This window comes from Pyrus communis, chromosome 15 (assembly GCF_963583255.1).
Source record: "Pyrus communis chromosome 15, drPyrComm1.1, whole genome shotgun sequence".
Classification (NCBI taxonomy): Eukaryota; Viridiplantae; Streptophyta; class Magnoliopsida; order Rosales; family Rosaceae; genus Pyrus; species Pyrus communis.
In genome coordinates this window covers 8,079,140-8,147,181 of record NC_084817.1, presented here as the reverse complement: position 1 = coordinate 8,147,181, position 68,042 = coordinate 8,079,140, and the positions used below count along the sequence as shown (strand labels likewise).

Sequence of the window (68,042 nt, the reverse complement as noted above, 5' to 3'; positions counted from 1 at the left end):
TCATTGGAGGGGATTTAATTGCCAATTGCCATTGGGAGCCTTCCTACACTGGAAGTGCTCTAATAGACCGTAGGAAATCCAACCATTGTTGCATCAAATTTAAGCCGTTGGGCTCTATGTTCCTCACGTGAGGTGGCCCCCCTGTCTGTTGCTTCTCCACTCGAGCATAACCCCCTACAATTATCAGCGGGGCAACTGGCTGGGCACCTACCTTTCCCACAATTGCCCTCTCATTTCCCACCAGTTAATTAAGCAACTTTCTTTGGGCAAGAAGGCAATTTCACCCAATTACAAGGGCAACTGATGACTATTGGAGATGCTCTAATAGGTACTTGGTTACAAGTTTGATAATTCTTTTATTTATTTATTTATTTATTTTTTTTTTTTAACAAACGATATTACCTATACTAAGGGGGTGTGAGAGTGGCCTAAGTCTCATAATGGGCTACCAATAATTTGGTTCAAATTTACCTTTGGCGATAATTGAACTTAAGACCTCTCACTTACAGTTAAAGAGAAATACCATTAGACTATAATACTAAATCGCTACAAAGTTGATAATTGAATCGGTTAACATCCAAAGTTTCTTTTTCTCCTAAAAATCAATTAAAACAAAGGTACATATCCAAACCCCACCTTTTTTGTTTTGGGTTATGTTATCCACATACCCATTTTTTACTTCTCACACATCTCTAGTCTATTAATATTCTTTAATTCATTCAATACGATGACCGAAAATTAAGAAGGTATGTGAGAAGTAAAAAGAGATGTGTGGATAGCCCTTTCTTTTTTATGATATATATCCCTGCCACAATTAGATTGCCTTATCCGCACATCTGCCAAAGTGGCTCAATTATACCGATCTATTTCTCCCACACAACCAACCCATTAAGAAAGAGAGAACCACCAGTCTACCGGGACCACCACCACCACCGACGGCCGGCCCTCCACTTAAAGCACCACCAATTAACCCTACAAACTATTCAGCAAAAATGTGATTGCCCACCAGCAGTTTAACCTGCACACGAAGAAAAAAATTGGAAAAACTCAAGGGCTCCGGGGGACCGAGTAGTTTAAATGACAAGAAAGCCAAATTTACAACAAATACTGGAAAATATTGAGAGAGAGAGAGAGAGAGAGAGAGAGAGTGAATTTGAAATAACAAGGAATCATTTCATACTTTTCAAGTCCAGTTGTTTAGTTTTCTCATTTTCTTGCAAAAAAATTGCCGTGTATGGAAGTGATAGTGTAAGCGGTGATATTATTTTCCAAAAAAAGAAAAAGAAAAAAAGAAAACCTAGTTTTAGGGGGGGTGTATTGTATTGTATTGAAGGAGGAGTTTAAAGGATTTCGAAAGAGTTATAAATCTATGGAGTTTAATGGAGTTTCATAGACACCATTTGAATCTTGGGTGAAATTATTAAAAATCTTAGAGAGAAATGTCTGATTCCTAAAGCTTAAAAATGACTATAACTCCCTCCAAATCCATTAAAATTATTTATCTTTTAAAATACTTAAAAATCAAATTCTAATTGAATACAAATAAAATTTTATGAACTATTTTAAATTTAAAATGAATACACTCCGATTTCTATAAAACTTTATAACTCTTTTAAGATCTTGATTAAATACCCATAAACTTGTACGTATTCACTAATTGATTCTTAGTGAATAAAATGGAGCCATTAATTAGGAATAAAATGAAATAGTTTAGTTCATAAACTGATCTGGATCAAGGAAATTAATTCTACGACTAATAAGTGTGACTATCAGATTAAGGGTCTAATCTGAATGACTAATTAGGATATGATCAGCCATTCCCTCAAACTTAAGGAGTTTGTTATTTCCATACCTCAGGCGCTCTTATGAGAATGAGACGATAAAAAGAGGTGTTGATATATCGGACATGCAATGCTTTGACAACAAAGAAACGTACACACATACCAGGATTTGCAATAGTTATGGAGAAAACAAATTAACTTGCACACATTGCAAATTAAGTACACGCAACATAAATCTCAAAATTTAATTTAAGCGCTCAATAATAATTTTGTTTCCAATTTTTGTACTTGAGAGAGATATATATATCAACGCACTAGAGAAAGAAGGTATGAAGAAGCTGATGAGAGGGATATAGAAGAAATAAACAAAAAGGAATGAAAACAAAATTTTGAAAGTGAAAACAATTTAATATAATTTTTTCTTTTTAATTTTTATATTATGTCTTTACTTGTATATTTTCCGCGAACCTTCATCTCTTGTGCATTTCCATTTTATCACTAACAAAAAATATAAAAATAAAAAACGAAAAAATTATCAAGCGTACTCACACAATTCCAAGGACATATAATGTGGTGATAATGCATAAATAATGAGCACATTTGTTCTCATATTAATATTGGTTTAATCCAAAACATCAAAATATAATGCTTACTTCTAGGAAAAATGATTAAATACATTTTTTTTTTCACATGTACACAATATTTTTATTTCTGACAACTAAATCGATTAAAATAAATAAAAATCGATGAACAAAAATAATCAAATGTACAAATGAAAAAGAAAAAAGTGTGTAGAATCATTTCCTACTTTTATACTCACTCTTGGCCTACTTGGTACTCATGCATTTTATGTTGGGTCGTGGTACTTCTGTTTCTTCTTCTTTTTAAGCATCATGCATTGCTGATCATGTGCGAGACCCATCTATCTGCACCCCCTCCCTCTCTCTCTCTCTCTCTCTCTCTCTCTCTCTCTCTCTCTCTCTCTCTCTCTCTCTCTCTCTCTCTCTCTCTCAAATAAGGGTGATGATATTCACGTATTTCTTTTTATCTTTCACACTTGTTAATTGCCATTATTTGAACTTTTTCAATTTATTTAATTCGATAAAGGTATGTAAATAGCACCACCTCAAAATAAAGGTGCTAGTAGTATGTATGTATACACTGCAAATTTTCTAACGTATACATGTATAACCTAGCTACCACTGTGCCACACTTTGTCATCATACTTTGTTATAAAAGAAGATTTCTTTGAAATTCGCAGTTCACCCTTGTCACTTTCATCAGTGTGGATCAGAAATTTAAACTGGCCAACCACTCAGACTCAAAACTGGTGTCGTCACCGATTTTTTATCAAGAATTAACACTTAATTAAAAGCAAGGAGTTTTTTTATCAAGAAAAACTGGCTTGGATTAGAAGAGGACAGTACACTTTCCTACAAATAACACTTGATTGACTCCCCAGCTTGTGACAAAACGTACCGGCAGAGGTTGACGGTGGGGACCATGTACATTAGGGTCAGTGATGGCCTTGATAGAAAATTTTGATGAATAAGACATAAAATCGAATTAATGACGTTTTATGATTCATAAAATAAAATTCACTTAGTGGGATAATGATTTTTTATTATTGTTGTTGTTGTATATATCTACAAGGCTTATGATCTGTTGCATTTACTTTCGTTTCGTTCAAATCTAATTTATTTCATGTTAAGTTTTTTTTTTTTTTCGTTAAAGTGGAGGTGTTATTTATAATTCAAGACCAACAAAATTTAGAATTATAAAGTCTTTCCCCTAGCATAATCACAAAGGGTCAATACATAGAAAACCCTAGAAACTTGGTTAAACGAAACACTACCTACAAAACTAATTTCTGCAACTTATGGTTTTTGTCTCACATAAGTAAGAATGGCTAATTAATTAAGTACTTTTAAAATTAATTTGGGTATCGTAATTAGAAATTTAATAGGAGTGTCAATTAGTTTTAAAAAAGAAATACTTTAACACTTGTTATGTAAGTGTTAAATTTGTGCGCAAGAATCAGTTCATTTTCTTAATTAAATTCACGTTGATTCTTATAAACCGAATCATTAGGTTCTGCTCCGACCCAAACGAATAAATCGAAGTACGATTACGCAGCAATTCCTTTCTTACTTATATATATGAACAATTTAGTGAATTAATTAATTAGAAGAAAAACAGCATGATTAAAATTCATGGTTATTCTGCAAATTACCTTTGCTAAGGACCTTTTCCTGATTCACAAAGATCAAATTAATGAGTTGCATTAAGAAAAAGAAGTATGATTTGTAGCTGTTATTCACACAAACGACTGAGCTGCAGGCAAGGTTCTCAAGAAAAATAGCACAGTGACACACGAACTACATAGCAGACATCCAAAAACTATTTTTTTGCTAATGGGTATATACTATAATTAAATGCATTTTTTTTAAATAATCTAAATCCATAAATTTGTTTAACAATACAATCAGACGAAGATTTTAAAATGTACCAAGAGAAGGGTACTTGTAAGCAAAAAATTTGAAAAATACAAAATAATAATCTAAATGTTGGACGTCTTTGAAAAGGAGGAAGATCCATAGAAATCAATTAATACATCCAATGTTGTAAGATTAATTATGTTAAAAACTTACTGTTCTAAAAATTCCCACCTAGGCGCTAGGCGGTTGGCCATCGACCCGATTAATACTTAGGTGTTTGAAAATTAAGAAAGGGCGCCTAAGCCTACTAAGGTGGCCGCCTAGACTACCTAGCACTCGCCTAGCCCGCACAGACCCGCCTAGACACCTGTCTAGGTTGCAACTCACTTAGATAGAAAATAGATAACTTTCCCTTTGCATTTTATTGTTTCCAATAAATTGTAAAAGACTTATTGAACACTTAAATAAACACACATTATATGTTTGTTCCCATATTTTCATTATGTTCCAATACTTCATAATATATATGTCATTCTATTTTCTAGTTATGATGAAAATATATAAATTTTAAGTATAAATAGATACTTATTTACACGAAATACAATATATTTACTTAAATCCACCTAGGCACTATGCCCCAGCCGGCCGCTCGACTAGCGCCTAATGTCTTTTAGAATCTTAACAATTTATTAAAAATGTCATTTTAACTAAATTTATATATTAGTAAAAATTGTAGCTAGTAAGCAAGTCAAGTAATACAACTATTATTAAGTTGAGCTAGCTCTATTTGGGCACAAGATGCAGGATATCAAGGCTATAACTTCCTCATGATCTCAAAGCACCATCTAATAATGGATCCAACAACCACTTAGTATTGCAGTTTAGTGGTATTCCTCTTCACTTGTAAGTGAGAGGCCTTAGGTTCGATTTTTGCCAAAGACGAATTTGAACCACATTATTACTAGTTCATTGTGAAGCTTAGGGCTGGTTTGGTATTACTGTGCTTTGAAAAAAAGCTGCTTCTGCTGTGCTGTGAGAATAAGCAGCTGTGAAATAAAGCAGCAGAGTGTTTGGTAAACTTTTTTGTAAAAGTGCTTTTGAAAAAAAAAAGCAGTATTAGAGTGTTTGGTAAACTTTTATGTAAAACAGATGTGAAAAAAAGCCGGTTTTTCAAAGCTAGGTTTTGCAGCTTCTTGTTTTTGGCTTTTTTTCATCCAAAACTATGAAAAAAAGCTGAAGCTGAGTGTTTACCAAACACAAAAACAGCTCCCAGCTTTTTTTGATAGCAGCTTTTTTCAGAATCACCTCAGTATCAAACCAGGTCTTAGTCTACCTCCTCTCTTAGTATAAATAATATCGTTTAATAAAAATAAAAAAAATAAAAAAAAAAGATCCAACAAACTCAACCAGCTCACTTTCAATACTCTAGTGCAAAATTAGCCTACTAAATTGATCTCACAACAACCAAACTCGCATATAGCATATAGCATATAGCATATAGCATATAGTGAGATTAAAAAACTCGCCTAAAGCGAACTATAAACACAAACAACTCATATTGAGTTCTGTAATTATTACAAACACAAACAGTTTTTGGTTGCACATAAATTAATTCATACTTGGGTCATTGCAGTTCCTTTTGGTCTGTTCGTGGATTACAGACTTTTTCTTCCTTTTTTTGCCTGTGCTTGGGGTTTTTATATTTTTTGCCGAGTCTGCAGTTCAAACGCTCCCCGAATTAAAGAAAAAGAAACCGAAGAACAAATTAAGAAGGAGCAGACAGGGTTCTTGGGTCGTGAAAGGCACTTTGTTAATTTAATTATATTTAATTAGGTTAATACACTTCTTTGATGAGGTCTTTTAATTAGATCTATATGCATGATGACAAGGAAATCTGAAGAGGGAGGGCCCCGATCTCCATAATAAGAGGGTGAGGTTATCTCTGTCAGCCTTCAGATTAACTTGCACAATTTCCTGCAATAAAAAAACAATCTCTTAAAATTTGTGTCAAATATTAGCCATCAATTCAACACGCATCACTAAATGGGTCCAGTGCCTTCAATCACTGATATATTCATATATATAATATATATATATATATATTATATATTTACATACATGATACATACATATACATTTATATATAGCATATATATATATATATATTTCACTTCTCCTTCGATCGGTTTCTTATTCTGTATTTTTTGACTCTCTTCATATATAGTATAGAGGCCGGACTATTTCCATATAAACAAGAAGAAATTAAAGTTAATAGATCTGGAATGTGCTTGTTTTCTTTTCTTTGTACAAATCATAATCTTAATGTCTTCGGTCGACAACATTGATCGATGCAGGTATAGTTAGGCATAACCCAATCGTGTCTATTGCTGGTACCAGAAATGGCACATCACAGTCAATTATTGGAGTGTACTGTTCCCCATATTAACATTTTACAGGGATTACTTTCAGGATTTAATGTAAAGAACTTAGTTCGACTTTTCATTTATTTGCATGTGATTGGTATTTTCAACCTAACGACGACGGATAAGTGAATTTAAATTTGAATGCAATAGAGCAGTGCATTACTTACAAATACGGCTAAGTTCAATGCGTATATGAACCGGTAGTTTCCTCTACATTGCGCCCCTAGCTTTGTAGCAGTACATATGGATATATATAGATCTTTATTTAACAGTGGGCTAGCTTAATGGATCACCGTTTTCCATTACTTTATAAAATGACGTGTATACGTACACAATTAGCTTTTTTGTTATGAGAAGAGTATTACGCGCGAGTGCTTTAGGATCACCGTTTTTCATTCTTTTTTGTTTCCTGGTCACTGTTGGTATGAACTACAAATTGACAAAATCATACTGGAAAGTGTATTTGGCCAAGAAAATGAGCAGAACATTACCTTCTTTTTTCTACGAGGAGCCAAAGCAATCCTATTTATATTTGAGATCGAAGGGTATACAGGCAATATTTTACAATACCTTCATATTAAAAAAGAGATTTGAGCCTTGATGCAAGAAAAACACTGTTTTTGTGAGCTTAACTAGGCTCAAGTTTGCAGATTACGAGGTATTTAGCTAGCCAAAAAATGATCCATCGAGTAGCCCATATTATTTACCTGTGGACGCTATACAAATTAATATAGAATTGCATGGCTTGAATCAGCGTTAACATTAGCTACATTTGACTTAATGAGGTTGCCATGCATACAGGCATATGTTCCTTCCAAACTTCCTCTTAATTTTGTCTTCCTTCTTAACTTAATGAATCTGGTCCAATAGAAATCACACTTAAAATAATTAAGTCAGCCAAATCGGCTAATATACTCCTCTCTAACGAATAATCTTGCGCGCGCGCGCACACATATATATGGGACCTGGCCAGCGACCTAACCAAAATGATATATATGGCCTGTTGGTTTTGTTATAGGTTTATATCAACATCCTTCTAATATGTAAGCAATGCATTCAATGTTTTTGCCATGTCTAGCAATCACCATTGTTTTTAGAGAATCCGATCACTTTTTACTTCAATAATCTGCATGAATCCATGGCGGTCCCGATGTCAAAGCCCATTATATTTAATAGTCTTGTTGATCCTCTACTATGTTTTTAATTAGTCATTGTAATACTAGACAACTTTCTCTATATATATAATTCTTCATTTCTCTCAAAGGTAAGAAAGCAAAATGAATCAATTTCATATAGTGTGTGTGTGTGTGTGTTTTTATTTTATTTTATTTGGATTTACAAGGTATTTAAAATTTTGGGTCTTACATATTGCAATTAAGATCATCAATAAAAGTAAAATTCTGGTAAAAAATTCTAGATTTACCACTGTATGAAACTCATCAAAGATAATATGGATAAATAGTAAAACTCTGACCCCACAAAAGTAAAATTCGAGGTCCGCCCACTAGATAACTTATCCAATTCCCCACAAAAGTAAAATTCTAATTCTGCAAGTTTGAAAAATTTAAGACGCATATGTAACGAAGCTCCACAAAGGTAAAATTTTAATTAGCCCATTGTTTAAAACGTGTATACCGTCTGAAACCAGCTAATATAATTTGTGTCCGTCCACAGAATGAGACACGAGTGTATCATGCATTACACATCGAAACCAGTTGTTCCTCATTCAAAATTATTAATTGTACAAAATCTATATCATAAGGAAATTAGATTTCTTAGCTAATACATCTCATTAGCGTAAGGCCAATTAATACGGCAGGACATAACACCTATTATATCTAATTTATTTTCCATTAATATTTGCACCAAAAAAAAAAAAAAATCAAACCCCAAACATTTTCCTCCATCTCCCTCTTTCCCATTTTTATTTCCCCCGCTTTTCGTGAATCATCGAATTGTTGCTAGCTAGGGTTAAGATACATAGATGCCCTTTGATTACCCGCAAGAAAAACCTAGGGTTTCATATTGGACCGCACTCACACTCTCCAACGACTCACCTGAGCAACACGAACCGATCAGAATCCACTAATGTGCAAAGGCATCTTTGGCCCTCCTTGACACGACAGGTATAAATAAACTATTCCCCCCTCACCTGAACCAGAGCGTACATAACACGCGAGGGAAACAGTAGCTTTTTTTAACCCACGCTAGGGTTTCCTTTTCCTTGTCGAAGGGATAAGTGACGCACACTGAGCCACGTGGCGGAAACGGGATTGCTCCGGCACCGTATCTTGAAGTAATTTATTGTACAAAATGTGTGTGTTTGGACATGACATGTAACATGTATGGTGATGTTTTTTTAAGTACATTCGACGACAAAAGAAAGGTTAAAACCCTCCCTCTCTCTCTCCTCCTACCCTCACTCACTCTCTCTCTCTCTCCTACATTTTTTTTTTGGTGAAGATCTCTCTCTACATTTTCGAAACCTCCTCTCGCCCTTTTTCTCTCTCTAGGGTTTTACGATTGTTCGCACTCAAATTCCACTCATCCAGCTTCGAATCTCAGCTAAAAAATCGCCTCCCGATCTTCCCCCTCCGCCGCTCTATCCGCCAGTGTCGTGCTCATTACGCGCCGTGGAGAATCGAGAGCTGAGCTTCTTACGACGTCGTTTCCGGTGGTTGTCGATTTGCCTTGAGGTTTCAGGTCTTTTTTTTTATCTGCTCGATTTACTCTTTTGTTCAATTGGGTTTTTGAAATCGATGATTTTTTGGATTTAATTAGTATAAAGTTTGAAGCTTTGAGCTGATTTTTTTCAGCTGCTTAATAATTTTTATATTTTAAAAAAAAATATTTTTCTGAGCTGGGTTTTACTGTGTATAGTACGTCAAGTTTTGGGCTTTACTTTCCATTTCATTTCCTGGGGTTTGCTGGTATGCTCAGCATAAACAATTTTATGCGTTTAAGGTGTTATTCATGTCGTTTTGATGTGCTTGGACTCAGTTAATTGTCTAGTGACTGTGAATTTATACAAGGCATATAATGAAAGAACCCTAATTTTTTTTCTATTAAGTTGGTTGATTGGCATGCTTTTATTTTCCAATTCGGAGTTTCCGAGGGCGAGCCTGAAATGGGTTTGTACGATTGTTGCTATTTTGGAATATTCATTCGACCTAGATTGCTCTAATTGAAACAAAACCCTAATATGTGGTTTAGCTTTATTATTCCTATTTTTGTGATTGAGTTTGCATCTTTATTAGTGAGTTTAGCTGTGCGAATAATTTCATCGATCGTAATACATTTAGCTGCCATCCTCCTTTATATTGATTCATGGAATGCTAGGGTTTGTAATTTCTTTCGTTGGGTTGCTGTACATGTATATATCTATGCTTGTACATCAATGGAGGCTGTTATTTTATGTGCAATGTCAGTGTAGGATGAGTTGTTGCACCTTGTCATTTATTTCTATGATAATTTTGACACTGGATAATTCGTTGCGCATGAGAATTGTTGGCGGTTGAGTATAACCCTAATAATTTTTTTTTTACTTGGACAAAGATTTTCTCTCGCATGGTATAGGTCAATGCTTTCTTTACACTTTCCTCGGTTTTTCTCCCTCCATGGTGCTTTCTTTGCTATTCTAATTATCATACGATAATGATATCACTCAATTAATTGTTTCATTTGTTTGAATATAGGAAGTACTGTATTAAGAACACTGTGATCTGGATAGATGCTATAACATGGAGAAGGGTCTTCTGATCGACAATAATCATAAGAGGAATGATCCTATTATTGCTTCCAAGACGGTGGGATCATTTGTTAAAATTGATTCAATATCTATAGATCTTCCTGATGCTAATGACAAGAGTAGCAGCCATGCGGGAAACTGCGAGCATTTCACTATACGGTAAGCCTTGGAGCCTTGCTAATTGGTACCCCCTTGAGGGAAATTACCTATCCTTCTCAATGTCTATGTGCTGTTAATTACTCACTTGTTCATAATAAACTAATGTGAATCTTTTGCTACTGATATTAACTGATTTATATTTCTTCATATTCAATGTTGGAAGCTGTCATTTATTTTGGCTCAATTTTCAAGCTCTAATTTGGATATAGATTGATCTTTAAAGGTAATATATTATGCTATTTTGCAGCAGTATATTATATATGGTTAGAGAAGTATATCCTCTTTACTTTTTAGTTCACTGTAATATCACACTTGTTGGGATTGGACTCTTTGATGCAGCAAAGGTTTTCATCAGCAATCATATGGCATACTACCTAGCTAGTATGCGTGTTGCTAATTTAACAAGATAGTGTCTGAAAAGACATAAGTACATAAACAATGGGGAGGATGTGTGTGTGTGTGTGTGTAGAGCATTATTTTTCAAGAGTAAATTGTATGTAGTAAATAATTGACTTCTACTTCACGCATGGATCTTTTTTCTTTTTTTTTTTTTATTTATTGAAACTTCTGTTTTATGTTTTGGATGTAGTGGTTATGTAGCTGAAGTTCGCAAAAAGAATTGGAAGCTTTGTTGTCCATTTCCTCTGGATGGTGAGTTGGACAAGTTTGATCAGGAGCCAACATCCTTGCTTCCTCCTTTGGATCCTCCAAAATTCAGAAGGTGGTCTTGCCAGAATTGCGTGCTGGAAAGTGGTTCTGAGAGTATTGCAAGAGATCATGGTACAGACATTCGTATTGGATCTGATTCCAATAACAAGTATGCTCAGGTCCCACACCACAGTGATGCTCCACTGCTTCTGTTAGATTCTGAGCAAGGTTCAATTTCAAAAACTGTTGATGGAAAAAGAGTTGAAGCTCATGTTTCTGTCGATGGAATTGTCAATGAGCAACATCGTTCGTCATCTCCTTTTGATAAGAAAGAAGGGAGGCATGAAGTTGCACCCACTGCCATCACAGGTATACTTAAAGTCAAGCTCAATTCAACTAAATAGACTGTTGGCTATGTTATAGTCTTTTGATTAATTTACTTTTTGTGCTTCATCCAGTGAATAAGAATGTCTTAGATGATTATGCGAGTCATGAAATGCCGAGACTCAATTCTGTTGAGGCAGAAGTTGACCCAAAAAGGACGCAGGAGAGACATAAAGGTAACACAGGTTTTCTTTCCCTTTGTTAAAAATTATAAAATAAGAATCTGTGATTGAAAAAGTTTATCTGTAATTTCCACAGGTAAATTTACTTTGCAAAGAAAAAACAACAAAATTACAGTACAACTTACTCCATATGGTATCTCACAATCATAATGTCTTTGATTTCTGAAGCAGAAGCAGTAAATTTGGAGGGCAATGGATCTGTTGAAGTCTGGAAATCAGGATGTGAAATTCGTGATGATACCAACATTAAGCTCCATTTCTCGAACAACAAATTATTCTGGAATAAGAACCTCACCCAGAATAGTGAAGCCGAGCACCGACCTTCTGCAGAAGAAAATCACAAGGAGTCAATGAATGCCTCTGGGACATGTAAGATAGTCGGAACTGTTGACAGGGCAGGTGATGCTACCAAGGGCCAGACCAACATTAATCATCCTCTGCATGACTGTGATTATGCATCATCTGAAAATCTTGATAAGTCAAGTAGTTTGAATCGTAAGAATGGTAGGAAGGTGCGTATGCGTCTGCTGAGTGAGTTGGGTGATGCAAAGCCTGATTGCTTCAGGACAGAAGATTCTCCATCCAACAGAATTAGTAATACATCTGGGGCAGGAACTGTTTCCCAAGGTCAGGTGTCTGTCCAAGAAAGTGCTAGAGTGGATCTTGGTGAGAATAACAAAAGGAAATTGCCTGAGGAAGAGGAACAGAGAAGCCAAGGGACGAGCCTTCCAAAAAGTTTGAATAGAAAAGTTAGGACTTCCAAGAGAGATGAAGAAACCACCAGACGCGTTGAGGACTCTGAATTAGAAGAAGATGCAGTTGCCAGAATATCTTTGCAGGCAGATATGAGGAGCAACTGGAATAGATCTGAAATTGAACGAATCCTGGCTGTTGGTAAGAAGAAAATTATGAAATCCAATGATATTGGTGTATGTTCATCCTTAGTCCCACCCAAAGATGTTGTGCCAATAGAAGCGCTAGACAAAGTTGGAAGTTCAAGTAAAGGTAATGCTACTACAATTGCTTTTTCTATTCCTGCGTATGATGCATCCACAGTTAGAGAGAAAGATCAAATTGCTTTGCCTGCCCCAAAAGCAGGTAGAAAGTCTGGTTCCTGTAAGCGGAAAGACAAGATGCCAGAAGTTGATAATGGACTGGCTTCTCTATTTCCTTGGCCCACGAAAGGCCCAAATACAAGGAAAGATGCAGAATTCATGCAAACTGGGCATCCATTTCATCGGGCAGAGGACTCACCCGCTGAAAAAGGGTTGGATCTTTCTCTTAACAGCTATTTGTCTGCTCAAAGAGATGACAGGAAATCTATTCCTCAATCTGAAGATGGATTTCCTTCCTGGTCAACTCGGAAAGATGGCACCGGCAAACTAGATGAGTTTATTAGGAAAAATGCGGAAGCCAACGCAAATCTGAACAGACTTCCTAAACCTGTTTCAAATGCATTTTCTGGGAAAATAGGACATGATGATCGCAGTAGTAATTTTTTCACCTACAGCATGCCTATCCCGAATGAGAAGCAAAACTATCGCTCCCAGGTTGAAGGGAGTTTGTTGCAGCAAATGGTAAGAGCTTTACTCTCTTTTTACTATTCCCTGGATGAATGTCTTCATCTTGATGGTTGCATGATATATGTCCGCAGCAAATGCATGTTTCTTCTGTTTCTAAGGCTTATTATATGCAACTGTGCGGTTATAAAATTGTTGTGATATCATAAATCACTCATCTGTCTCAAATTATTACTGACACAGTTAAGTTGTGGAAACTAGTAAGTTTTTTTTTTTTTTTTTTCTTTGAACCCTGCTGATTGGTGTTATGTCTAAATAATTTGTTTTCCTATTTTTCGTTGCCTATGCTGATATGCTAAAATTAGCAGCATTGCTCAAGTTCAAAGAAATAAGGAAGCAAGTCCATTATCCTTGTATTTCCGTTGCCTATGTTGATAATGTGCATATTAGCTAGCCCTTAGAATCATATTGCACGTTTCTCATATCTGTAGTAAATTTGTAAACACTAATATGCGTAATTATCTTTTCTAGTTCTAGTTTTGTTTTGCAATTTCTTTCTATGATGATTCATTTTCCTTTTCAGGATATTTCTCATGCAAGAAACAAGGACAAAATCATTGAGGTTCCGAAAAATTCAGCTGTGACTGTTAGTAGGAAAGATAGCAACCATAGAGCTGAAAAGACGTCTCATAAGGGAGCTGCAGATGACATACCGATGGAAATTGTTGAATTCATGGCAAAAAATCATTATGAGAGAAATCAGAAAGCTTTGGAAGCAGGCATTAATTCAAGGAATGTTCAGGTGCATAGTTATGGCTTTGGAAACTTAAGAATATTAGAGGAAACTGGTGAGAAACGAAAACCTCAGGCAAGAAAGGCAAAAGATGGTGCAACAGCAAGAAAAAATGTGGGACCTTCCAAACAAAAGTTAGTTGACTTTTCTACTTATATCCCCGAAAAAGACACATTTCGTCTTGATCAAATGCATTGCCCTACAGGGTTTAATGCATTCAGTCAGCCTAAAAAGAAGATGAGTACTCGAGAGCAATTTCCTGCTGCTGGTTACAGCAGCTGTAGTTGTGCTCAAAATTGCAAATGGAATGGAGATATGATGAGCCATGGGTTGTCAAATTCTAGCTTGCGTCCGTCTGTTCCACAATCAAAGGAAGAAGCAGCTCGCTTATGGTCACCTGCAATGCCAGCTCAAACTCCCTTAACGCATTACAATCCTCAAAAGTGTGCAGCTCAGCCGTCTAATGTCGATATGCTTTCACACCCTCCAGGCTCGCTGCATAAGGGGAATTTCCATGGTGATTATGGCCTGAAATTATTTAATTTAAATGCTACCAACCTGGAAAAGCATAGTGAAGGTGTTGGTTCTGAACCTTTCAGCAGAACAAATGCAGAGTACTCATTCACTGGCAAACGTAATGGGACTGAGCCTCCTAAGAGTTCAGCGGGTTCTTTTGATCTATATTCCAATGAAACCATACCAGCAATGCATTTGCTCAGCCTCATGGATGCAGGTATGCAGTCAAGTCCGCCCTTCAGCATTGCTGGAAACCCGAAATTTTCCAAGAGGCCCATTGATTTTTACTCCAAGGAGTATTCTGTGGTGGATGCTGGTGGTTATAAGGTTACTGATACCATGAAGCACCAATCATCCAGTTGTTGCGGCAAAAATCACATTTTTGAGAGGTCTCTTGACCTTTTTCCTATGAATCCTGGTGGTACATCTACCTCTTCTTATCCTAAAGGATTCAAAAGGGCTGCCGTAGAAAATAGAGGCTCCAGATCCCAGAATTCTGCATTTAAAGGTGGTGTTTTGGGCAAAAATCACGGAACTATCCCTGTTATGCACAAAGGACTCTCTACGCTGGCTGATTCTACGATGTTTCCCCAGGACCACCACAACACTGAATATCCAATGCTGCAGAAATTGGATACTCATAAAGCTAATGGGGCCATGAGGCCTCCAAGGAGCAGTCCCAATTCTTTAATCTGCACTATAAACAAAAACCCAGCTGAGTTTAGCTTGCCAGAAGATGGCAATGAGTACATGATTAGCGGGAAAGACTTAAAAGTTGGGAAGCAGAGGCACGGCCTCGTGCAAGTAGATCAGAACAAGCAGCTGAAGAAGAGGAAACAGACTACAGGAAAAGGACGCGCACAACAATGAGTTTGATGAGGTTCCTGATATATCTTTACTTGTAGTATTGTATAATCCTTTATTAGCTAAAGTGCTCGAACCAGAACTCTTTGCTCAGCTGCCTGGTATACAATGTTTTCTTATTGCGTGTCTAATTCACAAATTTATCAGTTGGGGTTAATTTGTTTTATTTTAACAGGTGAAGATTTTCCCAGCTAGCTACCGCAAAATAAGGTTCACAGAGGATCCAAGTTGTAGTCGTAAGCTGATATTAGTCAGAGACTCGGAAGCTGGGAAGCGGAGTTTATAGCAGTCATACTGGGTGGAGGTTAAGGCCTGTATATAGCCTTCATATGTCTTGACCTGCCCGTGCTGTTGATTTTGTATCAAATCTTGTTATTGTTTTTGGGGGTCATACTTTCGCAATGACAAGATGGCTTTCGTACTGGTGAGTTATTTTCATGGATAAAACTTGAAATTGTAATTTCTGTAGTCGCCAAAACATGTGAAAGAAGACCATGCATGCTGCTGTTATGTGAGTGATTTGAGAATAAGATTTTGCCTCATCTCTATCAAGCACTTGAAAGAGATGAGCACATCTCTCTCTCTCTCTCTCTCTCTCTCTACACACCTACCCACACACAAGTGATTTCTGAATCTCATATAATTCTGGTTAATTTGCATATCTTTCTTCAGTTTCTACTTTCTACACACAAAACTGGAGATTCAAATTTTTTGTTTAAAATTTTACTTAGGAACTGATGTTATGACTTATGAGAGTCAAAATTCCATGACCTTGTTATTTCGCCTGTCCAAACTCGTCATAAAATGGGCTCTGTGCTGTGTGGCAAATGAGTTTGGGCGGGAGATCAAAGGGAAAAAGATAAAATAAGGAGGTGAGCCGTGCGTGTAGAGAGATTTTTTCAATGTGCCGAAAACATAATTCGATACATCAAGTGATAATACAATTGGTTAGACACTTAAAAAAAATTTCAACTAATTGCATTATGATACTTGATGTATCGGGCCGTATTCTCAACACGCCAAAAAAATCCTCCAGCGCGTACCACGTTAAGAATTATCTCCTTATTGACCGGCGAACTGATGACTGCACCTGATTGACGAATTTTGAAAAGTTATGCTCTAAATTGATGAAAATGAAAGTAGGAATACACACATGTTCAAAAGAGCAAAAACACAATACCAAAATTTAAATTCCACAATACACGCGCGCTCGCACACACACACACACACACACAATTATACATACATACATACATATATATATATATATACATACATATATATCATATTTTGTAGGGCCCGTTATGTACTTCTTTTTAAGAATTTAAACTGTATATATTTCAATTCATTATTCATAGATTATCCTTGCAAAAAATTAGACAAATCCAAAATTATTAAGAAATTCATCTTTAGTGAAGAAAATGAAAGAATACGGTTTTCGAAAAAAACACTAAAATGACAATCATTTAATTCAACGATCATATAATTTCGAATTTGAGTGATTTTTTGTAGACATGATCTTTGAGGAAGGCCTAAAAGACAGGATCGCATTTTTGCTACCCACATTCTCTCTCCTATGAATGCTACCCATCCTATAAGAGATATTTTATTTTTCTAGTGCAATATCACATAAAGAGGTTCCTATCGGTCAAAGAAATGAGAATTCGTAGTTTGGCAGAGGACTTGGCCATTCATGATTGATCCTAGAAGGCCAACTTATAAGTGCATAAACTCATTTTTTTTACGGTTCAGGTATTTTCAATCAATTAAATGTGTTTTGTAAGTTTTCTTCTAAGCCCAGTAACAAAACTTCTTTTCGAACCCGAAATTTATAAGAGAATCCTTTCTTCAATATTGTACTTTCACTCTGCCCTTCTTTACATTTTTTTTTCTTTCAAGCAACCCTTTTGTTGGTTATGTGTTTCATGAGTTACAAGCCGAAAAAGTTCATTTGCAATTAATTGCTTGAAACTAGGCTCTATTCTTCTACCGATCAAGCAGAAGAAACAATTGCAGTTTTAGAAGTTTGTCATGCTTGAAATCCATGTTTTTGATCTGTCCATGAATAGAGCCTAGTTCTAGCATGTGACTGCAAATGAACTTCTTTAGTTTGTAACTATGAAGCACAAAACAAACAGAAGAAAGTGGAATGCGATGCAAAATAAAACTACGAAGCGATTCAAAATCATCCCGAAAAGCCATAAAAAACTGCACAAGTCTCTTCTCTTTAAGTACAATACTTAGCAATTAATAGAGCTAAGTTCTTCAGGTTATGCCAATAATGGCTCGTCCCATAAGACAGTCATTACATTATAAATTTGTTGAATGCTTTTATCCCCTTACTAGGTGGTACGTAAGTATATCCATCTCCAGCTGATAACCCTCAGCAAAATTGAATGTGGTCTACAACAACAACAATCAAGCTTTATTTCACTACGTAGGATTGGTTGTATGAATTTTAGAACTACTGCGCTCATATGCATCAAATCTTTCGTTAGCTTCAAGTACTCCGTATTTTTCTTATAATCTCTTCCAAAGTCTTCATCGGTCTTTTTCTATTCCTTTTACCCTAAGTCTCCGTCTCATAGTCGCATCTTCTAACCAAATTATCTATAAATCTTCGGTTTACGTATCCAAACTATTTTAATCGATTATATCTCATTTAACCGATGGTCTAAGTCAACAAAACTATTGATCCAAGTAATAATTTTAGACCGAAAGGAAACAGGCTTTGGCTTATAATTGGCATGCAAATTATATATCATCGTGTTCAAAGATCAAAGAATAGTACTGAGGTAAAGTTCATAGGAAATTAATGGAGACATCGACTTCGGGAGGAACGCCATGACATGCAAACATCGAGATGTTGATTGATCAATGTGTATGTCCACAGTACCTTCTGTATGAAAATGAATATCATCTGATCCTCCTCTTGCTGTCGGATCCATGTATTTCTTGGCATTTAGGAGCAAATAATGTAAGGTAATGCTATTTTAATCTTATTAAATCCTTAAGTAAATAAAAGTGTGTTGCATCAGAAAAAAATTGAAGTGTGTTACGATTATTTTTAGTTAAATAATGTATTCTATGAAAAAAATTGAAAAGTAAGCAGCTAGAGAGAAATATGCATCACTACTTACTGGCTAGGGGATCGTTTGTAAATACTTTTAAAATGATTGAAAACGCTTTTAGAGAAAATGTTTTTGGGTTCCAAAAGCACATGAAGTGCTTTCTGCTCTGCAAGAAACAGTAGTTATGTGCTTATTTCAGGAAGCGCTTTGAGTGATTTTTTACGATTTACTTGCCTTTTTACTAAGGATTGATTCCAAAAATAATTTCACAAAAAAGTTTTCAACCATTTAAAAACACTTCCAAATGAGCTGTAAATTGATTTGGAAAATTCTAAATCAAGTGTCCAACCATTACAGTTGGACAAATTACCAAATCATTTCATGGAAATTTAACTACATGAAGAAAAACAAATATAGGGACAAGAAAGCTAAAAAAATAAAAAGACAAATCCAATAAGTGTATTCCAATTCTAGGTCTCACCCCTTAGTCAACCTCCAATCCAATAAGTGTATTTTTGCTACCCACATTCTCTTTCCTATGTATGCTACCCATCCTATAAGAGATATTTTATTTTTCTAGTGCAATATCACATAAAGAGGTTCCTATCGGTCAAAGAAATGAGAATTCATAGTTTGGTTGGTAGAGGACTTGGCCATTCATGATTGATCCTAGAAGGCCAACTTATAAGTGCATAAACTCATTTTTTTTTTTTTACGATTCATGTATTTTCAGTCAATTGAATGTGTTTCGTAAGTTTTCTTCTAAGCCCAGTAACAAAACTTCTTTTCGAACCAGAAATTTATAAGAGAATCCTTTCTTCAGCATTGTACTTTCACTCTGCCCTTCTTTACATTTTTTTTTTTTCTTTCCAGCAATCCTTTTGTTGGTTTTGTGTTTCATGAGTTACAAGCCGAAAAAGTTCATTTGCAATTAATTGCTTGAAACTAGGCTCTATTCTTTTACCGATCAAGCAGAAGAAACAATTGCAGTTTTAGAAGTTGGTCACGCTTGAAATCCATGTTTTTGATCCGTCCATAAATGGAGCCTAGTTCCAGCATGTGACTGCAAATGAACTTCTTTAGCTTGTAACTCATGAAGCACAAAGCCAACAGAAGAAAGTGGAATGCGATGCAGAATAAAACCACGAAGTGACTCAAAATCATCCCGAAAAGCCATAAAAAACTGCACAAGTCTCTTTCTCAATACGTACAATACTTAGCAATTAATAGAGCTAAGTTTTTCAGGTTATGCCAATAATGGCTCGTCCCATAAGACAGTCATTACATTATAAATTTGTTGAATGCTTTTATCGCCTTACTAGGTGGTACGTAAGTATATCCATCTCTAGCTGATAACGCTCAGCAAAATTGAATGTGGTCTACAACAATAACAACAATAATCAAGCTTTACTTCACTAAGTGGGATCGGTTGTATAAATTCTAGGACTACTGTGCTCATATGCTTCAAGTCTTTCGTTAGCTTTAAGAACTCCGTATTTTTTCTCATAATCTCTTTCAAAGTTTTCATTGGTCTTCCTCTATTCCTTTTGCCCTGAATCTCCGTCTCATAGTCGCATCTTCTAACTGAATCATCTATAAATCTTCGGTATACGTGTCCAAACTATTTTAACCGATTATATCTCATTTAACCGATGGAAATGAGAGTGAATATCATCATGTTGCAATGCACGACATTAATATAGTTTTTATATTAAATTTGATTGTTTGTGGCTTTTCATCTTTCAAAGCTATATTTTATTAGGTTTCTAGTAACTATAATCGTTCAGAATAAGTATTTATTCTACCAATGTATTGTAATCTCTCTATTTAAAGGACTCCATATGTATGTTTAGGTAGACTTGATGAATGAAAATTTATATTTGCCTTGTGCATTTGAAGAGTGTGATTTCTCCTTTTAAAATCAAGCATTTGGCTTGGTCGTGTAAGCGCATCCTAGATTAGCGACATGGAGTGAGCTCCGTTGCCCCTGGTTGAGCTATTCACAGGTCATCTATCTCCCCTCCCCTCGATACCCTTGGTTTTGTCCTGCATAAAGTGGCATTAGAGCAGGTTTTCCGCTGTAGTTGAAGACTATGGCTGTGATTTACTATTTGTTTCAAGATCACACTGTCGAAGAAATCAATTTCGTCAATTGGGATTCACCACCAATTTATGATGAGTACATTGATGAAGAAGAAGTCAATACTCGTTTTGTGAATGAAGTGGATGAGGATGGTAGTGAGGTAAACAAGTTATACTCCTCAAGTTTGTATAATTTCTTAGAAGATGATATTGGTTTTCACGTGATCAATGAGATTCTTGAAGGTAGTTTCTTGAATGTTGAGCACAAAGTAAAGATTGTGGATGTGAAGGAAACTTTATAGTTTATGAGCGCGGTGGTAAATTCAAACTTAATTAATGCACAACTTCTACATTGGGCAAAAACTCCTTACTATGATATTCATGATTATATGTGGGATAAATTTCTTTATCATGATGATTTGGTAAGAAGAAAGTCTTTGAAGAAGAGAAGCATTGCTCACCATTAGAGGCATGTGCCATTTTGAGCTTATCCATTTGAAGAAAGAATATGGATCAAGACTTCGAACACACGTAAATTTCTTGTGCTATTATACCTGTTATGGAAAAGTTTGAAAGGCCTTCCAAAAGATCGAGGGAAAACAAAAAATCAACTGAAAAACTCGAGGACGAGATTTTTCAAGAATAGGAGTATGATGCAATGCACTACATTAATATAGTTTTTATAATAAATTTGATTGTTTGTGGCTTTTTATCTTTCAAAGCTATTTTTTATTAGGTTTCTAGTAACTATAATCATTAGTAATAAGTCTTTATCCTACCAATGTATTGTAATCTCTCTATTTAAAGGACTCCATATGTATGTTTAGGCAGACTTGATGAATGAAAATTTATATTTGCCTTGTGCATTTGAAGATAGTGATTTCTCCTTCTAAAATCAAGCATTTGGCTTGGTAGTGTAAGCGCATCCACGATTAGCGACGTTAAGTGAGCTCCGTTGCCCTTGGTTGAGCGATTCCTAGGTCATCTAACCCCCTTCTCCTCGATACCCTTGATTTTGTCTTGCATCACATCGGATCCTCCTCTTGTTGTCAGATCCATGTATTTCTTGGCATTCAGGAGCCAGTAATGTAAGGTAATACTATTTTAATCTTATTAAATCCTTAAGTAAATAAAAGTGTGTTGTATCAGCAAAAAATTGAAGTGTGTTACAATTATTTTTAGTTAAAAAATGTATTTTATGAAAAAATTTGAAAAGTAAGCAGCGAGCACTACTATGATTAATATTTAGCGTAACGAACACAAATTGGTCGCGCAAAACTTATCCCGTCGCACAAATGTCAAAGCGATGAAAAATTCGTCACGTAGAATCCATCACACAAAGATCATGAAGAAAGACTTTGCGTGACGAATAAACACATTGGTCACGGAGAAGAAGGCACGACGGTTCCGTATTCATTGCACGAAATTTTTAGAAACGAAGATCTTCGTTGCACAAAGTGCTAGGATATGAGTAGCAATCGTCAGGATACATATATGGGACGACTAATCTTTGTCTCTAAGAACTTCACGGATGACATGTTATTCTTGCATGATGAAAACGGATTAGTCGCAAAAAATTATGTAAGACGAAGGTATTCGTCGCGCAAAAAATAAAATATAATTTTTTTAAATTAATTTTTTGTTTTAATTTTAATTTCGTAATAAAATAATGAAATTAAATTGCAATAAAAAATGTAATGAAGAGAAAAAGAATTTATTTAAAATAAAAAGAAAATGCACGGACAAGAAAAAGTTTAAAAAGTAAGGGAGTAAAAAACTAATAAAAGAAGGTGGAATAATCTATGGGGTCGTCGTTGGTAGGCAGCTGAAAATCTTGGGGCAAGAAGGCCTCGGGGATGAGGACAGGCTCAGAGGTTAAACGGGTGGAGTTTTGGGCATGCTCGGGTTGAAGGGGCTCGGAAGTCGACAGGGTACGAATATCCGGGAGATGAATGCTGGATTCACTGAGGGCCTTTACGATCAGTGACATTTGGCTCTTATATGAGGCAAGCTCAGTCCTAAGGCCGGCCACCTCTTCTGTCAAAGTTGTCACCTCGCCCTTTGACTGCGAGGATGAAGAAGCTTTAGGTTTCTGCCACTAAGCATTCCCCATCCCCCTACAATACGTCCCCGGCCTTCGATCAAGAGTCTAATCCAAGGTGTTTGTAAGGATCTGAAACCCCACATCCTCGGGGGGATCCATGGACTTGATTGGAGTGTCAGGAGGAAGCTGGGAGATGGACTCCTGAAGAACCGACTGCCTCTTCTCCATCATCATTGCCTGTGTAATATAACATGAAATATTAATAATAACATTCAAATAATAACCATGAGACTTGAATGCATAAGATAGTAATTACAATTGAAGAATACTTACATGAAGGGACTCGGTTGGTTGTTCCCCTAGTCGAACATAAACGTCTACAAAGACAATCGATCTCCGAGAATTTTGAACCCCGTAAATAGAACAAGATAAGAAAAATGTTAGTACGAAAAAAAAATATTACTGACATAATAAAAATTGAATATGAAAAGCTTTATTATTACCTGCCATTGCGCCTCCATCCTATATGAGAAAGGCCTCGAACCCGAATGGTGGAGAAAAGTCTTTTTATCCCGATTGATCTTGTTGGCTTTTGCCTTCTTCTATTATACACAAAATAAACGTATTAGTTGTAATTTAAATGAAATATAAAAAAAATCAATAAACATTAGTAAGAAACGTATAATATTTTTAGACTTAATATAAAAAACGTACCACATAGCCGGGCTCCTGAAAATGACTGCAGAGCCACACCCAATTTTATTCTCGGTCCTCAAACTCCTTCGGGCAACCCTCCTTAAGAGCGACTTGCGCATCATCAAACGTCTCAAAATATTTGTGTAGGTCGCTCTTCCACTGATTGTACCGTTCAATGAAGAGTCTGTTGATGTATGCTAATATATTGTCATTGATGTCATCAAAATTGTAGTTCATCTAAAGTGTAACAAATTAATTAAATACATTAATTAATATAAATATATAAACTTTAAAGGAAAAGCAATAAAAAGTTAGAATACTTATCGACAAATAATCACGAACCTTCATTCTCACCTCGTCCGACATCGCCTTCCAAGACTTCCATCGCATAGGGCAATAGGTCTGAACGACGTGACCAATGTCGTTGGCCAATGCGCTATGCTGTTCTGCCGTTGGTACAGCTTGATGCCGATCGTCGTTTCCGATCATGATACGTTTGTTGGTTACTCGGATGACCTTCGCCGTTTTCAACTGGTGACAAGGTCCCCATATATTTTTCTTTGTTGAAAATATAAAAGTCAAACAAACACTACAAATTATACCTAAATTTTGGCAGAACCTCCCCTAAAATTATAACATTTTCCAAACTTTGGACATTGTAATGAATACTATATGATATCCAACAACAATCACAATAGTTGAATAAGCCAAATTTGGACCAAACGCATAATTGCAGTATGTAACAATTTTGATTGAACTTAATATATGAATAACTAAATTCACAAGGAAATAAAAGGGAGTTATTTAACTTTACCTGGTTGTGACCCCGAGGCATCAGTAATGGATGCCGATGTTGCGTCGGGTGTGTGAGGGTGGCGGTGAGTATGCCTGACACTAACTGGTAGCGCCATCGAAGAGGTCGATGACTCTGGCGCCTAGGAGACCCGGGGACCAACCAAATCTGTCACATCCCAGTCCGCATAGTAAGATATTGTCCGCTTTGGGCCACGCTCTTACGGATTTGTTCTTAGGCTTCCAACCAAAACATGTCTTACTATAGGAAGGTGGTCATGTACAACATCACCTCTTCTCCTCCGGGTGATGTGGGATCTTACAAAATCAACCGGATTAACCAACCTGGGGTTCATTTTGATAGGAACAGTGGCAGCTGAAGTAGGAGGTGGGGGAATCGAATAGAGTGCAGTCGTCACTGCCTTACGACTTAAAATTCAATGCATATATATGTTGTGATACGGCAGCAGTATGAAACCTTTTTTTTTTTTTTTTTTTTTTTTTTTTTTAATCATAAAACTGCAGCAGCCTTTAGAAATCCTATCTAATGGCTATATATAGGCTTCCAACAAATCAATAGAAACACGCTGACTTAGGAAAACTGTTTTCAACCAAATCAGATATGCATGCCAATCAGTATGCATGTTATTAGGGTGAGGACTTATCATCCTAGCTTAGATGAAAAAACTCATGGGATAAGAACACATAGTTTTATTAGCATATAAACAACTGCTCAGATAAGCAGCACAACTAGGATTCTATGCTGACTTAAAATCATGTAATTCTAATTAATATGCAAGCCCAATACTTAATTAACAACCCCAAAATTAACGAGCCCATTAAATATAAACGTGTACTATCTAAATGCATATGCATGACACACTTACGGAAACATACAAAGTAGTTACGATAGGATCAAGCAAATTACAAATTCCTAAAATTTTATAAAACCCTAATTCCTACCTTTACTAAATCCTAAAATTACAAATTCCCATCCCTAATTTGAAATTAAGAAATAATCCTACAATTACTACTTCCTAGAACCCTAATTACAAGTATAACACTAGAGTTAAGTAAATTGAAAAATTACCTCAGAGAGAGAAAGTGTGACAAAGATTGAGTGAGAGAGAGGGCTGTCGAAGGAGGAAGAGAGAGTGCGAGGGGGTCTAATGGCGAGAGGGCGAGAGGACGAGAGGGTGAGAAGGTGATAGAGATTGAGTGAGAGAGAGGGTTGTCAGAGGGAGAGAAAAGAGAAAGGTTGAGTGAGAGAGAGTTTGCAGCGTCGAGAAAAACAGAGAGGAAGAATTGAGGGGAAAAAGTGTTTGGCATTTTAATTAAATCCTGAGATTATTGCGCGACGAAGAGAAAGGTATTTGTAGCGCAAAAAATTCAAATTTTCACGAAATTATTTTGGTGCCCGTCCATAAAATCAAAATTTTAGCTCCTTGCACGACGAAAAGGAAGGTAGTAGTCGTGCAAAGAACATTTGCGCGACAAATACCTTCATGTTCGTCGCGTAATGAGCTAAAAATTTAATTTACCAAGGTCAAAATATTTTTTTTTTAATTTAAATTTATTCAAATAAAACAATTTATTTATAACATAAGATAAATAAATTACAAAAAATATCATTTAATATGTTTTACAAGGGAAGTCACAAATAAATTGCATTATTCATTATCCAAACTATAATAACTTTCACTATCGTCGCTATCATCATTTTCAGTCTCCCATTCCTCCTTGTTGATACGTATGTCACCGTCGTCGTTCGGGCCCACTGCAACATCGTATCGTGGAAGATTACTGAGGTCAATTGTAATTGACTGAATTTGATTTCAATTGAAGCCACTCCTTGTATTTGAAACGGTTCTTGGATAAGATTTGTATCTCAGAGTGTTTCTGCATCATTTTTTTATTGACAATTCTAAATGTTGGTCAGCAACGTTATCGATGTCGTCGTTAGTACGGTCTTGTTAAGGTATAGCATACACATTCCTTTGATCCATCTTCAGAATAACTTTCCAACCTCTCCCAGCTTTAGGGTCGTCTAGATTTAAAATTTGTTTTGCCATGTTTGCCAAAATGTAAGGGTCGCCATCATACCAAGTTCTGTTAATGTTCACAGATAGTAAGCCATGGTCGATTTTAACATTTCCTTGCCTGTTTAGGTTTGTATCAAACCATCGACACTTAAACATGATCACTTGGCATTGGTCTTTGTAAAGCAATTGCACGATACTTGTTAGTTTACCATAAATATCAATGTCTATACTTTCGCCTCTACCTAGGACATGGACACTACTGTTTTGTGTACATAACTTGTCATCTCGTGTAGCCCCCCAAAACTTGACACCTTTAACATGGCACTCTGAGAACAATTCAGCGCGAATCGGTCCGAATGCCAGGGTATATAACTCTTCATTGTAAGTGGGGGAATTCAATGTTTTCAATTGATTCACCTAACATTATACAAAAGCATGCACCTGTTAGTTTGAGAAAATTAAATACTACAACACATATGTCAAATACAAAACACTTATAACTTAGATATTTGAGAAACCATTGCGGAAACAATTCACGGTGTTTCTTGGCATACAAATGTGATGGATGTTCTTGCTTCATCATCTCTTTATGCTCATCTAGGTATGCCATTGTCTCATCATAATTGTTCAGTACGAACCAATGGGCTACCTCCATGTCATTTTTGGAAAACGACTCACCACGTACAAGATCTCCAAAGGGTCATGTTCTTTGGGCAAAAATAGAAAGTTTATCCTTTCTCACACCCCCGTCATTATTGTGCTGAGGACGATCGAAAATCATCTCCACATCTTTTAAATACATTCCATAAAATCTAAGCGACTCATATGCCACCTAAGCCTCTATAATTGATTCTTCAGGCTTTGCCCTGTTGCGTACATTTTTTTTTAACTCCTCGAAATGGCTGCCAAAATAAAACGATACGATACAAATTAGTAAGCGTCAATTAATGATGAATAAACAAATGATGAGGATTATATACCTTTTTATTGGATACATCTAGCAATAGTTGACAGGATCAGCAACCAATGCCTCTTCTGGTAAGTGAACAATCACGTGGATCATACTTCTGAGGAAAGCTAGAGGAAATATCATCTCAAACTTACATAGGACTTGGACAATGTCATGGCGTAATTGATTAACGTCCGTCTTTCGCAACGTTCTTGACGTCATTTGGGGAAAAAAATCTGGACAACAACATGATTGGTTTGACTACATCTTCTGGCAATAGGTGTCGAATACCCACAGGAAATAGGCGTTGCATAAGCACATGGTAGTCATGGCTCTTTAGTCCAGCAAATTTACCCCCGTTAACATTCACGCAACACGCGATATTAGAAGCACAACCATCGGGAAACTTTACAGATGATAAAAACTTTGAAAGCTCTTTTTTGTTATTCGGTTTCATAGAAGAAAAAAAAACGCAAGATCCCTTTTAGCTTTATCATTGTCCCTATTCATCCATAAACCTCTTTGTATTCCCATTCATTCCAAATCAAGATGAGCTTTAATCGTGTCCTTTGTTTTGCCCTCGATATCTATAATGGTGCCCACCAATGTGTCAAATACATTTTTCTCAACATGCATAACATCAAGGTTGTGTCTCAATTTTAGTTTCAACCACTACGGGAGCTAAAAAAATATAGACTTGTGCGTCCAGTTCATATATGTAAAAGGTCTGGTCCTACTCATTGTTTTCCCGAACGGAGCAAAATCCAAACAGTTAAGCTGTTTCAAAATTTAATCACCGGACCATTCTCTAGCTCTGCGGCGGGGCTCTATTTTCCCGTCGAACTCTTTATCCTTTTCCACCACTTATGGTCTCATGGCAACCATCTCCAATGACCAAGGTAACAAACTCTTATGACATACCTACCAGATGTTACATCATCCTTCCATACAGGGCATGCCATATAACCCCTAGTGCTCTACCCAGAAACCATTGCATATGCATGAAAATCGTTTATAGTCCACATAACTGCTGCTCATAAAGTGAACATCTTCCCAGTACACTTATTGTATATGCGCACACGGTTTGTCCATAAATCATTTAGCTTATTAACCAACAATCTTAAGTAAACATCGATTGACCTACCGGGATCCTCAGTTATCAAAAGAGTCATCATAATGTATTATTTTTTCATGCATTTCCAAGGTGGAAAATTATATGGAAATACGAAAATCGGCCAAGTGCTATGGTGTTAGTTTAGAACCCCGAATGGATTGAATCCGTCAGTGGCAAGTCCCAATCTAACATTTCGAGGATCAATAGCAAACTTGGGGAACGTTCGATCCAACTCTTTCCATGCCTCCCCATTTGCAAGATGCCTCATCACATCATCGTCTATCCGTTTTTCCTTATGCCATCTCATGTCAGTGGCAGTATGCGTTGACATATACAATCGCTGCAACCTATATTTCAAAGGCAGATAACGCATGACTTTTTATGGGATCTTAGTTGTTCTATTCTAAGATGTCATTTTGAACCTCGACTCATTGCATATAGGGCATCTATCCAATACTTTATTCTCTTTATAGAATAAAATACAATTGGTTTTGCAAGCATGAATTTTTTCATAACCCAATCCGAGACTATTCAACACCTTTTGCGCGTTTCTATGGTCTTTCGACAAACAATTATCCTTTGGTAGCATTCTCTTGAAAAGCCCAAAAAAATAATTGAAACATTGTTTCGACATACGATACTTTATTTTTCCGTACATTAGTTCCACAATGACCGTGAGAACTGAAAAGCCCTCGCATCTCGGGTATAATTCTTAGTTGGCATTTTTTAATAGTTTTTCATATTGTTCAAATTCTGCACTGTCCATTAGTGTAGGCACGTAATCTTCCCCTTCTTGATTGGTGTTTGTCGATGCAAATGGAAAAGTATCATTTAAAATATCAATGACTTGTTCATTAGGATCCATATTAAGTTCAACATTGCCCACTCTTGTCGCGTTTGAAGATGAAGCATTGTTTAATTGTTCCCCATGATGGTTCCAAGTATTATAGGTCTTTACCATTCCATTCCTTACTAAATAAAATTGAACATTTTCAATTGTGTCTCTTAACGTGTTGTTACACCTTTTACAAGGATACAGGATTCTAGTTGCACCTGGAATGTGTGTACGTTCAAAGTTAATAAAATCCTCAATTCCATCCAAGTATTCATTCGCGCATCTGTTTGGGTTCTATGTCCACATTCTGTCCATAATTCTCGCAACTACAATAACAGTACAACAATCACAACAACTTCATCATGATATTGTCACCTTATGCCTCCGGTAAGGGTCTTATCCCATTCGGGAATGCAAAGTTATGTCATGTAATTTACGACTAGATCATATTAGATTTCAACGTGGAGGAATTTTGGCAGCATCTCTGTACAGTTCTTCAGATGGACGACGTGTATATGAAATACCTATGTGCCACCCGAAGAATGTACAGAGATGACACCGAAATCCCTACAATCGAAACCTAATCCTTGAACCATAAACTACGTGCCATAACTATGCATTCCCAAACTATCCAAATAATGGGACAATTCAAGAATCAATTGGACTGCAGTCATGTTTTTGCATCCATGCGCAAAATTCAACTAATCCTTGAATGGGAAACTAAGTTTTACTAAAAAAAAAAAAAAAAAACAAGTACAAAGTTAATTATAATTAACTCCATACATCACAACACATATTTGTACGTCACGTACAAATTTAGCAACATAATATAAATATAATTTCACAACTTAATATAAAGATAACAGCATAACATAATTTAATTAATTTATATTTTTTAAAAATAAAACGAAGAAAATACCTTCCAAATCTCCACCAATTGCTAATCACACAGTATCCCCATAGACAACGAATTTCATGGTGTTAGTATGAATTGACATTAATACTTTTACCCTCAACACACCGAGATAGCTTGATCAACCTAGAGAAGAAGATGGAGGGAGTATTAGATGATGAAATTGAGAGAAAATGGAAGTGACGAATGACGGATTGAAGAAAAACGAAGGGGAATGAGGTGCAGAGGCGGATTCTGCAGTTTCTACCTCTGTAGCTGAAGTCACATTATAAAGATTACTTTTGCATTTGCACGACAAACCTATATATTCATCAAGCAAGTCTAAATATATATTTTTTTTTCATTTTCTTTATAATTAATTAATGTAAACAAGTTGCGTGACGAATACTTTGTTGGTTGTGCAACATGCATATTTAAATTTTTTTTCATTTTTTTCCGTTTTCTTTTTCACTAATGTAAATTTTTATTTTAATCTAAATAAAAAACTCAAACCTAATTAAACATTACTAAAATAATTAATAAAACTAATTTATTAACCCAAATACATATTATAACTAATGTGACATCCCACATCGCCCAGGGGAGTGATCCTTATATGTATATTCCCATCCCAACCTAGCACGAGGCCTTTTGGGAGCTCACTAGCTTCGGGTTCTGTAGGAACTCCGAAGTTAAGCGAGAAGGGGGCTAGAGCAATCCCATGATGGGTGACCCACTGGGAAGTTGCTCGTGAGTTCCCAAAAACAAAACCGTGAGGGCGTGGTCGGGGCCCAAAGCGGACAATATCGTGCTATGGTGGTGGAGCGGGCCCGGGAAGTGGTGCCGCCCGGGCCGGGATGTGAAAACTAATGTAAATATTAATAGTCATCCATATAATATAAATTTATTAAATAAAGTCAAACATAACGTCCAAATTTCATAAAAAAAAAAAAACAAATAAACTTCAATCCTCATCCTCCCGGGCATCAGCAGGGGCATCGGGAACTCCCCCTGCTTTACAGCCAGCTCCACATCGAACTTCCACTGTCGGAAAGACATCTTAAAAAGGTCATCTAGATACTTCCGTTGCTTCTCATCCGTTTCATCAACATCTGAATGAACTTGTATTAATGCCAATAAAAATAAATTAGTAATTTAAAAAATGCTACTTTTGTAACAAAAATAATTATACATTCTTTAATACAAACTTACCGATAACTCCCCCACCATGGACTTCTTCAATTCCTCAAGCACCATTTTCCAAGACTTAAACTCGGTAGAACATTGGTCCTGCACCAAACCCCCAATATCATACCTAAGTTCGGCGTACGCATCAACCCTACTTTTGTCTTCAAGGGAGGGCAATCGCTTACGATGATATCTCTCTATTCACAACACAGTTTTCCTCATTTCTTTTTCTACCACAAAATTTTAAAAGTAGTAGACTATTTAAAAAAATATTTTCAACCATATCAAATATAAGACAACTAATTCAACAATAAACTTCTTGTTTACCTTTCCCTTCACGGGAGCCTTCTCCCTCGTAGCTTTTCATTGAATAAGGAACCGAATCGGCCATCGCCTTTGAAACAAAACCTTTGAAAACTAAACCTTTGAAAACTAAGGTTCTGAACTTGTGTTTATATAGAACCCTTAACACTTTGCGCGACAAACCCCTTGGTCGCGCAAAATGGGCACTAAATGGGAGTGGTTAAGGGCATTTGACCGTTTTTAGTGAAACTTTGCGCAACGAACCCCTTTGTCGCGCAAAATGCATTATAAATGTGCACTAAATGGAAGCGGTTAAGGGCATTTAACCTTTTTCAATGAAACTTTGCGTTACAAATATGTGTAAATATTCGTCCCACAAACATTTTGTGGCAAAAAAAATTTTCCCGCTTTTCCTTGCACAACGAATGTTTTCTTCACATAATTTTTTTTTGTATCATGCCATTTTTGCATGACCAATCTATGTTTTTGTCATGCAAGAGCCACTTAGGTGATGGAATTTTTTTCACCGCGCAAAATCTCGTCGCGCAAACTGTTATTTCTACCAGTGTAGAGAGAAATATTCATCACTACTTATTGGCTAGGGGATTGTTTGTAAATACTTTTAAAACAACTGAAAACATATTTAGAAAAAATATTTTTGGGTTTCAAAAGCACATGAAGTGCTTTATATGAGTCAGATTACTCACACTCCAAACTCAGCATCTGTGGAAGTTCAAGCAGCGGACTACAACTCTCAATGCTCCCCTGATCATGGTGTGGAAAAGTCAAAAACATTAAAAATAGGATTAATCACTAAATCCTATCATTAATACATTCCCAATTGAAAACCAATCCTATCAAGCAAGGTTCTAAAAGTCGTTAGTCGCTAGTCAAGCGGGGAACTGGGGCCTAGCGCATAGGCTGCTAGGCAAGGCCTAGGCGGATTTAAATAAATTTATTATATATCATATAAATAAGGGCCTAATTAGATAAATGGTCCTTACGGTGATAGAGTATTCGGAAGGGAGCCCAGTGATAAAACAATTCTGATTTAAACCCATGTTGTGAAGTCCGTTACACTGGTAGGAAAAACCATGTTCACGCCAGATGTTTGAGCGACAAAGCAACATTTGTTGTGCAAAACGAAATCAATACCTTCGTCACACAAGAATGGTGCTACTTTGCGCGACGCACACCTTTGTTGCTCAATACAGTACGCACGACGAAAAAAAGATACTCATCGTGCAAAGTCAATAAGAAAACCGTGGGTAATTGTTTTTGGCGCGAAAAAAAAAAAAGATGCACAACGAAGTTTTTCCTGCGAAAACCTTGTGGTGTTAAAGTGCTAATGTGGAAATTTCCAAAATGTCTACAAATGTCTTGAGTGACAATGTGTTGCTAAGAGCAACTCCAGTGTTGGAGCCCTCCCCCCAGGCTATGCACTATTCAAGCCACCTAATAAACAGTAACTGCCCTTAATGAATAGTAATAGCCCTGGCAATAGCATTTGCATCTCCACCGTTACACTTCAATAGCCCTGGCAATAGGCAATAAAATATTAGTATTTTTTATTTATTTATAAAATAATACAAAATAATTTTAATTGTAATATCGGATAAGATTTTTAATCGTTCTCGTTGCGCCACGTGTCATTATCCGAAGTATTATTAAATAATACCAAATAATTTTATTTGTAATTTCAGATAAGATTTAATCGTTGTTGTTGCGCCACTTTTCATAAATCCGAAAAGACAATTATTAGGGGATGGATTTCTGATAAATTTTTTAATCGTACTCGTTATGCCACGTGTCATTATCCGAAAATACAATTATTGGTGATAGATTTCTGATAAGATTATTAACCAATAGCTGCAGCTTTTGCATCCTCTCTAGCCTTATCAGCCTCATATTTCGCCAGTTCCCTTGCCAAAGTCAATTCACCTTGGCTAGTAAGTTCTTCCATGAACTTTGCATAATCATTCTTGGAAGCACTGTCTTTTCTCTTTGAAGCCTTCTTACCTTGAGTCCTAATTGGATAACGGGTCGAACCCGACGCTTGTTCAGGGAGGGGCGTTTCGGGTACTTCTTCTGCATCATCTTCATGAACATGCAAGACATGATCGGGTGTAGAGTGTAAAGGGGTGCTGTTCATGTGCACTTCTGGACCGACTGGCACAACTCTAAATTTAGGACAATCTTTGACAATATTCCAACATTCCCACCGGTTGAATGATTTATTTTTGCTTTTGGTTTTGGCAGTGTACCAAGCTTGTGCTTGAAGTTCCTACACAATGCGGGAGAAGAAATAATTATAATAAAAATAAGTAACAAATAAATAATACAAACAACATAATTATAATGTAAGTAGGTAACAAATAAATAATACAAACAATAAATAATAAATTATGTAGGTAACAAATAAATAATACAAACAATAAATAATAAATTATGTAGGTAACAAATAAATAATACGAACAAATAATTATAATGTAAATTTGGGTATCAAATAAATAATATATTGTTACCTAATCCGAGTAATTTTCCCCACTTCGAATATTACTACTAGCTTGTGCCAAGGCGTCTCTCCATGTACTAAACGATTGGCTAAGTAATTTTCAACGACTGGACATCGATTTTTTGGTTCTTTGCCCACCAATTTTCTCAAGATAATTGGTATGAATAAGACTCCACATTTCTCGCAACTGCATCTCATTACCCGTAAGCGAACTATGAGTAACTTTACCCAGCTAATACACAACGCAACATCTTCAAGAAACGACCAATTCGTATCTGCACCAGTGGTCATTTTGTTGAAAAAAAATAGATTGAAACTTTGAGACAAAGAAAGGAATGTGATTGAAAGTAGTTGAGAAAATATGAAATTGTTGTGTAAGGTAGATGATAATGAGAAGGTATTTATAGAAAAGTAAACAGAATTTTTTTAAAAAAAATTTCAGATTTTTCTTTTTTGAATTTTTTTGAATTTTTTTTGAATTTTTATTCAATTAATTAATCTCTGCCGTTGGATATAAAAAAATTTGAATTCCAACACTCTAGATTGTGCTACGTGTCACAACGGTAACTTTTCTTAATTTTAAAACTATTTTTCCTTTTATTTTTTTATTTATAAAGCATATTAATATCCACCGTTGATCTCAGATCGATCGGTGGATATTAAATAAGACTTTTTTTATTTTTTTTTGACCGTTGAGATCGAACGGTCCAAATTAAATATCCGTTGAGATCAAACAGACCGTGGGAAGCCACGTGGCTTCCCAATGGTAACTGAAAAAGTTATTTTTTTTTTTTTTCTGATTTTGTGTCGGCGACGCGCCCCCACGTGTGAGTGGGGTGCACTTGCCTGACACAAAAAAAATTAAATAATGCCTGACGCTAGGCTGACGTCACATGGCCTTAGGCTATCGGGCTGGCAATTCTCCACGGGCCCGAAGCTTGGGCCTCCACCTTCACTCGGGCTTGCCCACGCTGGAGTTGGTCCACGGGGCCTCAGGCCCCTGTTCTGTACCCTGTCCCCCGAGCAAATGGCCACGCTGGGCTTGCTCGAATGTGATACTTAAATTTGTAAACATAGACAGTACAGTAATTTAGAGCATCTCGCTTTACAGCTAACAAGATGTACAAATGTATTTGTGTGGGTACAAACGTATTTGTGTTGGCACGTGATACTTAAATTTGTAAGCATAGACAGTACAGTAATTTAAAGCATCTCGCTTTACAGCTAACAAGATGTACAAATGTATTTGTGTGGATACGTGATACTTAAATTTGTAAGGATAGACATGTGACAATTAAATTTGTAAGGATAGACACGTGACACTTAAATTTGTGTGGACACAATGATGTTCTTTTGCCACAAGCTCCAAAATATTGATATGTTAACTTTAATATTGTGGAGCCACAACAAATGTTAAGCGTTAACAGTTTGACGCTTTTGTAAAAAGCATAGGTGATATAAAAAATAATTTCAAAAATTCAGAAGGCAACGCATAGATTTCTGCTCAAGAAAATAAGAGTGTCCTCATTAAATGGGCAGACTTTTCAAATACTCTCACTCCAAATTCAACATCCATGGAAGTTTAAGCAGCGGACTACGACTCTCAATGCTCCGCTGCTCGTGGTGTGGAAAAGTCAAAGACATTAAATATATGATTAATTGCTAAATCCTATTATTAATACATTCCCAATTGAAAACCAACTCTATCAAGCAAGGTTTTAAAAGTCGCTAGTAGCTAGTCAAGAGGGGAATTGGGGCCTAGAGCCTAGGCTGCTAGGCAGGGCCTAGGCGAATTTAAGTATATTTATTATATATCATATAAATAAGGGCCTGATTAGATAAATGGTCCTTGTGGTGATCGACTATTCTGAAGGGAGTCTAGTGATAAAAAAATTCGGATTTAAACCCTTGTTGTGAAGTCCGTTACACTAGTAGGAAAAACCATTTTCGCGACAGATGTTTGAGTGACAAAGCAACATTTGTCGCGCAAGTGTGTTTTGCACAACGAAATCAATACCTTTGTCGCACAAGAATGGTGCTACTTTGCACGATACACACCTTTGTTGCTCAATATAGTACGCACGACGAAAAAAAGATACTCGTCGTGCAAAGTCAGTAAGAAAACTGCGAGTATTTTATTTTGGCGTGAAAAAATAAATGTGCGACGAAGTTTTTTCCACCAAGGGCTTCGTTGCGCAAAGTTTGTTCAATTTTTTGGGTCAAAGCATCCAGTGCATGTAAATCAGCTGAACACTTGCGCAACAAAGGCTTTGTCGTGCTAAATCCAATCAGTTTTTGAGTCAGATAATTCAATGCATGTGAATCAGAGGAATCAATACTATATTTAGTGCAGATGTTTGCGCAACAAAGGCTTCGTTGCGCTAAGTCCCTAACTTTCCTATAAATATGTGCTTTTGCTCTCCTTATTCTTTACAATTCTGTTCGTGCTTGAACGGAGGATAAAAAAAGGGAGCAGAGCATGCCCCTCGGGCCCTATGATTTGAGGCAATATATAGAGTTTGCGTATGTGATTAATGTAGCAATGCTGAATAATTGTCCTACTGCTGAGTGGAGTTCTTGAAAATATGTGCCGGAGAATGTGAAGGCAATGATGGATCAATTATTAGTAAGTGTGACAAATGTTGAAAATAATTAATTTTGTGAAATTTTTTGTTATATGTTGTAATTAATTATTTGCATGTATGTGTAACAATGTAACTACACTCTTGATGATATGAACGAAGAGTTGATGAAGTTGATGGAGGAGGCGTTGAAGGGGGGTTACAAGCAGTGGCGTTATGACGTGGAGAGGAATGGAGGACCAGCGAAACAATAGTTTTAAATTTATGTTTTTTATGACAATATTTAATTTTAAGGGTTTTCTTTATAGGTTATGTATTTGGACTTAATTAGGCTTTAATTCATGTTTTGTTGTTTAAATAATTGAATGGATTAATTTAATTTATTTAAGTTTTTAATTATTTTTAGAGTAAATATTATAATTGAATATTTGTTTGTACTGATGAAGTTTACGTAAATATAGATACTAAGGATTTATGTTTACATAAACTTCATAATTACAATCAATTACGTTCGTTGCTAAAAATTTTGCGCAACGAACATTTTGTCGTGCAAAGGGTGCAAAAAACGTGGTTAACTTTACCGTCACATTTCGAATCTATATGTTTTGCGCGACGAACCATTCGTCGCGTAAGGTGGTAAAACCTTGCATGACAAAGGCTTTGTCGCGGAAAAGTCGTTCAGTTTTTGGGCCAGAGCATTCAGTGCATGCAAATCAGTGGATCTTATTGAACAAAAATGGTGATATTGTTCCTCCATTGATCAAGAATTTTGATTTTTGGTAAGTATCATGATCATCCAATAAGATGGGTTTCAATTTTTTCAAATGAACGATTTGAAGACTTATTGATTCTAACAACTGATTGCAGAGTCGATCATTCGGACCTTTCAATTCATATATGTGCATCTCGGCCCACGAAAACCTTGCGCGACAAAGGCTTCATCACACAAAGTCCAGTTAGTTTTTGAGTCAAAGCATTCAATGCATGTGAATAAGAGGAATCAATGCCGTATTTAGTGCAGATGTTTGCACAACAAAGTTTCGTCGCACAAAGTCCCTAACCTTCCTATAAATATGCGCTTCTGCTTTCCTTATTCTTCACAATTCGTTTCGGAAAAGCTTTACAATTTTGCAGATTATAATCAAATTGTTCTTTCATTGTTGGTATGGTGGCCGACTATGGTGCGTGTTCGTCAAAGACAATGAATGGCGAAGGTTCTAGAAATGGTTTGTGTTGTAAATTTTGCATTTTGTATAAAGTTTTTATTTAGCTTCAATATTATGAATATATATTTTGTTGATAAAACACTTATGGTGGAAGTCGTTACCGAATCACTACTGACGAGCTAATAGGAGTTGTGAAGTCAGATATACACGCTAGCTTTTGGTCCGACGTTGGAGTATTCATGCGTGACAAATATGCTGCGGATTGGGAGTCTTGGAAAGCCATCCCTGAAGAGCTGAAGATGCACTTGATTGATGAGTTAGCTGTATGCGTTAAATTATTAGTTAAATAATAATTAAGTTTGTTAAATTTAATATAATAGTGAGATTTTAATTTATTAATTTTTGCATGATAGTCTAATTGGGACATTGACAAAAGTAACCCAAATCGGAGGAAAACTACCGACAACATCTTCAAATCTGATTTTCAGGAGTAGAAGTTTGATAATCAACGTGGAGCAAAACTACAACAAGAACCAGTACTACCAGAGGATGAGCAAAATAGTGTTTTTTATTTTAAATTTATTGCTTATTTAATAATGAGATCTAAATTAGAACTTTTTTATTTTTTATTTAATGAACAGTTTAATTAAACATGTACTTAATGTTTATTTTGAATAAAAGTAATGCATTTTAATAAATATTTATATTAATTAATTATGCACAAATGATTTAATGAAATAAGTTCTTGATTTATTAAGTATTTTTGTGGTCTGAAAAAAAAATTGAAGACTGAATGGAAAAATTCATTTATTTTTTTCAAAAAAAAAAACGAAATTTAAAAAAAAAAAAAAAAGGTAATGCGAGATGAACTATGGTTCGTCGCGCAAAGTGTTATAAAAGCGCATCAAAGTTTAGTTGGATGACGCCAAAAGTGGAAATACCATGTTTTGCACGACAGTGCTTTCATCGTGCAAAGTCTTTTCATTTTACTGAATTTAACCATAATGCAGGAAGACAGCAACTACAAAACAATTGCAGCAGCTGCCTTCCTGCTGGAATTTCCAGCCGTTCTAGCTTTGTTACTATTAATCTCGGAGGTATATTTTCTTAACTAACTTATTTAATTTCCATTCATTTAAATTGTTTTGTATGTAGTTCATAATTGTTGTGAGTTTATGTATTTGTATGCAAACATTTTTGTATAGATGTACAAAAACTGGTTTGCAATGTTCACATGAGCTTATTTTCTCGTTTGCGGTTCCGCATTAGAGTTTGAACGTGGGAAATTTGGTAGCATCTCTTTGCGTTCTTTAGGTGCATCATAGTTTTTTGTATCTACGTTGTGCACTTGAGGAACTATAGGGAGATACTGCCGAAATTTTCCCTCGATCGAACTCTAATGTGTAGGAACCGTAAATTACAGCACATAACTGTGCATTCTCAAATGAGATAGGACCCACACTAGAGGCATAAGGTGGCATGTCATAATTGAAGTTGTTGTAACCCTTGTAAATTTTTTATGTTTATAGGTGATATGGACAAACAGCGGATACATAATCCTAACATATATGATGATGATTATTTGGATGGAATAAATCAGTGCATTGATTTTGCAATGGCAAATAACCAGGGTTTAACTCAAATTCGGTGTCCTTGTAGAAAGTGTAACAACTCAATGATTGAATATTTTGAAATTGTTCAATACCATTTAGTCAGAAATGGGATGATGGAGACTTATACTACGTGGAATCATCATAGAGAACAAATACAACATGTTTCATCTCACATATTACCCAAGCAGTGGAGACAGTGAATCTGCTATGGACCCAAATGAACAAATTATGGACATTATAAATGATGCTTTTCCAAACGCTAGTTCGGATACGAATAAGGAAGTAGAAGATGACGTCCCTCCTACCATAGACAATGAAGCATTTGAACAATATGAAAAACTATTAAAAAGTGCCAAGCAAGAATTATACCTCGGTTGCGAAGGATTTTCGATGTTCACGGCCATTGTTGAGTTGATGCATTGCAAAATAAAGTTTCATACATCGAACCAGTGTTTTGATTACTTTCTAGGGGTTTTCAAGAGGATGCTTTCAAAAGACAATTGTCTGCCAAAAGATCATAAAAACGCAAAGAAGGTGCTGAATGGTCTTGGATTGGGATATGAAAAAATTCACGCGTGTAAAAATAATTGCATTTTGTTCTACAAAGAGAATAAAGTGTTGGATAAATACCTTGTATGTAATGAGTCGCGATTTAAAATGACCTCTCTGAATAGAACAACGAAGATTCAACAAAAAGTTATGCGTTATCTCCTATTAAAGCCCAGGTTGCAGAGATTGTATATGTCAACACACACTGCAAGCGACATAAGGTAGCATGAGGACAGACAAGTGGATGACGATGTTATGAGATATCATGCAGATGGAGAGGCCTGGAAAGAGTTTGATTAGCTGTACCCCGATTTTGCACGTGAGCCTTGGAATGTTAGATTAGGACTTGCGACAAATGGGTTTAATCCGTTCGGGGTTCTAAACCAAAACCATAGCACTTGGCCAATCTTCGCAATTCCGTATAATTTGCCACCTTGGAAGTGCATGGAAAAAGAATATATGATGATGACATTGTTGATAACCGAAGATCCGGGCACATCTATTAATGTTTATTTAGAACCAATGGTCGATGAACTAAAAAAACTATGGGAAAACATTGTTCCCACGTAAAATAAATCTACCAAGAAGATGTTCACTTTGAGAGCATCAGTGATGTGGACTATAAATGATTGTCCAGCGTACGCTATGATGTCTAGGTGGAACACTAAGGGTTATTATGCATGCTCAATTTGCAAAAAGAACACAACATATGGTTGGCATGCGGGAAAAGTTTATTACTTTAGGCATCGCAGATGGTTGTCGTGGGACCACGAGTGGCGTAAGAACGAGATAGCCTTCTTCAACAATACAGAGATTTGGCCAAGACCCAGATAATGGTTCGAAGATGAAATTTTGGCTCAGGTGAATCATTTGGATTTTGCTCTGTTAGGAAAATCCATAAATAAGACAAGGCCAGACACACATCTGAACTAGACACACAAGATGAGGATGTTGGAGCTCCCGTACTGGTCCAAATTAAAATTGAGACACAACATTAATACAATGCATGTTAAGAAAAATGTGTTTGATACACTGGTTGGAACTATACTAGACATCAAGGTAAAAATAAAGGACACAATAAAGCTAGGATCGATCTGTAAAAAAATGGGCATTAGGCTAGGTTTATGGATGACGAGGGACAGAGACAGCCAAAAAGAAGTTCCATTGTTTTTAATGAAACCAGATAAGAGGAAAGAGTATTTGCTGTTTCTATCTTCTGTACAGTTTTCGAATAGGCATGCTTCAAACATCGGCCATCGTGTAAACATGGATAGAGGTAAATTTTTAGGCCTTAAGAATCATGATTTTCATGTGATTCTTCAACGCCTTATCTCAATGGGAACTCGACACCTCTTGCCCGAAGATGTGGTGAAGCCGATTATGTTATTGGCGAGATAGTTTTCTTAATTAACTGCAAGATCTTTGCGCAAGTCCAATGTTAAATAGTTGCGCGATGATATTATTGAAGTGTTATGCAAGTTTAAACAAATATTTCCTCCAGCTTTTTTCACAAGCATGATCTATATCATGATTCACTTGCTTGAGAAGGCACTTCTAACCGAACCCGTCAACTATCGATGGATGTATCTGATTGAAAGGTATTTAATCACCATAAACACTTTAGTTAATGATGCATGTATGATTTGACTAATTTTACACATTATTTTGTTTATTGATGCAAAGTGAGTTCTGCAGAATTTTGATTAGGGCTGAGCACGGGCCAGGTCGGGCCCAATTTTGAAGGAACCAGATTTTACTCGTTTTAAACAGTAACGGGACGAGTTGGACCGATTAGAGATTTTAAGTTTTGAAACCAGACCTAACCTGGTCTGTCGAAACGGACCGATTCGGGGCGGGTCCACGGGTCTAACTTTTTTTTTTTTTTTTTTTTTTTTTTTTTTTTTTGTGGCACAGCAGCACTGTAGCGTGTGTTTCACTACGTCCCCGGCATGTAGCACATCAGCCCTTTCAAGATCATGACTTTCAGATACGGCAGCTTATGCAAGACCTCATCCTACAACTCTTCTTCCATTTTTCCCATAACCCATTTAATCTACGCAAACAGCTTCTCCTAAACTTGTGGGTGCTTGACTACGTTGGCCATGATCCACTGCAGTGTGGTGGAAGTCGTGTCAGTGCCGGAATTTAGAAACTATAAGCAGAGGCTGACCATTTCTCCTTCCGAAAGCTTCCGCTTTTCGTTATCGTAGGGAAGCTCAAGGTCTAGCAGCGTATTAGTATACAACAACACAAATTCATCATCTTTGTTGTCGTTTTTGCTGCCCTGTTTTGTCGTGCTCGAATCAGAGGGAATTTTAATTCAACAGAAATTTCAAACTCAATCGATTCAAATTCAATTCAATAAAAATTTGAAATTGGAACATAACAGAGGTCAAGGTTCAAGAATCTAACAAAATCCCTAAATCTAGAAAACCTAATTTAATTTTCAATCCTAAATCCCTAAAACGTAATACCTTATAATGATGGCAGCAGATAGAGCGAAGAAGACATGAGCAAATTAGGAGGACTAGAGCGAGGTCTCATGATGATGGTGGCAGTGTACAGAGCTGGGATGGGATGGTGGGAGCGAGTTAGGAGGAGAGATCGAGGAGTAAGGAGGAGAGAACTGAGAAGAGTCAGGATGAGAGAATAAGACTAGCTTTGACAAAACCAACATGAGAATAAGAGGAGATCAAGGTCTATTATTCAATGCTAGAAAGAGGTCGGCCGGGGGCTCGTTCCCTCCTATTTTAGATCCGTCCCACCCCGCTAACTTCATATACCCAAACCGCCTCGTCTCGTTTTATGTTTAGAAATTTAGGACTCGCCCCAAACCTGAATTACCCGCCCCTACCCGCGGTTTCTATACCCGTTTGCCCACCCCTAATTTTGGTTTTGTTTTTGAACTTGAAGAAGATTAAAATTTCATAAAATTATGGTGCTAGATTGGATATTGATTTTAGTTGTATTTAATTTAAATTTATATTATATTTTTGTTTTAATATTTAGTAGATATCTTATTTAATGTCATTACATTAAATTTTAAATTTATTATTATACACATTTTAATTCATTAATTTTATTTAACTTCTTCTATTTAGTGTACGTAAACGTTCATATCATAATTTAGTAGTGCACCAAAATGTTCGTACTTAAGTATATTGTAGTACCTAAATACATAGTGAATTAGTGGCACATAAGAAAATATGCAAAAACATAAGTGTACCAAAAATTTCATGCCTAAATATATGATACTAAATTAGTATACCAAAATATCCGTACCTAAATATATATACTAAGCTAATGTACCGAAATGTTCGTACCTAACTATATTATATACTAAACTAGTGTACTGAAATATTCATACCTAAATAAATTATACTAAGCTAGTGTACCGAAATGTTCATACCTAAATAATATTACAATGAATTAGTGGTGCATAAGACAATATGCAAAAGTATAAGTGTACCGAAAAATCTCTACGAAAATATTTTCTTATATAAGATACTTACCATAATGAGAATTAAAATTTATAATATAATCTTAAAATTTTATTTATGAACACCATAAAATTATAAATAAAAAAAAATATTAAATACATATAATGGCATTAAATAGTCTAGGGACTAACATCAATTTTTAATCTTGTATAAGATATTTTTCTAAACTTCATCTTATTTAAGGATTAAAATCTAATTTCCAAAGAAACTTCACCAGTAAATTAGAAGAAAAAGAAATCCCAACGACTAAAATTTCTATAAAATCACTTCAAGAGTTCAAATGGAGGAAAAAAATCCTTCTTATATTTCTCTTGTAGTGCTCTAATTGATTATTAGTTATAAAATATCTTTGGTGTTACAAAGTAAATTCGTTTTTTTTTTTTTCTTTTTTGTCTATAATTTAAATTTAAATTATTTTTCTCTGAAATGTATATGAAAAAGTATCAAAATCTACTATGCACAATCATTCATATTATCAACAATATTTGTATAATTTATTTACTAAATTGTTATTAACACTCAGAAATAATTAATCAAATAATGCATCAGTTTTGTAACTCTCTGATCCCACAGAGGATGGTGATGATGAGTACCTACAAACTCTAGCCTCCTTATAAACAAGTCCAGGTTTACAGAAATACCCTTTCGCCGGGCTGCAATGCCGATCTTCAGAACATACACAAAGACCCTCCAAAGCACACCCGTGACGCTTTGCACCTCCTTTCCCAGATAAGATCTCATCCGACCATTCGCTCGACAATATATTTTGAGGATCCAACCGTCTTTTCACACCCAAAAACTTGTTAAAAGTGGGGTACTTTTTCTGCACGTCCAAAAACGCTGCGTTTCTGTTTTTAGCCCAGTGTGGCTTTGCCCCATGCTTGAAAAACGCCAGTTGCTCCACCTCTTCCCACACGTCTTGATTGAACCTTGGAGTCGAAGCATCATCGGCTCTGTAGTAATTAAAGTCAACGACCACGGAGTTTTCTTGTTGACCAAGATACGCATCGGAAACCCTAATGAATCTGATTAGAATACCATTGTAAATATCCACCCCACAGAAGTTTTCTGGTTTAAGGTCTCGTAGTTTTTTGACGTCTCGGATAAAGTCTGCAAATTTTGATGCTGGAAATATTGCCGTTGTCTCGTAGAAGAAGAGGCCGTTGATTCTTGGGTCCCACGCACAGGATTTGTCTGTGCCTGCCGAGTACAGACATGAACCTGAGGTTTGCATTTTACCCTGATGACCTACAACTGGGTACCCAGTGAAGATTAGGTTATTTTTCAAACCATTAGCCACTAATTTCTTGGCCTCCAAAACTGTAGATGCTAGTGTGCATTTCCCAATCGAGCTTCGTCCGCTGTCGATTGTTTTCTCTGCACGTTTCGAATTTACACCGTCTTTTAGTTTTATGTCTAGAATACTATAATAACGTAATGAATTAAACTATTTGTGCCATTTTTACTGACTATCGACTATATATACCTCCTTTCTGAAAGCATGGCTCAATAGAGGTGTGTTATGCACAGTTAGGTATGATGTATATAGTCAGTCACGTACGGGCTAATGACATTTTGAGTAATGATGTACTATGCATGAAGACGCATTATGCATCCACAAGCAACAGGCGTTAGCACTTCCTACTGGAGAGGTACTATATTATATCAATCATTTAAAATAGGGCCATTTAGATATGGGTCCAAAAATCAACAGAATTCTAAGATTAAGTCCAAGTATCTTTTCTTTATTTTTATTTTGAACAGAATTATTAAATTAAGTCCAAGTATCTTTTCTTTATTTTTATTTTTCATATTCATTTTATATTTTTAAAAATATTAAAGATAAAATTAAAATCTTCTAGTTTTAATAACTTACTTAATATCTTGTAACAAAAATCTAATATACTAACACAAAATCATCTAGAAAAACATGCGACCCTGACTCAAGTAACAAATATATGAATTTATATTATACCTATAAGCAGGGCCAGTCCATAGAATTTTGAGGCCTGGCGCGACGCCAAAAAATATGCCCTAACTTCATATAAGAAAATTATTTATTTTCACACATAAGACATCGATAAAATTATACTTAGAAAAGCAGTTCAAACTTAATAATTTATAAATACATAAAGACTAATTTATTTTGTATCCAGAGAAGGAAACCAAAAAAGTCCAAGCTTATACGTAAATAGACGATGAGTTTTGTTTTTCATCTGAACTTTTAAGGTGTTTGTATAAATCGAGAGGTGTTTTTTTCTTCTTTACTAACCTTGTCAATATGAGACTCAAAAAATAATGATGTTTTCAAGTCTTTAATTAATATGTATAAGTAATGAATGGGCACTAAATTAAACATTTTGACAACACGTCATATGATTTGCAAATTTGCTCTAAAAAATTGGTCTACGTATTACTCCTTGTAGAATATTAGACTTGAATTCAAATGAGTATTTAAAAACAGCAACCCACATAGCTACTAGCTAGTAACTAAAAATAAATTAACAACAAACAAATATTCGTAAAAATTGAAAAGAATAAACACGCATATAGCATTTCGAACTTAGGAAATCTCGTTAATTTCAAACAACAAAAACCATTGCTCTAATTAAACTTCTTGATCATTTAACCAAATTTTATAAATTTATACTCTTATGAAAAGAAATTTGTAAAAATTGAATTGTAAATAAGCACATGTGGTGTTTTGAACCCAAGACCTCTTCATTATTTTCAAATGACAAAACCACAACTTCTAGTTAAATTTCTTTGTCATCAAACCAAATTTTATAAATTTATACTCTTATCAAAACATATATAAATATACCATCCTAATAATTTTGGTGCCCTGAATGTTTTTGGACTTCAGACGGTCACCCTACCTGCACTGGGTATAGGCCAGCCCTGCCTATAAGCGAGATATGAATCCTAACTAAAAGGTACAAACCATAATATACCTACAAGTAAGACACATTAATCTATTATATAGGTAGATGAATACAATTAACCTGTAATATAAGTTGATTGTAAAAATTAAAAATAAAATCTATAAATAGTGTTTAGAGCAAGGACAACAACAAGAAATTAAAAAAAAAGAATTGAGAAGAAATAATTAAAAAGAAATTTAATTTTTATAATAAATTTTATCATTAAATATATAATTATTGATTATAAAATAATCGTAAACTTACCAATTGGACTTTTTTTTTTAACAAACTAGATTATTTTCAATATTGGCTAAAAAATTTGGACTTATATATCAAGTTTTAAAAAATTAAATGATATATGAAACCCATGACTTGAAATTAAAGAAATGATATATGAATGTATGTACCTACATCTCTAAATAGGTTTAAAAAAACTTAAATGCAAATGGGTGTATATTGTCTCGCACTATCTCTCTCATCAGAATAATATTTCACATTAAGACAGATAAACTTATTTGGTTGTGCTTATGATTTACCTTCGAGTTGGAGGTGAGATCTATTGTTAGCAATGGTCCCACATATGTGAAATGATTTATCTTTTTCTTCTAGAGAAGAGATCTTCTCCGGATCCCTTCCACCAAGATCACCGGATCAAGTGATTCGGACTTTTAAATTTCATCCAACAGTCCACCTATTTTAACTCTTTAAAAGCTGCAATAACTTTTTGCCTTTTGATGAAATTTGAATGGCCCAGATCACTTGATCCGATGGCCTTGGTGGAAGATATTCGGAGAGGATCTCTTCTCTTGCTTCTATATACAACTAACAGAAGAAGTAATGGAATGAGGATCCTCTCTCGATCCTCTGTGATGATCCCGGAGATTCTCCAATCGCATTCCCTCATCATATATCGTGCGGTCAAAAATTATTGTAAATTTTTTTTATTTAAAATTGAATATAAATAATACTTAACGAAAACTGACCGAACGATGCTAAAAATTTGTGAAAGTAATATATACTAAGTTACCAACATCAAAAGAAGAGAAATTAATTAAGAATGAAAGAACCTTAAAGGCATCATCACCTGTTAGTCTTATAGTCTTGGAGACCACAACAGAATTGGACTGGAAGCCTAAAAAATCGTATGTTCCATCGCCTGATGCGGTTAAAGGAAGTCTGTTATCATATCTGTATGCAGCTGTATGCTTCGATGGATACCATGTTATGTCTCCAAACTCATATTTTTGTGCATGGTCCATGTATATGTCCTCAATTTGAGCATCGTCTGTAAAGTTATAGGCTATGCTTCTTTTGAATGCTGGCTCCAATCTCAACTTCACCTATTTGGGCAATTTCTAATTAAATCTTTGTTCAATAATTCAATTACTTAATTATAAGAAAGTTATCCAACTTTACATAGCTATCAACGAAGAAAAACTTTATTACACGCTACCTGATTACGTGGCTTGTCATACAATTCTCACAAAAGAATTTGTTTTCCTGAAGATTTTTCTACTATTAATGAGTAGTAGTCCAGACGCCAACTTATCACATTAATTTTTAAGCTCTAAATTTTATGACAATGTTTCATTTGTTTTCTGTCTTACACACTTTAGACCTTTACTTTTCCACCAAAAATAAGGAAGTGTTAAATCAATTGGTAACCTAAAGTTGGTGTAATAAGTTAAAGCCTCTAAAATATTGGCAATGAGTTCAAAAAATGGAGAGAGATTACCAACCTTGGAGATGATACCCAGCAACCCCAATGAAACTTTGGCAGCTTTGAAGATTTCATCCTTAGAATCTAACCTGAGAACTTTGGCATACCCTTCCGATTGATTTGCTGGAACAACAAGATTGAGACCAATAACATGATCATGCACAGCTCCTCCTCTTCCCCACCACGAGCTTCCATGCGCCCCCGTGCTTATAAGCCCTCCTACGCTCACACCCTCCCAATACGGCGCAGCCACCAAGCTCAGCCCAGCTTCCTCCACTTTGTCGATCAACTGACGTAGCCCTACGCCAGCATCCACCGTGACAGCTAAATTCGCTGCGTCGATTTCGATTGTGGAATTAACATTAGCCGTGCTTATTAGCATTGCGTCTCCAAAACTCATGTCAGGACATGCCAACTTTGGTATGGTATGTGAAAATTTGCTCACCACTTTGATCTTGATCTTGTTTTTGCTTGCAAAAGCCACAGCAAGGCGGAGGTCTTCCTCCGTTTGTGGGTGTGTGGCGGATGGAACATGGCAATCTGTTCTGTCACCCCATACCCCGTAGGAGTTGGAGAGGTTGCAGCCGGTTGATGCGTCGCATTGAATCGGGGGCGGTGGCGGCATGGCTTGGCTGGTAATGAGCATGGTTGCAACCCAAATGACATGGTGAAGAACTCCAAGGAGCCACCAAAAGCTGTGCATAATTATTCTAATTAAATTTAGGACTGGTTGTTGTACAAAGTTTGAAGGAGGTTTTTAGGTTTCAAAGGGAGTGGGTGGGGATAAGGGATAAGGAAGAAGGCAATGCTTTAAAGGGAATGAGCCAATTAATGGAATTAATTAATTACTTGAAGTGTACACTAAGATTTGTAAACCTTAAATAAATAAGCGTATTATGTATACCAACTTGGGTATGGCCCCTTATGGTTGGATATTGTAAATCTATGCCCATATCTAATTTAATACAAAACAACATATCTTTCTGGAGGCCAGAAAATATCTTTTGGGAGTTGGGCCATTTAGCATCAGATGTCCGTAATTGAACCTTTGTCGTGTAACACCGTCTGACTTTTCATTAACATATCGGATGTCGGCAATGTAGATCAATAAAATATAAATAAAAAAATTAAAACGAAAAGATAATATAAATGCTAGATTATACTGTTAACCAAATATAAATATTTTCTAATTCATAAAAAATATGTACACTCCTTACCCACAATTATCATCTTCAACAAGCTGCCCCATCGGGGCCACTCCCAGAGAGAGAGAGAGAGAGAGAGAGAGAGAGAGAGAGTGGTTTCATTGGAAGAAGAGAGAGTCGACGGAGATGGAGATGGTCCAGATGGAGATGGTGAAAGTTGCAAGCATATGGGCGTGGGCGTGTGATAGTGTGGGGGGAGTGTGCTAGCCTATATACAGAGGTTCCAGTACTTTGAGGGAAAAATATAAACAAAATTCAAAAATAACATGACGTGCATTTCGGCTTCCGATTACATCTTATTGTGATTCTCGCATTCCAATTTTCTTCGCATTTTAATTGAAGAAAAGAGACGAACAAGAAAATTTGTGAAAAATGATGATACGAGTGTGAGATTCACTACCCAGAATAAATTTCTTCTTATTTTTCTTGAAATGTCACTTTCAAGTGTTTGATGAATTAGTATCTAACATGCACTTTCAACTTTTTCTTTATGCTATTCATTCATCGTTGAGAAATTTTAACTCCTCAAACCAAATTAATAATCTCATTATTTCATGAACATTGATTACTTTAGATAGCGTTTGGTACGCAGACGAATAACAAGATAGAATGGGACAGAGCAGAAGTTTCGTGTTATGTTTGGAACACACAAGATAGAAAGGGATGATTATTATGCTCTGCGTGGTAAACGCATGGCGAATGAAATCAAAAGATTAAATGATTAACTTACCCACGTGCCTAAAATAAAATAAAAATTTTAAATTTTAAAAAATTAATAAAAAAACTCGAAGACTCTCATTCCAAATCCACTTCACCCTGTTTTCAACATTTGAGATCAAAACCCAATTTCCCAATTCAGATCAACCCACGCCATCATCTTCTTCTTCGCACAGATCAACCATTTCTGCCGCAGAATCTTCTTAGTCGTCGAAAATTCAGCCACCATCTCCATCCCGTCTTCCTCTCCTCCGAACCCAACTCCCTCAAAGTATCCATTTTGCAATTCCTCCCTCATTGTCCCCCAGCCCACCAAAACCCCCAACTCCCTCAAATTCATTTCAATCAATTTCTGCAGCATCGTCGTCGTCCTCCCTAGGCTTACAGTGACGGCCTGGCTATGGTGACGGCGTCGGAGAAGGTGGAGTGCGGAGGGACTGAACAGGCGGCGGTGGAGGAACTTCGACATCGTCAAAGATGGCCTTGGTCTCCTCTTCGCACTTTTTGCCAACGTGACGGTGACGGTGACGGTGGCGGCGGCGGTGGTGGTGGTGGTGGCAGTGCTTGTGGCGCTTGGACGACTTCTCGACGGCCTCGTCGTCGTCGGATACGGCTCGCCGGTGCTTGCTATGCGAGTCCTGGGCGTCGCTGGCGGCAGGAGGAAGGTAGGGTTGGGTTCGGATGGGTTTGCTAGGTTTGTGGTGGGGGAGGAGGAGGCTACAAGAGAGAGAGAGAGAGGGTAGAAGAGAGGGAGGCCACGGGAGAGAGAGGGAGGATAGACAGTGGAATTAATGAGAAAGAGAAGGGGTATAGTTGTTAAAACAAATTATAATTTTGTGTTTCATAGGCCGGTTCCAGGGGAAGGTGAAATAAAAAAAGATTAAAATTTGTTTCCCGGGACAGCAAATCCCAAGCAATTTGGCGCACCAAACTTGAGACGAGTGCATTTGAACCATTGCGTTTCATTCCATCCCACATACCAAACGGTACCTTAAGGTTAGAACTACGCGAACATACATTGCACAGGTACACCGCTATGTGAAGTCCGGTGCCAATAGTGAGAAAAATGTCACGAGACACTTCTACTACTTTAGAAAAAGAGCGTGAAAGAGGTCCCTATTTTCTCGCACTTCAAATGTACAAGACACAATCTGGAATGTCGAACGTCGAGGCAAAAATATAGGGAATTTTTTTACAACAAAAAATGCCTCTAAAGGTAGGCATGCTAAAATTACAACTAGGGAGTAAACCTCCTAATTTAAGTTAAAATAAGGGTGGGGGGAAAACAAAAATGTCAGGACGAAATACCTAGAAGACAGGTTACCTCCACTTCTCTTTTAGTTCTTTCTTCTCCGACCAGACCCATGTTACAAAGATTGCTGCTATGAGAGCAACTATGGTGATGAGAAGCAACGCGTAGCTGAAATCATCAGTTAGCGAATCATAGGTCCTCGAGGGAGCCAGTTGAGTGAAAAACAGATCCACTCCGTATGTAAAGGCAAGGGTTGTTGATTCCAGCTTGGCAGGTACTGTCACGATGCCTCGAAGTCCTTCCACCTTGAGGTTATGTGTCACATATGACTGCAGGATTCGGACAAATATTAGCATATAGAAAGCATGGTGCTTGAAATTTTAGAGCTATAACAAAATTCCAATGCAGGTTTCTAGAAATTGCTAAGTGAAGGATCAATAAGCACAGCTCCCATTTCTCAAGAATCTGTATTAGCACTTTAAACACCACAACCATTCCGATTCCATGAAAATTCACCAAGATTGTGATTTCCAAATACCGCTCAAAAGTAATACAGAACTTCACATACCAGAAAGCTGCTTCTTTGAAGACTGGACTCCAAATAAGAAGATATTAAGATAGCCAAGGAAATATGAACCCAAACAAGCATATCTTGTATTCAGTCCACTTAAACCTCCCACATTTAAAATCCAACAACTAAATTGATAGCGATCAGATTTTTGTAAAATTAATCATGCAGTCGAAGATTTAAGGTAAATCTTGCTAATAATTAAGAGGATCAAGGAAATATTAAGAATTGCTTTGCAAGATATGCTCTCATAATGATGATGGTACATACTACTAGCATACCTGAGGAATTATTGGCAATGCATCAGTTAGAGGGATAATGCCTTCCTCTTTCTCTGCTTGTGTGGGATTAAGTGACCGACGGGGATCCAGATAACGCTTGTCAAGTGCCAAAACCTACAAAGTGTTAACCCTCATCAAAGGGATATGTACGAGCAAGTGTAAAACAAGGAATGGAGTCCTAAAGAACGAAACAAAATAGTATCTCAGGATCATGAAAGGTAGTACCCTACCTGATCATTGATTGTACCAATGAGAAGCTGCTTTGATGTTATACCCTTTGCTGTTAACGTCACATCTATTGCTTTAACAGAATACGTGAAATAGTAAGACTGTGATTTCGTCACAACCTCTGGTCGAGAATATGATGAAATTGGTGAAGTAAGATTATGCTTCCCAAGAACAAGCTTCAAAACATCCTTATTATCCTGGGAATTGCATTTTGATTCAGATTGCATATTTAATGGGAACCATTGGACAAAATTATACATAATATATTGAGTTTTTCAGCATACCGCTCGGGACTGATCATATATCTCAATGACTGACATTTCGTTTCTGTGTGCTCTAAGATTGAAGTAGTGGTAAACAACCCAATTCTCACTGAAAACCTGCATGATGAAGAAAGTTGTTAATTGTCTCTCAAATTCTCCATTACACAACCATAAACCAAGCCGAAGGAAAGCTTACAGCATGGACAGGCCCCTGTGAACCATGATGGGTCATCCGGTGCAATATACGACCAGTTACAGTATCAATAAGATATACAGTCAACCAGGACTCCTCTGGGGTGGCTGTTCCAATTTCACCACTGCCTTTTGGTGCAACAGTTGCCACAAAGAGTAGATTCTTAGATATGTATTTATACATCACCTCTGAGTCTGCAATAACCTTTGCTTGAGTATGAACCACCTGGACGGAGAATCACGAACCTTTGTTACAAAAACATAAAACGGCAAAGCATACCCAAAAGACTGAACAACCAAATTTCTTCTTTTTCGAGAAGTAAAATCCATTTTATTATAGAGTGGCCAGGGGCAACAACCCAAGTACAAGGCTGAAAATGTGAAAAAACAAATAGAAGTCTGTAGTGCAAGCAAGTAATGATAGAATGAAATAACAATAAAGAAATCATAACAATCTAAAAAAAGTTTATGTTAAGCTCATGATTACAGTACTGCACTCCTCAAGGAACCTACTATTCCTTTCTGACCAAACACTACAGAACAAACAGAGTAGTAAATCACACCACCGAATCCTCTTTCCAACAAAACTGGCCATTCCAAGAGAACTAGTAAGAATAAAGTTTGTTAAAAGATTGACTGTGGAATGATAGAATCTACATGACAAAGTATAGAGGGAATGATCTACAAGATGAAATAACAAAAAATACAGAGAACCAATAATATAAAAAAGTAAACAAAGCGAAGAAATTAAAAATATATATATAACAGATGCAACAAAAGGAAAAAATGCAAAATTTTCAAGGACATTACGTGCCCTTACACAGTTACACCTATATAGTATGTGATAGCCAGACACAATCATACCTCGCTCAATTTTCTTGTCACAGTTGCAATGATTTTCTCTGAGTCGGATGGGAATACAATCAACCATATATCCTTGGACTCAAAGCAATAGTCATCTACAGCTTCCTGGTTGCAATTGCCTTTCAAAGCATGTCCTTTGATAATGCCATTATCAGCTTCAACTGAGTACCAGTACATGTTTGTGAACTCCCTTCGAAAAATATCAATAGCATCAGATGTTCTTGGGTATAAATGCCCACGCTGGTTAGCATCAATTAGTAGATGAAGACGCTGTTCTGTTGAATCAGTAAAAGGCAGTGGTATAACTTGCACAATAGAATGTACTGAAGCCATTGAATTAATTTCCTTGCCCGTGTATGCATCAACAATAGAAAGAACACCTGGTGCCTCAGAGCTCTGCCCACATCGACCTACTATGAGGACAGATGGATTTTCATCCAGTGCATGATGATGGGGTACCTGCCACTGATAAATTTTCAACCCAGTTGGGTACTCGCACGTTTCAGATTTACGCAGAGTAGGCAGTAAGAGAGACCAGACAACTTGCCCATATCCGGTGTGCAAGGCAAAAAGTTTTCCTGCTCTCGTCAGTACTATGAGGAGCTTCCGAAAACCATTGTGGTCACGTGTCAGTTTGCTCTTTTCAAAACTTTTTAGCCTCATCTCTTGTATAGCGGCAACATCAGTAGCACTTGCAAGCATTAAGGTTCCCTTAAGCTTCAGTACATGTCCCTTCAAAATAACACAAAATCAATGAAAAAAGAATAAGAAAAAGAACAGTCAATGAGACACATTAACTAAAAACTCCTGGTCCAAAATGACAACCAAAGTATACAAACTACCAAAAGAGCATATGTATGCACACTGCATATGAAACTAAACTGCTATGCAATTCTACAAAGTGGGATGACATACGCAGTTATGCTCAAACATGCCAAAATTTAAACTTTTTAACCTAGCTTATTAGTCTCCAACTCGATTAAACCATATCACAGTTCATACCTTAAGCCAATCGAAGAGGTTCTGCTCCACTTTCGCAACTGATACGCCTACCTTTTCCACAGGTAGTTCTGACGTCACTACATCAATAATTGAGGCAAGCCCATCCTCCCTACTCCATACAACTGCACCTTGTTGTAACAACAAAAGTGAATCATCTTCCATGACGATTAAGGCCCTAAACCCATTAGACCTGTCTGTCCGGATATAATTGTTTATGAAAACCTTATGAACAACCCCCCTCTGATTGTCCACAACAATACTTTCTTTGAGCAGATCAGTGCTTGAGTCATGAGTAGGCTTTACTGTAAGATGGATCTTACCATCTCCATGTTGGACTCGTCCAAAAGCCTGTTGCCCGTCTGAAAGTGAGATTGCATCACTGATAGCCGCCACATCATTTACTTTATCCAGCACCTCCAACTTTCCTTCATCAGTCACTCTTATGAATATGACAGCCCCATTAAGTTTTACAGAAAACAATCCTGGAAGTTTTGAAGGTAACAGCACTGGTGTTCCAAGAGAATCCCCAAAAATATCGGATATGGGTGTCTGTTGATAGTTAATTTCTCCAACCTGAAAACTTACAATTACCAGCTTTGACCTTGTGGAATCCAATGTCACTAGAATTTCACTAGAAACAAGCAATGCTTCCCCTGAAAAGCCACCCAAAAAGGGTGCACTGCTGTGCTTCAGCAACTCTCCGTTCCTAACATTGATTTGATATGCATCAAACTGGGAAGAACCAACAAATCCGAGTACATAAGCTACATCACCACCCAGAGGCTGAATAATCTGTTGAACCTCTACACTGAAAACATGGAAACAACAAAAATATTAACGAAATAGCAATATTTACTAAATACAAAAATGAATCGTATTATTAATATTACAAATGATTACATTAATCGCAAAACTCTACGTAGGCGTACCTTTCAGCTGCAAAATCCTTTTCCCAAAGAACCTCACCATCAATGCTAGAAATAGCATGTAGAGACCCTTTACCAAAAACAAGGATCAAATTTCCCTTGTCAACTTTCAAACTTGTCTGCACAAACACTAAATGTAAGATTGAATTATGTAGCATAATTCAAGCTTTGGAAGAGTGAGTGTAATTGTTGTTGACTAACCGGGACACTTAGTAAAGATTTAGAGGACACCGAGCCCTCTAGAAAAGATTCCCAAACCATCTGACCATCAGGAAGGTTCCATGCTCTTAAAATACTTCCGTCTGACGAAAGGGTAACGACATCTGAAAAAACGAAATAGAACGCTCAACCTTTGGATCAACAATATAAGTTCATTGCGGAAGCGTTTAATAATGGATTCCTATAAGAGAAAACATAATTCGGCCCAATTCAACCCCTTTTTTATCTAACCAATTCCATGACGTGATAATATAAAATTTATTTGTTCCTGACAAATGAGTCTTTCAATCACAAAGTTCCGTAATCATATAGTTTATGACAAAAAATGATGAATGCAGGCATAACAATTACATTTTCCCAATGCTATGTCGATTCCGTCTATAGCATCATTGCTCCCAAGAACACGTCTCCAAACTGCACAAAACAAAAGCACTGGTTAACATTCTGTTCAGTGTTTGAGCCGAGACTACAAAACAGATTTCACATATGATTATTCCATCTCAAATAGTGAGGAACTTACTTATCCCCCCATGCCGAAGATCAAGCGATGATATAACATTCTCCTCAGTGGACACCACAACCCGCCTCCGCCCACTTTTCGGAGTATGGAACACTGCTTCCTTTACTTTCCCTATGTACTGCTGGTGCCTGCAACAGAACAGAAACTTACAAAATCAATTCGAAGTCCCGCAAAACAAAAAAATCAATTCACAAACTAAAATAAAAAAATTCAAACTTTCCATTAACAGCTCGGTTACGATTCAATTCGATAGAAATAAGATCGAATTCTTCAGATATTAACTTCCGTTTGGATTCAGAGAAATCGAGTGAAGTGATTCCAATCGAATTTCAAAATTTAATCCTTTTTTCCGATAATTTCTAAGTTATGAAGCAGAGAGAGTATGCGTTTGAAACTTACCAATCCATGAGACCGACTTGATCTTCGTAGAGCGAAAGACTGAGATTTGCAGCTGATAAGAATAGAAGAAGAAGCACGAAACCTCGAACCGCCATGCCCATGGCGACTGATTCTCGCTCTCGCTCTCTCTCTCTCTCTCTCTCTCTTCTCTCTCCCTCCTCAATCGATGGTGGTGAGAGAATGAGCGATGGATCTGAGACTACGATGAAGAGTTTGTAGGGGAAGAACTTCGAAGGAGGGAGAGAGAGTTCCACACAGGTGCGAATTGAGCCGGCTTTTGGAGAGTAGGATATGAAATGGCGGAAATACCCTTCTGTTTGGACCGGTCCTAGCGGGCTGAACATTTTGACAGTTGGGTCGAGTTTGGGCTTATTTCTGAGAGAGGCTCGGCCCAAATTGGGTTGGACTTGCCGTTTATGCGAATTAAATGGTTTAATTGATTTCTTACCAATGAGATTTTTTTTTCTTAATTTAACATTATTTTTCTTCTTAATTTAACATTTCAGTTATATTTTATATATATATATATATATATATAATTTTTTTTTTCAAGAGTTATATTTTATATATATGGTATTGCAGAAAAAGAAGGAAAGGCAATTCATTCCTCATGAATTTCTAGAGGCCAGTTGATTGTCTTCTACCTTGTTTCTGAATTCATTTTTCTTTTGTTTTTGAATCAGTTGACGTTGATGATATCAGAATGCTAAGGGAGGAGTTTTAACGAAACACTCCCAGTACTGTTCATTTTTAACAAAAAACCATATTTTTACCTTTTTTCTGGTATTATTCACTACACCTTTATTTGTCATTTTTCATTAAAACTAAAATTTTTTTGAACTTTTCGTTAGTTTTCTTTGCAATAATAAATTATCTTTATATATTTAATACTATCTCACTTTATATCCCTTCCAATGTCCGTTATATAAAAAGTCATATCATTTCCTCCTTTTTTTCCTTGGATGAAATCATGAAACAAGGTAAAAAATTTCAAAGAGAAACCTCATGGAACTCTTGGAGCTAGACGATCAAATCGTTCATAATCTCTGGTAGGAGAATTTTTTCAATGGTGGGAACACGACCCGGTATACTAATACTTGGTGTACCGAGCTGTGTTTTCAGCACATTGAAAATCACTCAGTTTGTAGAATGGTTGCCAACCAAGCATAGAGATACTCATACGAAGAAAAAAAATTGAAAATATAGCAGTTAAGATGTACAATATCAAGGATAATATAGAATCAATATTTTCTATTTACAAGAGATACCTTTGACCCAAAATAAATCTTCAAGATATAGCTGTTAAAATTGTATAGAAAAAGATCAATGCTAAAAATTAGTTAGAGATTTCTGCATTTAGTATAGTTACTAAATTGTAATTTTCTTTCTTTACACACATTGGATCATTGTATCATTGTATCACTACAGTTCCCACCAAATATTATAAATAATTAGAACCAATTAGGCCATCGGTCACCCAAGCCAAGAAAAAACTGTATTGTATTTTTTTTTTGGTGTCTAAATCTACATGAGAGAGAGAGGGAGAGAGATTCATATTCCAACACTCCTGGCAAGCATCATTGCTGCCATTAACATCTTTACTTTGTGCTCCAAATGTTGACGTTTTGTCTAGCTTCAACAGAGTGAAGTTTGCAGCTGCCTGGCTAGTTTGGTTGCTTTGGGGCTAGTTGGGTTGAAAGATCGAAGACTCAGCTGCTTTTCAACGGTAATGCGGCGCCCTTTTTGGTTTTACTGAGAAATTTTCAGCATTTCATTTGGAATCTAATAGTTTTTGGGTCTAAAGTTTGTATCTTTTTAGTCATATTGTTGTTGTAGATCAAGAACTTAAACTTAGGGAAAAAGTTGTTTTTTTTGTAAGTTGGGGTTGGGGGTTTGTGTGGAGAAGTAGATTAGATGGAGGGCTTGGATTGTTTAGAGGTTGGATTTTAGTTTCATATGAAATGCACACACCAATTTCCTGCAATTGATGTTAAAAATGAAGCTTTTGATGGGGGTCATACAGAGAAGAAATTTAGTGCTTTTGAAATTGTTGGTATAACATTCGTTCGAAAGACCGCAATGTTTTAATCTGTTTGGATAGATTTTGGTCTATGTGATAGAGTTTGTAAGCAGAGGTGGAGTTTGAAATAAGCTAGATCAGATACCGTGTTTGTGTTGATGGCATCTATTAGAATGACATTGTTTTCGGTGCCTCGAGTAGGAACTGCACTCAATGGGGAAACCTGTTTAGTTGCTTCTCCATTGTCCAAGTCCTCATCTTGTGCTCAGAACTACTCCTCATCCAATGGATTCTTATCATCTGTGGCCGCTTTGCTCGACCCTTTTGTTCTCAAAGTTTATTCACCAAGGTCTAATAGGCTTCTTGAGAAATCAAAAGACTCAAAACCAAGATGGCAAACTTGGAGGAGGGCGTTTTGCCATTTCTTCATTTGTTTCAATTTTGGCCTATTCAGTGGACTTACGCCTTTTAGTTCAATGAATTTATCTGCGAATCTCATGTCAAAGCATCAAGACTTATCCATTGATATGTTATCTTTAGTTGGGGTTCAATTGCATGATACTACATGCAGAAATATGACACCATCAGAAAGGGTGAGATCGAAGGAGAATGTTACAGCCGAGTTGCAAGTCAAAGAGCGGAAAAGCAAAGGATGGGATTCTAGAAAAATCTATAGATAATCAATTACTCATTCAAGAATCAGAGTTGGAATCCCGGAAGCTTTTGATAATAGTGACTCCAACTTATGCTCAGTCATTTCAAGCCTATAATCTGAATCTGCGGTACACACATTAAAATTAACCTCACCTCCATTGTTATGGATCGTTGTGGAGATGACCTCCCAATCTGCAGAAACAACTGACATCTTGAGAAGATCTGGGATTATGTACAAACATCTTGTTTGCAATAAAAATCTTACTGATGTAAGAGACAAAAGTATTCATCAACGAAATGTTGCACTTTTTTACATTGAAACTCACCGTCTTGATGGAATCATCTACTTTGCAAATGAGGAAAATGTCTACTCCATCGATATTTTTTAGCAAATGAGGCAGATCAGGTATTCCACTTCTCTAAGCCAAACTCCTTAGTATTAGTTTACATTTGTAAGGGACTGCTGTTGGAATAGCATCTTTTTATGCATCATCACACGCGGATATCCTGAGAAAATAAGAGAACGTGGTTTAGTTACATTTGCAGAATTTAACAAAATTTTGAGCTTCTTGATAATTAAGCATGAGAACTGCATGTCTTTTAATTTTGAGCTTCTTGAAAATTTTGAGCTTCTGATTTTGTACAAAACAGAATGCCTTGATGTGAACTCCAAATGACAGAGAAAAAATGACTTCATTGCCTTTCAATAGAATGAGTGCAAGTCACTTCATTCTTTTCCCTTCTTCAAGCTCAATCTTTTTTCTTTATAACATCCTCGACCTTCTCTCTTACTTTCCTCAACTGTATCCTCTGATGGAGCCAAATCTCAACCTCATCCTACTTGCATTTCTCCACGGTGCATTCATCATCTGCATTCTTCTTCTCGTCTTCTCTGTCGCGTTGACTTGTCTCTTGTTTATATTCGCCCTCGGCCTCTTTTCGATCCTCTTAGATGATTTGTACCACATCTATTTGCTTTCCTGCTTCTACTTTGAAACAGTTGTGAAACCTAATCTTGAACTTGGTTTTATTGTAATTGTTTACAAGCTGTTGCCATTTTCTTGGCTTCAAATTCTTTCTTTGAATGTAAGATTTCTCGAATTAAAGTAAAGGGAAGACGTGTGATGCATTTTATTGATGGCTTGAGGCCTTCTTAATTTCAGCTGCCTTTTATATTTACTTCAACACAAGCAAATTTGTTTGATTTGTATTAGGATTTGTGAATGCAATGATAAGCGAAAAGTGATTTTCGTATTCTTCTTTTCTTCAATGAACTCTACTCTTTTTTTCTAGTCATGTGATTGGATGAATCAAACGAGAATCAATCAATAGACAGAAACATGAGAAAGAATTCCAAAACTAGAAAATGTGATCGTGAAAATCATTACCCTTTAATTTTTTTTGTGACATTATAGGTATTCAATACGAGAAACGTTACTCTACCAAATAATATAACGTTTATATTGTCAAACTGTTGATCTTGATCATTTTGAATATATGTTCCTTGACAATATGATAACATAACGCGTCAAAGTGTTTAACAAGAGAATACATGATGAACCACAAAGTCCATATCAACCATTTCGATCCCACATGACTAGTTACGGTTTACTCCAAACTAATCAGGGTCTCAGCCTAACAAAAGAACATTACTCGTCAAATCACAATTCCACAGCAAATAATCCGCCCTAGTCCGGGTTCGGGTTCATGTATGTGGGCTTGGGTTTCGGTTCATTTAAATCTGGGCCGGGTTCTGAACGTTCTTTCGTCTTTGCTTCCAAATTACCCGCCATCTCTCACCCACCTGGCACTGTTACACCAAAAGTTTACATTAACATACACCTCACCTCCTCTCTCTCTCTCTCTCTCTCTTCAATTTCCATCCCAGTATAGCAATGGAGTCAAGCCTCTCTTCACTGCGCGATCACCACCATTTCTCTCCAAGCTTGAGCTTCCGAACCAGAAACCCTCTCCTCTCTCATTCTTCAAAACGTAGCTCCTTGAGGACTCTGAAGCATGGGTTTGGAACCACTTCCACCGTTTCCTCCTCCACAACTCAGCAGAACAAAGCGGCCTCGAGCTCCGTCTACGTCCCCACCCCTCGGAATCGAGACCTTCGAACTCCTCACAGCGGGTATGTATGTGCATTGAGCTTAATTTCTTGACATTTTTCGGGATTTAATTTCTCGATTGGGTGATTTTTTTTTTTGGTGATTAATTGTGTAATTAGGTACCATTTTGATGGAACGAACCGGAAATTCTTTGAAGGATGGTACTTCAAGGTTGCGATTCCGGAGCGCAGGCAGAGCTTCTGCTTCATGTACTCCGTTGAGAATCCCGTGTTCCGGAAGCCACTGACGGCGTTAGAATTGGTTCAGAACGGGCCAAGGTCGACCGGGGTCGGTGCTCAAATTCTGGGTGCCTACGACAAGTACATTTGCCAGTACTCTGAAGAATCTCAGAACTTTTGGGGAAGTAAGAACTTTTTTTCTGTTTTAAATGTTACTCAAGTTGTTGTTTCTGAAGAATTTCAAATTTCAAAACTTTTCGGGACGATGTGTTGTTATCTGATGAAAGAAATGCTGTTTATCTTTTGGGTGTCCGTGTCCTAAGTTTCGTGTTTTTGACTTCTATATTATATTAGGATTCTTCATGTATCCACCTTAAGTATGCTGGTTGTTAATGTTTTTAGTGCATAGGCAGGGATGAGCTTATGTTGGGGAACACTTTTATAGCAGAAAAACAATCAAAGCCTCCGAACAATGAGGTTCCTCCGAAGGTTAATATACTATATTTGAACCTTATTTTGTTTTCGGTTTATATTCATTATTCTTCTAGATGACCACTAAGTTTCTAATTAAGTACGTCGTTTTTGCAATTGTCATTTTGTGAGAATTATGTTAGGCTGCAACAGAAAATACTGGTTTTCATTAATGTTTACTTCTTTTAATATTTCCCCACATTTGTGGGATATATTGTATAGGAATTCGATAGTAGAGTGATAGAAGGTTTTCAAGTCACCCCACTTTGGCATCAAGGCTCCATTTGTGATGATGGCAGGTACGCCTCTCCTTGTTCTTATTTTTTTTTCATTTGACCTGTGCAAATACGGGTTGCCCGTACCCATAGAGTTTATAAGAAGTTTGATGTACAATCTTGTTCGTGTCAGGTCAGATTATGTAGAAACTGTGCCAACTGCTCGCTGGGAATACAGTACCCGCCCAATTTATGGATGGGGTGATGTTGGGTCTAAGCAGAAGTCTACTGCAGGCTGGTTAGCAGCTTTTCCTGTATTTGAACCCCATTGGCAAATATGCATGTCTGGTGGATTGTCAACAGGCATTTGCTTATGTCCTTTAACTCCTCGCAAATATTTTCTGTACCATTTAGCTATTTTATTTTGGACAATCATGTGTTTCTTTCTTTTGAATATCCTGTACTCCAAAATTTTCTCTTTTTAGAAACCTGTACACACTTTTCAGGGCATTGTCTCAGGTTTCGTTTAAATCTCAGGTTGGATAGAGTGGGATGGTGAAAGATTTGAGTTTGAAAATGCCCCTTCTTATTCTGAAAAGAATTGGGGTGGAGCATTCCCAAGAAAATGGTTCTGGGTAGGCTTTTATCCATTCATCAGTATCTTATTATAGTAAAGGTTAATCTCATTCTTCATTGTATTAGTGGTTTGGCATCCACTGATTTATTTGGATGGATTCATGCCACACTGCAGGTTCAGTGTAATGTTTTTGAAGGTGCTACTGGAGAAGTTGCTCTGACATCAGGCGGTGGTTGCGGCAACTACCTGGATTAACAGAATCTTTTGAAAACGCTGCTTTGGTACTTTTCCAGTGGAGATTGATCTGAAAATGATGCTTTTCTTTCCCTTGTTTGCTTCTGCTCACTTTATATTTTGCTAAGTTATCTTTGAGAGGAAGTTTTAAATGAGATTCATAGAGGAGGGAGGGGGAAGTAAGGGTTGAGCAGTTTCTTTGGCATTCAAGATCGTGTTATGTTTGTGTTGGTCTCTCTAAAATTTCTTCATTAAACATGCTATAAGGAAAATGGATGAAGATGAAACAAAGTCTTGTCTTTCTTTGCATTCTACAATTGCTCATGATAAATTAAGAATTGGATATATCCATGAAATTTCCAAGTTGGAGGTAACCTTGCCCTTTATTGCTAACAAATAGTACCTGCATTTTTCCCCCTTTAATATGTTCATGCATTTATGATGCAGATCGGAGTTCACTATGGTGGAAAGTTTTATGAATTTGTACCATGGAATGGTGTTGTTAGTTGGGAAATTGCTCCTTGGGGTTACTGGTCCATTGCTGCAGAGAATGAAACACACATGGTAATTGAACGTCTCTTTCATCTTGCCCCTCCCTCAGATGTGATAGTAGTAGTATACCCTGGAAATGAAATCTCTATAGCTGTATTAAGTGGTGGGTGGTCTTTAATAATTTGGTAATATTAGTGGAAATGAAATCTCTACCATAACACTAACAGAAGGTTCAAGCTGGTTCTAGCCTTTTTGATAATATTAGTGAAAATCTTTGTAGTCACCCAACACACTTTTCTTGTTAATGAGCAGGTTGAATTAGAGGCAACAACAGAGGATCCTGGTACAACTTTGCGTGCTCCAACATCAGAAGCTGGACTTGCTCCAGCTTGTAAAGATACTTGCTTCGGTGATCTAAAATTAAAAATGTGGGAACGAAGATATGATGGTAACAAGGGGAAGGTGCGCAGTTTTCACTCATATACATATATATTATATACACATGTATTTATTGGTCTCACTCTCCTTTTCTTCAATTACTCTTTTCTTTTCTGTGTCCTAGGCTTGCAATATGTTTTAGACAGGCCATACAACTCTAAAATGACTAGTTATTTGACATTTGCATTTTTTTTTTGTCAGTAAAAGCTCGGAATTTTATTTTAGTTTGCCGTGGGAAACAAAAACTATGCTAATAGACCATTTATAACACACTTCTTTCCCTGGTTTGCCACTCTGGACAAGGCATGGATAATAAGCAACAGTTTTCTTGATGACCTGCGTTAGAACATATAAATTTTTAGCTGAAAGTGCTTCTATGGCCAACACGAGCCCAAAATCTTTTAAGCAGGCACGGCACGAGTATTCTTCATAGACCGAGTCATAATACCCATCATTAGGTAACCATTTGCTCTTCAAACTTTTCGTATAGATTAAACAAGAAAATTAAAGAACATTAAACAAGCCATAACCAGTGACCATGGATAAGTTAATCATTTCTTTGTAGTTAGGATTGGATATCCTTTGGCCAAACAGTCACACTTCTATCACTCTTTCCCATTATTGGAAGGACTTGTGCCGGTTTTTAGTAAAAAATGTCTGCTAAAGTTGGCCTGGATTATTGGACGATGTGATGGGACATTGTCTCAATTGATCTATTGGTTCTGTTATGGGCATTTATTTGTCAATGTGACTATGGGGTTGGGGATGGTTCATGAGTTGTCTCAATTGACCTATAGGTTCTGTTATGGGAATTTATTTGTCAATGTGACTATGGGGTTGGGGATGGTTCATGAGTCCAACGACCGCTATGTTTATGTGATAAAATGTTTGCCGCACCCTTTTTTTCCCCCAATAATTATGTTTCTGGCTTACAAGATACTGTAGTTTGATATATCAGTTAATGATTTGATGACTTGTGCAAAACCTTCTTGTGATTCGAGCCTTTTGATTTTGTCTATGTTGTAGATGATATTGGATGTTTCAAGTAACATGGCCGCAGTAGAAGTTGGGGGAGGACCATGGTTCAGTACTTGGAAGGGCAAAACTACTACACCCGAGCTCCTTAGCCGGGCTCTCAGAGTTCCCGTTGATGTGGAAGGGTTATACAATATGGTTCCATTATTCAAACCTCCTGGTCTGTAGCCCATTGATCGGTGCTTTGTTGACGTTCAGACTTGTTTTTCGGGACTGAACGAGTGAAGTCTTTGTTAACCGTTGTCTTTTTCCGTCAGAACAGTGAAAACAACCCTGCAGATGAGCTTCCTAACATTTTTGAAACCCAGTTCGGAATCATAAAAACGAGATCGTGTTGGTTTCTACACATTTTCAGTTCCAAAGGAACGAAACCAATGTTGGTTAATGGTTATCCTAAGTTTAGAAATCTTTGGTTCAAACCTCCAAGTCTCCCAAGTAATACAAGGAACTAACTCTTGGTTTTGAAATAATGTGATCTTGATGCTGCTCTCACTCGCTTATCGTGTTATTACCAGATCTGTACAAACTGTATCACGTTGTTAGGGACGAGTATATGCACTAGAGTTTGCATCTGAAATTTCTTTGGGAGGATGGGGCAGGTGGTATAGTACTACAAGGAAACATTATATGATTAACAAGTATATGTTCAACTTATTAGCTTCAAAGTGATCACAGTCGGAACTGTTTTTTATGCCACTTTGGGAATTTGAATAAAACTGAGGGGCTTTCGTAAAAATGGAATCCCTCCATCTGGTGTTATTGCATCTCTTGTTTAGGAATTTGAATAAAACTGAGGGGCTTTTGTGAAAATGGAATCCCTCCATCTGGTGCTATTGCATCTCTTGTTTCGGAATTTGAATAAAGCTGAGGGGCTTTCGTGAAAAATGAATCCATGAATTCGGTAATATTGCATCTTCTTAGTCCCTCAACTCATCAAAACGTGCAGATATGGTCTCTCAACTAAAAATCCATTATCATTGGTTCTTCAACTTTAATCAAACTGGAGAAATGGTCTCTAAACCTTAACCCAATTTGAGCAATGGTCCCTTAACTTTAACCCAATTGTAGCAATGGTCCTTCCAATATCACTTATTTTGACAAAATTCTGACGAAGTTGACAAAAATGACCATAGATACACGTTTTGATGAATTGAGAGACTCCAATTGTAGCAATGGTCCTTCCAACATAATTTATTTTGACAAATTCTGGTGAAGTTGGCGAAAATGACCACAGCTACACATTTTGATGAGTTTAGAGATCAACAATAATAGATTTTTAGTTGAGGGATCATTGCTCCAATTTGATTAAAGTTGAGGGACTACTACTACAATTTACTTGTCTTTTTATTTTTTAATATCATGAAGTCTTGGGATTTCACTATTGTAATTTATGTATTTTGTATTCGTGGGATTTTATAGTGTTTTTGCGAATTTAAATTAATTTTATATTTTAATTACTTAATTACAAAGTTTGAATTTTCGAAAATAATTATTTAAAATCCGTAGACCTTCGGGGGTCACTCTTAATGTTTTTGAATTGAGCTCAACCCCATGAGCGGGTAGGCGAAGGCCATTCGTGAATTGGGACGAGGAAGAAGAAGTTACGAACGTTAAAAGTTTCTTAAATAAAATAGGGATTTAATATTTTTAGGGGTTCCCATTTCTTTGGGAAGGGACCAGAGGGGAAAAATGAGAGATGTGGGAGAGAAAATGAGGGAGAGTGACCAATCAAGAAGGGGAAAATGAGGGAAAGGAGGGAAGGAGAGACCCAGCAAACTCGGACCACCTTTCGACCCGCTGACTCGACCTTACCCGACCTAACCTTATCTCCATATTTCGGCCACCGTTGACCCAAACTCGACAAGGATTGGTGCCCTTTTTGTGAAGAATGACATAGGTGGCGCCGAGGGGTGCATGACGGCGATCCGCCGTTTCTGAAGTCAACACCATCGATCACTACTACCAATAGACTCCCCTCAACCTCAGGAGTAAGGCCCAATTATTGGACGAGGCGTCAGAGTTTGTTTTAGCATCGAATCGAGAACACCCATTTCTAGGGTTTCCGGCGAAACGAGGAGTTTTCAGGCCACTTCCCCACCGAATTGGATTTTCACCCATGTATGAAAATTATGCCCCTTGACTTGCTCTACATTTATGTGAAAATTGGTAATTTTTAGAGTTCATCGGAAAATTGGGTTTCCGTTCCCCGAAAATCGCCACTTGCGGCGGCGTATAGCCAGTGGGCCGACTTTGTCTTCTAAATTTAAATTCAATACTCGGATTCCATATTTTACATCCGATTGATGAAATCCCGTTGTTTAAACATATTTTCGTTAGAGGGCGCCACTTTATCATTATAACAATCGACGATCTAACCGTTATATCATTACCAAACTTTAATATGTTATTATACGTAATATTTGAGGACTTTAGGAACTTACGGATTGGAAATCTGGTGGGCGGATCTTCCTGATTGATCTACTATGGTTGATTTTGATCAAAATGTTCTTAATCGTTCTTGAATACTAAAATTTGTATTACTAGAAACTAAGTAGAGCTTAGTGAGCCTATATCGGTTAGTGAGCTATCTCAGGTAATATATACCTCAGCTTACGTGTATATGATGCCTTATTGTGATATAGATGTGTTTTTATCTTCTTGATAATATGAATGACATGTTTGGTAACTATTATGACAATGTGAGCCTATCCTATTAGAAGTATCCCGTGGAACTTGTATGCTTGTGTGACATGTTAGTGGTCATGAGAAATTGATAGTGCAGGTGATTACATTGTAAATCATAGGGGTTAAGATAAGGGTAAGTAGGTGATGCGTGAATTATACGCACACAAATTAAACCCTCTTTTTGTCAAATTGTAGTAAGTATGTAAGTAGGGATCGTTCTGGACCGGGGATTAGGAGGGATTGTTAATCACTTGGATTTGAC

At 36.6% G+C, this 68,042-nt stretch overlaps 3 protein-coding genes and 2 pseudogenes across 5 annotated transcripts; 3 read left to right on the top strand and 2 right to left on the bottom strand.

Annotated features, from left to right (window-relative positions):
* The first annotated feature begins 9,074 nt into the window (after positions 1 to 9,074).
* LOC137717840 (protein EMBRYONIC FLOWER 1-like) lies at positions 9,075 to 15,994 on the top strand. 3 transcript variants are annotated; one of them, XR_011065829.1, is made up of 7 exons: positions 9,075 to 9,345; positions 10,338 to 10,549; positions 11,139 to 11,566; positions 11,656 to 11,757; positions 11,932 to 13,340; positions 13,867 to 15,557; positions 15,632 to 15,994. XR_011065829.1 is itself a non-coding variant. In XM_068457328.1 (7 exons), exons 2-6 carry the CDS (start codon positions 10,383 to 10,385, stop codon positions 15,460 to 15,462), a joined length of 3,699 nt encoding a protein of 1,232 aa, XP_068313429.1. In that variant the 5' UTR covers positions 9,075 to 9,345; positions 10,338 to 10,382; the 3' UTR covers positions 15,463 to 15,472; positions 15,632 to 15,994. The 3 variants fall into 3 exon arrangements, 2 of the variants coding, with proteins under 2 accessions (XP_068313429.1, XP_068313428.1); XM_068457328.1 differs by having other exon boundaries at positions 11,935 to 13,340; positions 13,867 to 15,472; XM_068457327.1 differs by having other exon boundaries at positions 13,867 to 15,472.
* Positions 15,995 to 43,845: 27,851 nt separating this feature from the next.
* On the bottom strand, positions 43,846 to 48,785 carry LOC137718853 (L-gulonolactone oxidase 3-like). The gene is made up of 3 exons (XM_068458383.1): positions 48,053 to 48,785; positions 47,398 to 47,653; positions 43,846 to 44,766 (listed from the first exon to the last, which is right to left on the bottom strand). Exons 1-3 carry the CDS (start codon positions 48,734 to 48,736, stop codon positions 43,919 to 43,921), a joined length of 1,788 nt encoding a protein of 595 aa, XP_068314484.1. The 5' UTR covers positions 48,737 to 48,785; the 3' UTR covers positions 43,846 to 43,918.
* Positions 48,786 to 51,054: 2,269 nt separating this feature from the next.
* On the bottom strand, positions 51,055 to 56,926 carry LOC137717650 (uncharacterized). Its single transcript, XM_068457074.1, has 12 exons — positions 56,670 to 56,926; positions 56,271 to 56,398; positions 56,102 to 56,164; positions 55,733 to 55,854; positions 55,535 to 55,650; positions 54,606 to 55,413; positions 53,604 to 54,335; positions 52,744 to 52,965; positions 52,569 to 52,664; positions 52,287 to 52,481; positions 52,057 to 52,170; positions 51,055 to 51,536 (listed from the first exon to the last, which is right to left on the bottom strand). The coding sequence occupies exons 1-12, from the start codon at positions 56,768 to 56,770 to the stop codon at positions 51,276 to 51,278; spliced, it is 2,958 nt and encodes a 985-aa protein (XP_068313175.1). The 5' UTR covers positions 56,771 to 56,926; the 3' UTR covers positions 51,055 to 51,275.
* A 1,921-nt stretch (positions 56,927 to 58,847) lies between these two features.
* On the top strand, positions 58,848 to 59,780 carry LOC137717002 (probable beta-1,4-xylosyltransferase IRX9L; annotated as a pseudogene).
* A 1,422-nt stretch (positions 59,781 to 61,202) lies between these two features.
* On the top strand, positions 61,203 to 65,783 carry LOC137718499 (tocopherol cyclase, chloroplastic-like; annotated as a pseudogene).
* Positions 65,784 to 68,042: the final 2,259 nt, after the last annotated feature.

Excerpts from the sequence above, each read along its gene's own strand:
- LOC137717840 (XM_068457327.1), top strand. The coding sequence starts at position 10,383 with ATGGAGAAGGGTCTTCTGATCGACAATAATCATAAGAGGAATGATCCT. Across the intron at positions 10,550-11,138 it reads TGCGAGCATTTCACTATACG|TGGTTATGTAGCTGAAGTTC; the intron begins GTAAGCCTTGGA and ends TTTTGGATGTAG. Across the intron at positions 11,567-11,655 it reads TGCACCCACTGCCATCACAG|TGAATAAGAATGTCTTAGAT; the intron begins GTATACTTAAAG and ends TGCTTCATCCAG.
- LOC137718853 (XM_068458383.1), bottom strand. The coding sequence starts at position 48,736 with ATGCACAGCTTTTGGTGGCTCCTTGGAGTTCTTCACCATGTCATTTGG. Across the intron at positions 47,654-48,052 it reads TGCTGGGTATCATCTCCAAG|GTGAAGTTGAGATTGGAGCC; the intron begins GTTGGTAATCTC and ends TTGCCCAAATAG. Across the intron at positions 44,767-47,397 it reads CAAGACTATAAGACTAACAG|AGAAAACAATCGACAGCGGA; the intron begins GTGATGATGCCT and ends CGAAACGTGCAG.
- LOC137717650 (XM_068457074.1), bottom strand. The coding sequence starts at position 56,770 with ATGGGCATGGCGGTTCGAGGTTTCGTGCTTCTTCTTCTATTCTTATCA. Across the intron at positions 55,651-55,732 it reads AATCTTTACTAAGTGTCCCG|ACAAGTTTGAAAGTTGACAA; the intron begins GTTAGTCAACAA and ends GTGTTTGTGCAG. Across the intron at positions 51,537-52,056 it reads CATTGCCAATAATTCCTCAG|TCATATGTGACACATAACCT; the intron begins GTATGCTAGTAG and ends CGAATCCTGCAG.